Genomic DNA, 71,437 nt, shown 5'->3' on the forward strand with positions numbered 1-71,437 from the left:
TGCTACAAATTTTTTTATCAGCAACAACAGCAGAGCTATTAAAGATTTAATTTATATAATATTACTTTGCTATATATATGCTTAATTATAATTTGGAAAATATGTACACTACTAATATGGGGTTGTTGCAGGTGATGCTGTTTGGAGCTAGTGACTCCTACTCCGGTGACAAGATAATGCAGATTACAGTGGCATTCAACCATTTTGGACAGGGACTGATCCAGAGAATGCCAAGATGCAGATGGGGTTTCTTCCATGTTTTGAACAATGATTACACTCACTGGCTTATGTATGCAATTGGTGGAAGCTCAGGACCAACCATTCTTAGCCAGGGAAATCGTTTCATTGCACCTAACAACGATGCTGCTAAGGAGATAACACACAGAGATTATGCAACACCAGAAGTGTGGTCCCAATGGCAATGGAGATCAGAGAATGACTTGTTCATGAACGGTGCAAAGTTTGTTCAAGCTGGGGCACCTCTTGGTAAATTGCCATTTAACAAAGGATACCTAATGAAACCAAGAGAAGGATCACAAGCTGCTAGGCTTACACGGTTTTCTGGGGCTCTTGCTTGCACTGTGGGCAGGCCTTGCTAGTGAACAACCAAAAATAAAATAAAATTAAAAAGAGAACATAGGAACATCCTCTAGGATTCACTTGCACTTCTGCTTTACAGGATGTCTTCAACAGTGTTAATGCAACAAATTTTGTGTTGGATTAAAATGTTTAGAGGGAAAAATTTGTAGGGGATGAAATTGTGGCGTTGAGGGAAGTTGTTGCTTGGGGTTAATTAAGATGACAAGAAATAAGATTGGAAAGATCCAAATCCCGATTTGATAAATCTTTTCTTTTCTTTTTTGTTGTTTTTCTTTATATATTTGTACTTCTTTTCCATGTAATTTACATTCATTGATTCATTGATTCATTTGATATAGTCCGCTTCCTTATTTCGCTCTTTTTTTAGTTTGAAAATTTATTTATTTTAAATAAAATGGAATATTCACTATTCATCATTGAATCATTGGATTATTCCCTTGACAAATATAAGATAATATAATCTCAACATAATTAATCACCTATTATCTTTATACATAACAGAATATATTGTGTTATTTCATAAAAGCTACAAATATAATGTAACTACTGTTATACACACAAATAGTCTCACGCTAGTCGTATTTGTTTAGATTAATTGATATATCAGCAGTGAAAATAAAATAATAATACAGGCACTCTTAAATTTTTAGTATTTTGCATAACAATTTCAAATAATATTATCAACGGTCTTAGCAAATTTGTATAGATTTCAGTGAAAACGATATTTTGATTCTAAAATTATTAATTTTAAGATAGTTAAAGATTTAAAAAATGACAGTTGAAAGTTGAAACAGATAATTAAGAACTACTTTTGATTTAATCGTTTTTCATTTGATAATTATTTTGTAATTAATTGTAGAAATATGAGTTAATATTGACTAAATAATTATGAAGATAGTTTTTAGGAAATTTACAATAACAAGAACAAATGCAGCAAATTCTACTATGATATTTACTATCTACAAGCAAGCACTACGAGAAAATGTTGGACGTTGCTTTGGATCACAAAAATATACTGCTTTGGATCACAAATGTTAAGATCAGAATTATAAATGGACATTCCGTTGCAAAAAAGTAGATACATTTACTTTTCTGTTTTTTTTTTTTTTCAGTTCTACTTTTTTACAGATATATTTAATTAATTCCCTGAAAAAAAATAAAAATATATATATATATATATATATATATATATATATATATATATATATATATATATAGAGGTAGGATCCTTTGACACCAGTGTCAAATTTCAAATTTGACACCTCATCTGAAAAGTCGTTAGATCAAAAAAGATCAATGACTTTGATTTGTAAGCATGTAATACCATTGATCTTTTTTGATCTAACGGCTCTCAGATGAGGTGTCAAATTTGAAATTTGACACTGGTGTCAAAGGATCCTATCTCATATATATATATATATATAATTTAAACAAAATATTCATTAAAATTATATCGGTTAATTGCTTCGTTTCCAACATTGGACAACCTGTTTTGCCACATGTAAATTGGACAATCCCAAATGGAGTCTCACATCAAAATATAAGCTACCAGATGAAAATTATTATTATTTTTCTTAAAAATAATTCCACTCTCATTTTTAGGAAGGATGTTATTAATTTTTTTTTAATTATTTATAATCAAATCAATGGTAATGATATATTAGAAAAAAAAATATTAAGACAAAGAATAAGAAAATAATAAGTATTGATTAAGTTTCTTTGTCTACGAATGATTGTGATTATCTCATCATATTATAAATAACATAAAAGAGCATTTATTATGTCTCTGTTGAGATATATAGTCCTACATTGATTGTGTGGGTAACTAATGTTGTCTTTATAAGGCCTTGGGCACTCCCACCCTTTGAGCTAGCTTTTGGGATGGTGTATCCCAAGGTTCTTTACATAGTATCAGAGCTTGAGTGATTATAAGGTCACAAGTTCGATTCTCACGGCCCCCACTTTCAAGTAGAATTAAAACAAAAAGCACAAAAAGATAAACCAAAAATTGGATCTGTGCAATTCCATACTTCTAGCCCAAAATGACTCTTATGTGAGGGGGCGTGTTGAGATATATAATCTCACATTGATTGTGTGAGCAACTAATATAACCTTTTGTGATGGTGTATCCTAAGGTTCTTTACAGTTTCATTTCCTTTCTTGCACACCTACAAGTCCCTTGTGTAAGTACTAGCTTTCCACAACTTGATTAAGTTAAATATGACAAACAGCTACACGATAAGTTAAACAATAAAGAAAAAGTAAGTTCAAATAAATATTGCATTTACTTGAGGGATTGATCATTAACAAAGGTTAAGAAATTGAAAACGAACCAAAAAAAAGTTCAACCTCGGATCTACATGTATTACAAAGGATGTTTCTTTTCTTCATTTGCAATTATTTCATTTCTTTTAAGCTTCAATATTTATTTTTCACTGACCCACAAAATATTTATTCGCTAGTACAAAGTTATGAAAAAAATTTATCTGATTGTCTGGGAATGATTGCTTACAAAAAAAAAATTGAAAGTTACGAAAAATATTTATTACAAATTTTTTTTCTTATCACTTTTATGACCTGCTTATACTCAATGCTTATCACTTTTACAGAGTAAAGAAAGAGAATTTTTTTTTGTCAACTATTGATTTAGAATTGATCTAATAGTAATCAAATAAATAATAAGAGTGATAAGCCTAAATTAATTGTACATATAACCGTCTTTTATTTTATTTTATTATGAATTTGATTTATTTTTGTGTGTTAGATTTGGTTGTGATAATCTTTCCAAACAAAAGTATAAAAAAAAATAAAAAATGCAAAGATGCAATGTAATATTCAGCAGACATGTCACCCATTGAACCCTTCAAAAGACAATTTCTTCTATATATGCAAAAAGTCCACTGACTGTTATTGAAGGGTAAGTAATGAAACTTCAGTAAATAATCTTAAATAACATTAACCACAGTAACAGTGTTCCTTAGAATACCTCTGGAGACTTTCCTAATTTTATGTTCAAGATTAATTTACCCAACTTAATCCAATCCCAACTTATTCTATGTCCTTCTATTGCAAGCATACAAAATATTTCTGTTATCTTAAAAACGTGGGCATTTTAACCATTTTGCTCCTAATTAATTATTTAATAACTATTTTGTCCCTGATTGGAAACTATCTATTAATCTGCCCATCTTTAATCGACTAAGCCAAAAATTTAATCGACTAAATGATCGAATGAAGATTTAGTCGATTAAATCTTCAATTTAATCGACTAAATCTACCTCTTTATCAGAAGAACAACCTTGTGTATGGGAGATTTAGTCGATTAAATAGGGATATTTAATCGACTAAATCTTCATTCGATCATTTAGTCGATTAAATTTTTGGCTTAGTCGATTAAAGAGGGACAGATTGGTAGATAGTTTCTAATCAGGGGCAAAATGGTTATTAAATAATTAATTAGGGGCAAAATGGTTAAAAAGCCTAAAAACCTTCAGTTTTCTGTTGAGGTCTATCTTGTAGAGGTACTCCAATTGGATCAGTGATCGATTTCTAGGTTTCGCCGTAAACCTAATTGGTTACTTCCAATTACGTAAATCAATAGTTCAAACCGCACTCAAAGGTAGGGCATTTCCCATTTTTATAGGAACTTCTGTACCAGAAACAATGGTATCTCCAGGCGAAACATAATCAACTTGAATTCGGGACAGCTATTTGAAATCTTAGCGAAAGACTGGATTTATTATCTCATGTTTGCTTTTCGTGAAAAAATACCAATTGAAGTGGACAACTTTTATTTATATAAAACTCGAAATATCTCAGCTAGTTGAATGTCTGCACTCTAAATGAAGAAGACGTTAAATCTTAAATTAATAGTATACTTCACCAATCACTCCCAAAAAGAAAAGTATCATGCTACTTTGTAACTTTTTTACACGAATTTATAATTTTTTATGAGTTTATTTTTTCTGTAGTTATTGTAGACAAGTTATCTGCAGTAAGTCCAATACGATATCGTTTTGAGGCTGAAATCATGATATTTTTGTAATTTTAATTTATTTCAGAGTTATAATAGTCTTTATATTTATAAATTTTTAAGATTTCAATACCAAAACGACGTTGTTTTGGAAAAAATGCAGATAACTTATCTGCAGTAACTACAGAAATATTTTTCCCATTTTTTATTTATAACTTCATAATCTTCTTTTATAAATTTGTATACATATAATTTTTTATAATCCTAAACCTTAACTTAGAAATTCATATAAAAATACAAACTTACAAAGATAATATGATTTTTTTCTTTTAAAGAAATATCTAAATCAACACTCCTAAATTAATAATACATACAGCTAGTTACAGGTTGATTTAACATGCGGGCTTTCTTCCACTAAGCTACACGGATTAGAGTCAGCAGTCTTTCCGGTCTGAATTGGATTGGTTTTGAAAGCAAAAATCATCTGATCCAATTCTTTCGGTTTGATCATGTAATTATTCATTCGATTTGGATTTTTTTCAAATCTGAACCGATCCAATCCAATTTTTTTCGGTTTGGATTGGATCGATTTTCAGTTTTTTGAAAATCTTAAAATTTGTTTCATGATTATTGTGCAAATAACATCTTTTGTACATATTGGCTTTGTAAAAAAAAAAAATTGAAATACAAAAACATCATTAAACGATAATATAGTTTTTTTTTTTGGTAATGAGATATGAAGCTCTACACAGATAAAATTTTGTTGATGATATGTGACTAAATTTTTTCTTAGGTTTAGTTGATGGATTAATGAATCTGAGGTTTAGAAATTTTTGGGCTATAATTAGGAAAAGACCCAAGTAGGTAGAGGAAAATTAATATATTGGATCGGTTTTCATCCACCAATCCGAAATCTGATCCAATCCAATTAAAATTTGTGGTTTTTTTTTTGTTTTTGATTTTTCAATTTTTGATTTATTCAGTTATCAATTTTTTATTCGGTCATTGCAGTTTTTATCGATTTGGATCGAACATGTAACGTCTGGCAACTTGCAAGGATCAACGACTGTCCCCACACACTAACACGAGACTTTTCAGCATGCTTTGTCCTCACTCGCACACTTCCCGGGAAAACTTCCCAGGAGGTCACCCATCCCAGAATTGCTCCAAGTCAAGCACGCTTAACTATGGAGTTCTTCCGTTCTGGGCTACCAAAAAGTAGATGCATCTTGTTAGTATAGGTAGTACCAATTAATTCTTATAAGCCATTCCCAACTGTACTGTCCCATACCAGTACAGTCTCTGGAATCCCTCTTTTTCGGGTGTTGATTCGATTCATTCATGTACCCCCGTCCCTAGAAGCCTGCCAGGAGCCGCTCCTTGTTCGTGCCCTTGCGCACCGGCGATCACTCCCCGCCCTCGTCAGCGCCCAGGATGTTACATGCCCACCAGCTTCCGCTTGGTTCGTCCTCGAACCACACCGTACTGGATGAGAGGCCCTGCTCTGATACCACTTGTAACGCCCGACAACTTACAAGGATTAACGACTGTCCCCACACACTAACACGAGACTTTTCAGCGCGCTTTATCCTCACTGGCACACTTCCCGGGAAAACTTCCCAGGAAGTCACCCATCCCAGAATTGCTCCAAGTCAAGCACGCTTAACTATGGAGTTCTTCCGTTCCGGGCTACCAAAAAGTAGATGCATCTTGTTAGTATAGGTAGTATCAATTAATTCTTATAAGCCATTCTCAACTGTATTGTCCCATACCAGCACAGTCTCTGGAATCCCTCTCTTTCGGGTGTTGATTCGATTCATTCATGTACCCCCGTCCCTAGAAGCCTGCCAGGAGCCGCTCCTTGTCCGTGCCCTTGCGCACCGGCGATCACTCCCCGCCCTCGTCAGCGCCCGGGATGTTACAGAACACACCTAATTAAAGCCCACCAAATCATGATTAAGGCTGGGTTTGTATGGACTTTTTAATAAAGTTCTTTTCATCACTTCCTTATTTTAAAAGTACTTTCTATAAAAGTTACAACTATTTAGATTTTAAAAAATATATTTGATTTTTGTAAAAATATTTGGCTTTTGACTTCTGCTTTTTTTTAAAGTTAAAATTTTTAGCTTTTGAAAAAAAAGTAAGTTTTTAGCTTTTTTATGACTTCTGTTTTTTTAAAAGAAGACATCCAAACAGACTTTTTTCAAAAATGACTTTTTTTTCTTAAAAAAAGCAGCTTTTGAATAAAAAAAAATCTCATCCAAACGGGCTCTAAAAGAGGGTCGCAGCATATTGTCACATCAGGGTATATACCTATAATTAAAATAAGGGTTTAAGTTTTCTTATGTTGTATGATTGTAGGAGATAAAAAAAAGTAGAGAGAAGTTAAATGTGGGTCCCATATTTTATATTAAAAAAGAAAAGAAAAATTAATTGACACGGAAAACGAATTAGTATAGGAAAATGATATACTCTTATGTAGCATAAGAGTATTATTTCCCTTAAAATAATTAATGGTCATTTTATATATAGATTAAAAAATGATATCTTGAAGGATGAGTTGAAAGCAAATTGTCTTTTGCTTATTCTATAAAGTATAAACTAGTCCATGTCATTAATCCAACTGCAAATAAAAGACATACATAAAGAAGCCAACTTTCCAGCTGTTAACAAGTAGAATGTAACTCGAATACATTATTAATATAATAAAAATGTTATATTATTTAATTAATTTGACATTTAATAGATTCTTAAATTTAATACATCATTAAATAATAGTGTATATTTTTTAATGACAACACATCAAGTTAAACTATAATAAAGACAAGTTGAATGAATATTATGAGCTTTCTATCATAGGAAACACCGTATATTGTAGATAACGTGGGGTAAACAAATTCTATGCTGGCCCAAGAAAGATTTTTCAATTGGGCAGTGATGAATCCAAGGAAACAATGCAATGCACAAAAGCATAAAACCTTTTATTCATGTTGTCTTTTATTGTCTGTAAAAAACAACAACCACCTTAAGCTGTTTGCACAGCACACAACCGAAATAATGCCGAAAGCATTCTTGATCATTCCTGCCAGCGACCAGTCAAACACTCGTTGTTTAATTACAAATTGTGTTTGGCTTCGGTCTACCTTCAATAACATTTTCAAATCTACATTTTCCTTTCCAAAAACATAGATGTAGTGTATTAAAAAATGGCAACCACTATGACGAGATCACTGTAACTAACAAAAAACAAAAAAACAAAATTACTGTTAAACCCGACTAACGAATGTGGGGGAAGATCATTGTAACTATGAGATTTATATTTTTATTTTTTAAAATAATCAAAGATAAACTCTGTTTTGGTCGGCTCATATCAATAGGCTCAATCGGTTGGGTCCAATATCAAAGCCCATATCTAGAGGACACCCACATAGGATTCTCATTCTTCTCCATGAACACAAGAGGTTCAGCGTGTCTAGCTTGAAAAGGCTAGGCTGGCTAGAAGATAGCTCTCCCCTTTTTCTCTTTCACGCTTGACTAAGACATTCCCTTTCTAAATACCTGAAACACATTGAAAAAGTATAAGCTATCTTCCTCTCTAATCTTCTTCTCTATTCACCTTCACCCTCACATACTCTCCCTTGATACACATACATGGGAAGCTCTAACATAATCTTGGTCCATACCATAGCTGCCGGGTGTATCTTAGATCAACATACTATACCCTCTAAGGGAGAAAAGTTAATGTGGACCGAGTATATGTGTACCTTATCCCAAAATAAAAAAAAATCAGGACATAAAAGGAAATAAGCAAAATGATAAAGATAAAAATATCATACAAAATTTCCAATTTAAGAAAAAGGAACACCAAATAATGGTGTACCAGGAGCTCAATAACTTTTCTCCCTCTAAGGGTACATCTATGACAAACCCCAAATCAATTAGATCGTAGGCTTATAACTTCAATCATGATGGGATACTTACTAGTTCAATTAGTTGCAAACAGAGTAATATTGGTTTGTGCTAGCTTGAAAATAATATTGACTTCTCGACATTTTTTGTGGCCCTGAAACAAGTCGATTAATAATAATAAACAATGTATGTACAATTCTCTTATTTTAGGATTTAATGTTTCTACAATGTAGATAAGTTATTTATATTTATTCTCAAAACGATGTTATTTTAAGTTAAAAAATTAAAAAATTATAATAAAAAAGACTATTATAACCCTGAAATAAATTATAATTAGTCAAAAATATTTTAATTTTCGTCTCAAAACTACGTCATTTTGGATTAAGAGTACAAAAAACGAACCCTTTATTTTATAACATATATGCATAATCATATTATGGGTTGGCTTCAAAGGGTTGTTATGAGACCTCTAGTATTTTGATAGGATGCAAATTCAAAACTTTTGGACTTCGGGCTGGCAATGGGACAACATAAATCTGTCGTTTAACTTCCCTGTAATTATCGTCTTCCTTGTTTGTAACTTCAATCATGTTGGTAACAATAAATTCACAAACATGATAAGGCCAAAACAAGTATGCATCCTATAAGAACACACACACACTGCATCAAGCTAAGCACAGTTGAGAAGGGGGGAAAAAAAGAAAAAAAGTCTACTAACAGTTTGAACAACACAATACAAGAAATGGCAATGAAGATAGAGAAAGATGTGAGCCTAAAAAAGAGCAAGACGTCCATGGCAGAAGATGAGTTACAAGCAGCACGGTGTGTCAAGAGAAGACGAAGAGAGCCTTCTGCTGCAGAAAATACTGGCCATGTTAACAACCAGCAACAACTGCAACAACAAGAAGTTAGTGAAAACTCTACAACAAACACTACAAAGAGAAGCTCAAGATTTCGCGGTGTTAGCAGGTCATTAGAAGGATTTTCCTTGTTCTGTAGTTTCTAATATAGAACCGAGCATCCAGTAGTGATAAAGCTACTCTTTCGTGATCGAAAGGTCACACATTTGAATCTTGAAATAAATTCTTGGCAAACATGCAAGCATAAGGCTGCGTATAAGGATTGTCCTTATCCTTAATTTCGGTAGTCTAAGTTTAACGGGGAATGATTTTTTTTATAGTTCGAATAGACCTTAAGCACAAGCTACTTAAGTTCTCATTCTGTTTGATTTGCTGATCAAAGTTAAACTGTAAACAGACATAGATGGACGGGTCGATTTGAAGCTCACTTGTGGGACAAACTCTCTTGGAACATAACACAAAAGAAGAAAGGGAAGCAAGGTTGAGTTCCTTCTTTTTGGTTTTAGCATCAACTGTTCTATTGCTTACTTTTTATCATTCATTTGCTTACATACTAACATGTTTCGATGTTCATACTTTTCTTTTGGAACGTGGGTTGGAATTGGACAAATTGGGACTAACAGTTTACCTTGGTGAGTAGATTAGTTATGAAAGCCAAGATTTTGGTTTGCTCACTCTGTTAGTCAATTAAATGATGACATGTTGTATTTCAAATATCACAGGGGCTTATGATGAGGAAGAATCTGCTGCCAGAGCATATGATTTAGCGGCACTTAAGTATTGGGGAACATCAACTTTCACCAATTTCCCAGTATGATGATAGTAATTACCTATGAAATAATGGTCTGCATCTTTGCATGGATATGTAGATGATTTATCTAACGCTTTTTATGCTTCCAACAGATATCAGATTATGAGAAAGAGATAGATATAATGCAGACTATGACCAAAGAGGAGTACTTGGCCACTTTAAGGAGGTAAAGACTTTTGATCTTGTCCTCTATGAATAGATATAATAGTGTTTGATAAAGCTGTAGAGTTTCATAATATAGGTTTGGATTTGGGTACACTGCCATATTGGTCACTCAAAACGCGTATGTATATATATATATATGACTTTTTTTATTTGTATATAATTTTATAGAAAGAGCAGTGGCTTTTCAAGAGGCGTCTCAAAATATAGAGGTGTTGCAAGGTGATATTCCTAATGAACACAACACTAATTGGTTACTCAATTCTTGATGATGAAGCTGAATCTCTAATACAATTGGTGAATATTTTGCAGACACCACCACAATGGTAGATGGGAAGCAAGGATAGGAAGGGTTTTCGGAAACAAATACCTCTACCTTGGCACCTACAGTAAGTTAATTAAATCTTCACAAGCCATCAAAGTTGGACTACAAAAAAGACTAAAGCATGCACTCACACACACACTACACACGAAGATATAGTTATGCTTCTTTCACTCGTTGAGAGATATAATATAAAAACATTTAAGACCCATCACTTACAAACTTGAGTTCTTTGGTAAATTGGTTGCTTTACATAGTATTAAAGCCTAGATGATCACGGGATCACGAGTTCAATACTCACCGTATCTTGTTAACCAATATAGGCACGCAAGAGGAAGCTGCCCGTGCTTATGACATAGCAGCCATTGAGTATCGAGGGATTCATGCTGTAACAAACTTTGATTTGAGCACATACATAAAATGGTTAAAGCCTGCAGGAGGAAGTACCCAAGAAGCAAAGCTTGAATCACAGACAGTAGTAGATTCTCAAACAGTGGCATCCCCATCCCCATCTAACAATACTCTGATTGAAGAGTCAAAGTCTCTGGCCCTTCACAACAGTTTTTTCAGTTCATATTATCTGGATTCCCTTGAAAAGGAAGAACTCTTGGGAAACAAAACCTACCAATTCTCGAGCAATAAGTCATCTTCTCCCACTGCACTTGGCATTCTTCTACGCTCTTCGTTGTTCAGAGAACTAGTTGAGAAGAATTCAAATGTATCTGGAGATGAAACTGATGATGGGGAAGTCACAAAACATCAACAACAAAAGATAGCTAGCGATGATGAACTTGGTGGAATGTTCTACGATGGCATTGGTGATATCCCATTTGTCTGTGATCCCGATAGATACAACTTAGAATTGCAAGAAAGAGCCTTGCAATCAATATTTTGAAGATTAGTGTAGATTTTCTATACAGTAATGTGAACAACTATGGGATGAGTAAATTTTTCTACTTTTTTTTTTTATAGATTTTAGTTACTTTCAATTTTGAACAAGAGAATAATAATAATAGTTTAAAGAACAAGCATGATTGATGGAACATATACATGCAAGCCATAGTGAACAAGATCATGCCTAACAATGAAAGCACCTGCTCTGTTCATTTGATTTCCCCAGTGATATGTTTCAAAGCTAACAACTCATACTTGTGAAGCACTAACATATAATAATTATAATTTTCATGGTGCTTTACTTATAAATCATGTAACACCCTGTACATTCTAATTTTTTTTTCCTTTTTTTTTTTTGGGTATACATATCCTAATTATTTCTTTGAGGCGAGTTGGTAATACCGAAAGCGCATAGAAAATGTGGCTAAATAGAAAGTTGAGATACGGTAAAAGAGTAATCCTCTTGTTCTCAATTTCTAATCTCAAATAACAAAATTAAACTCTTAAAATAAGGGTCTTAAGTACCCTTTTATAGACTAATTACAAATTGATCCAAAATTCTAAATCTAAAATTCTTAAAATAATAAAACTTCCTAAAATAAATATAACAATAATTAAACTCTAAATATAAGTAAATAATTACAATTAAATCATTCAAAATACGTCCCAAATCTTAAATCTCAAATCATGCCAAATGTGTTGCTTTCCTTTTCTTATCAAACAAATTGCAATCATATCTGCTGCTTTATTTGGACTTGAATTTGATTGTAATTTGTTATATTTCTAATTAATATTTCGTTTAACAATTGAGACATATTTTTTGAGCCACAATTCTAGTTGGTTCGGGGCTTCCTAAATTAATAATTGAGTCATGTGCAATGGGCCAACTGTAAGTGCATTAATTGGCTCATAAGTATTCCTACAAGTTTTAACTCTTTGAGGAAGTACCCAAGAAGCAAAGCTTGAATCCCAGACAATACTAGATTCTCAAACAATGGCATCCGGGTTTTTGACCCTTTTGCCCCTAATTAAATAATTAATAATCAATTTGCCCCTCCCCCAGAACTATCCACCATCCTGCCCCCATTTAGTCGATTAAGTTGCACTTTTAATCGACTAAATGGGCTAAACTCAGAAATTATGAAACGCGAATTTTAGTCGACTAAAAACTCACCTTAATCGACTAAATTGTTTTCACTTTTAGTCGACTAGGAGCATTACTTAGTCGACTAAATGTCGCAGATCAGGTTTTTTAAAAAACCCCCCCATTTCGCAAAGGGGGTTATTTTCAAACCCTAATCGACTAAATCGCTCCATTTCGTCCCCTCTCTCCAACCAAGTCCGAATCTCAACCCTTGAAGGTGCGATTGAAGCTTCCTTGGTTCACACTTGCGAAATCGACATTTAGGTAACGTATTCTGACTTGCATTTGGTTTTAAGTTTAGTTTTTTTTTTGTTTTCTTCATGCATTTGATTTCTGTTTGCGGTTTTGTGGATTTAGGTTAGGGGTAGGGTGCTAAGTTTGTTGTGAGGGTGAGGGTTAGGGTTGATGTGGTGCCTTAGGCTTAGGGTTAGGGTCAGGGTTAGGGTTGACGTTGCTGTTTTGTTTGGGTTGTAGTGTTTAGGGTTAGGAATGGGTTTTTGTGTTCTGTTTTAGGGTTAGGGTTAGGGTTAGGGTTAGGGTTTCTGTTTCTGTTTTAGGGTTAGGGATTGGGTTTCTGATTTCTGTTTTATTTTAGGATTAGGTTTTTTTTTTATATTGAATTTTAAATTTTTTGATATTGTTATTGTTCATTGATTTTTGTTTCCACTTGCATTGTAGGTACAGTTGTTCCCATGGCTGGCCGTAGAAGATCGTCTAGCACTGGAAATGAGAGACGACAGAAGCTACGACAAGACCGTCCGTCTTCGTCAAGGCCACAAGAGGAAGACCCCGCTGCTGTGGACCTCCCATTCGGATACTTGTTCGAGAATGACCCGGTGGTTCATGAATCTTTTGTCCGTGACTTTGTTAACCGACCGATTTGTAGGGCCAAATCACTTGATACAGCCTTTTTTGAACAAGAAGGTTTTAACATTGTGAGGTGGTTGGAGGAATCACATCTTAGGACCTTGGCTGAACTGTCGTGTTCATATTCTGAGCTGCATGTACGGGCCTTCTACCATAATCTCAGCTACCATCAGGGTGAGCTGAGGTCTAGGGTCTGCGGGGTGGACATCATCATGACGGCTCCGGTATGGTTGGAGTTACTGGGGTATGACTTTGATTTTGCGCAGACTGTGGAATATGACGCAGACAGCGGGACCATACTTCCAGGATATACATGCGGTGATGCCGTGCAGGAGCAGAGGAGAGTCTGTGGGCAACACATTGCCTATACGGTGGGGTTGCTTACTGTGGAGTCCCGCATACTACACTATGTCATCACCCACATTTTGTTTCCGCGAGCGTTCAATCATTCCAGGGTGTTGGAGCATGACTTTCCCATCATGTGGGCTATCCGACATGGTACTTCGGTGAACTGGAGGCACTACGTGTGTTAGATAATGTATAAGGCCAAACACAAGGGTGCACTTCCATTTGCTTGTCTTGTTCAGAGGATATTGGAGCATTTTGATGTTCCCATGGGTAATGTGACCTTGAAGAAGACCACATGGTATAATCATAAGTTTGGAAAACGTCTACTGGAGCAGTGCAAGATGACAAAGAACCCCCAAACAGGAGTGTGGCAGTTCACAGGCGCGGCTGATGTTGAGGTTCCTGATGTTGCTCCAGTTGTAGACATGGTTGACCCCGAGGTGGAGGATGATGATGACGATGATGATGAGGGTGACCAGCAGGAGATAGCTGAGCCTGAGGGTGGGTTTTCATTACGTGATGTCATGAAGGGCATAAACGCCACGCTGAAGAAAATAGAAAAAATGGCGTTGAAACACAAAAAATGGAGGAAGAGTCACGTGCAGAAGGGAAATGAAAGATTTAGACATATACAGGGACGGTTCAAGGGTGTTGAAGATAGGCTTGCTCGTCTAGAGCTTGGACGAGGACAACAGATTGAGGATGTTGCAGGGCAGGGGGCTGATGTGTCTAAGGTGTCACCCAGCGGGATAACACTCTCGGGTTCACCATCGTCTTCACTGTCCATATCCTCGTCATGCCCATCCTCATCCTCGTCTATTTCCCTCGGTGGTATCTGACTTAAGACAGGTGCAGGTGCAGATAAACCGACCACTCTGTCTTCTTGACTTTGACTTCTTCCATGCACAGGTACAGATGAAGATTGACCACAGTCTATTTCAACATATATCTCAATAAAGTTTTGAAATTTTCGATCCACAATTGCATCTATGACACAATCCACATCTTCATCGTCACATATATCATTACCAATGTAGAATATAGCATCCTTACCAACTGTAGACTCTACCCTGGCGATCATCCGTTGAACGCCATGGCTGCCGTGTAGCCCCAATTTTTGGTTAATCCTCCCCTTCAGCTCATTGTACGTAGTGCCCTGTTTGATTTTCAACATTTTCGTTTTTCCTTCAAATTGAACATCGTTGGGGCCTTCATAATGCTTTCCATCATAGTAAATCATGGTAACATACATGTTTGGACTTGAGCTCATCTTTCACACGAATTTTGGGGGTATGAATCAGATTTTAGGGGTTAGGGTTCGAATTTGGGGGAAACAATTGAGAAATAAAGGAAAATGACAATGATTTCACAATTATTATGTCTTAGAGGTGGTGGGATGAAATGGAAGGGTGATTGGAAGGTTCCCAGCTGAAAAACAAGAGAAAGAGACCAAGAGAGGAGTTTTGATTTCGAATATTTTGAAAATGAGGCCAAGAGAGGTCTGGATATAGGGTTTTTCGCGATCTTTAATCGACTAAATAATGTGCTTAGTCGACTAAAAATGCAAACAAGTTAGTCGATTAAGGTGAGTTTTTAGTCGACTAAAATTCGCGTTTCATAATTTCTGAGTTTAGCCCATTTAGTCGATTAAAAGTGCAACTTAATCGACTAAATGGGGGCAGGATGGTGGATAGTTCTGGGGGAGGGGCAAATTGGTTATTAATTATTTAATTAGGGGCAAAAGGGTCAAAAACTCGTGGCATCCCCATCTAACAATACTCTGATAGAAGAGTCAAAGTCTTTTGCCCTTCAAAATAGTTTTTTTGCTGGGAATCGAACCTAAATTTTCTCCCCACTCTATTCAACATGTGTTGCCAACTGAACTATATTCGTTGTGTTTTCTAAGTATGTTTTTAGATTTAAATAATTTAGTTTTTTAAGTTAATTGCTACTAAGTAATATACTAATATAAAATTATAATAAATCAAGATAGGTGACGTTTCAAATTAGGATAAAAGGACCATATTATGTCATGCAAGATAACGACAAACTAAAAAATATATACTAACTAATAATTATCCAGCAAATATCAGATATAGTAACTTAAAATACAAAAATAATGATTATTATGTTATTAAGAAAGTGAGTGAAATATCCAAACATAAAACATACATAAAAGTTAAAAAAAGACTATTTCTATACAAGTCTAATATAAGATACTGAGTGGCAGGGTTGATAAAAATGAGTCAACCAGTATAAAATGAGTTGGGTTGGGTTAGTAAAAATAAATTGACAACTCGAGTCAGACCAACCCAACCCGAACTAGTTTGAAAAAAATCGATCCAACCTGTAAGTCAAACGGGTCATCTAGCTAGTAATTATTTTTAATTTATTAAAAAAATATAAAAGAATAATAAGGGGCCAAATATGTTCAAAGAAAGTAGAAACTTTTTTTTTTAATCTAAGTTTATGTTTAACAATTTTAATTATCTTATATCATATTCATTTTTTTAAGCTTTAAATTTTTTTTTTATCTTACTTCAATTATCATGTTTTTTCATTTTTTTAGGCTATTTTTCCCCTATTTTTTTGAACCAATCCACAAGCCAACCATAACCCGGCTCGGGTTGGATTTTCTGATTCGTTTTTTTTTTTCGAGCCATTCCTAACCCTGCTTGTTTTTTTTTGGGTTGCAAATGAGTTGGGCCTAGTCAAACAAGGTTGGCCCGTTTTGCCATCCCTACTAAGGGGAACATCCAATCATACAACATATATAAAAACTAGAGTAAAGTACCTTTTCGGTCATTAACAAAAGCCCATTTTAATTTCTTAGGGAAAAAAGTTGACTTGTGATCTCTCTAAAATTCAAAATAGACTCAGTTAGTCGAAATCGTGGTCACTCTAAAATTCAAAGACCCATATTAGTCCCTCAAAAGGACTAACATGAGTTTATTTTGAATTTCAGAGGGACTACAAGTCGATTTTTTTTCTCTAAGGGATTAAGATGGTCCTGTAATATTTGTTGAGGACCCAAAAGGTACTTTACTTTAAAGACTAAGAAGAGGATGAATAATCTCTTGCGTTGTTTATATGTGGGCCTTTGTAACTTCATATTGAGCCTTCCTTCGGCTTAGAATAAATTCGGTTCCTAATAATAAGGTAAGTTTTTTTTGTTATTAGAATTCAATTTTATTATTATCTCTACTATGACATGTTATTGTTAGCTCACATTTAAAAAGAATTACTGATTATTATTTTTATTATGATTACTTTTTTTGTTTTTGTATTTGCAAGACCAAAATTATTGAAGTTATGATTGTTTTAATATCATTTTAGGCATTTAGTTTTTTTTTTTAGTTTAAGAATTTTTAAGGGTTTGTTGTCATTGATTTATAGGTATTTGAATTTGGGAGCTTTGATGAATTTTTTTTTGTTTTAGTTGTTGTAAGTAAATATATGTAATGGATAATTTATTTTTAAATGTTAGATTTGAATTATTTGAAGGTTTATTTTTTAAATAAAAATTGCTATCATTTTTGTCTACAACTAAAATAGATTTCACAATTCCAAATAAATTTGAATAATAAGAATTATAAATCATTTTAAAAAATTTATAACAGTGACAAAAAATTTGGTAACTATTTCTAAAATAATAGTGACAAATAATTTGTCATTATAATTATTATTATAATGTGACGATTAAATCATCACTGATGTTGCAAATATCTGTGACAAATTATTTGCGTCATTATTGTTTACTAATATTCGTGACATAATTTTTTATCACAACAAATACCTTTTATAGTGTCATAAAAAAATATCGTCACTAATTTAACAGTGACATTAGCATTAGTAACGAAAGTTGACGAAATAAAATATCGTCACAAAAGTGTTCTTGTGACGATATTATATTCTTCAGTGACAATTTTTGTCATCACAAAAAATGTATTTTTTTGTAGTGGTTAGTCGAAATCGTGGTTCCTCTAAAATTTCAAAAAAAACTCATATTAATCTCTCAAAAGGACTAATATAGGTTTATTTTAAATTTTAGAGAGATCATAAGTCACTTTGATATTTGCTTGAGAATTCAAAAAATACTTTACTCTAAAAATTAAGAAAAGAATGAATAATCTCTTACATTGTTGTTTATATGTGGACCTTTATAACTTCATATCGGGCCTTCATTCGTCTTAAAATAAATTTTTTGTTAGTCAAAAATAAAAACGGTGTTCCATCAGTACCACTATATACCACCAGTTCTCACAGGCTTTCTAGTCAAATCAGTTGTTCTGGTCCAGTTTTTAATTTTTTATTCTTTTTTTGAATCTATGGTTTTATTATCCCTTGTACGTTGCAAGCTAAGACACGAAGGAAGTAAGGAATCGGTTGAGGAAAAAGAAAATGAAAAGGAACAAGAAATGGTATGCCAAAACACGAGGAATAAGAAAAAGAGAAAAAAGGAACAGGAATATATTAGAGAAGTGAAAAGAAAAAAGAATATATTAGAGAAAATGTAGAGGGAAAGGAATTAGAGAACATGCCAAAACAAAGTTAAAAGAAAAGAGGAAATTCCCCACCATTCAAGATTTATCTATTTCCAACCACTCTTTAACTTACAATTCACATATAAAACCCAATTGGCAATGATGACACAGTATCGATTCTTATGTAAATTAATCAATTAAAGTGTATGAACAAAAGGAATTTTTTCATTTTCTACACTTTATTTTGCTTTAAAGCATAGAATAGTTGAAAACAAGCATCAAATATTAAAAAACTGTTGACAAATCAAAGTACAATCATGGCGCGTGTCATATTTGCAACTTCCTTGCAAAACTAGTAAAAAAGTACCAATACATAATAACTTATGTTTTAGGAATAAAATAAAAAAATTATCTCTTAATCTTCTTATACTATCATTTCATGCCCCAAAGTTTAATTCTAGTCATGATAATTTTATTAATTTGTCAAAATACTGTTAAGTTCCAATTTTTTAAAACAAGTTCCTTACTCGCATTGAATCAATTGTTTGTATTGTTAGCTCCATTTTAAATTTTAAAATAAAATAATTTTATATGATGCAATATGTTGAAATATATAGTCTCACATTGATTATGTGGGCAACTAATGTGGCCTGTGCAATTTCACCCTTCTAGCCCAAAGGGCTCTTGCGTGAGGGAGCGTGTTGAGATATATAGTCCCACATTGATTATGTGGGCAACTAATGTGGCCTTTATAAGGCCTTGGACACTCCCACCCTTTGAGCTAGCTTTTGGAGTGGTGACCTCAAGGTTCTTAACACAATCCTCGAAAATATAACAAATCCAACCCCCCCCCCGGCGCCCCTTTTTTTAGTTAAAATTATTACAAAAAATTGCATTAATCATAGAGAATCTCATTTATAAGCTGTTAACGACACGTTAAATTCCTAATTGTTTAAATCATTATAGTAAATATCATCACGGATAAATTTGTTATTATAAGAATAGGTAAACTAAAATTGTAAACATATATTATTATAAAGATTATGCCCTTGTACAAACTACTTAGAAAAACATCACTGATACACATATAGAAAATTGAATCCTCTTCTAATAAAGTTCAAGGTTACATAATGATTTCCTTCTAATCCCATTCTCAAGCATTGGCGGATCTATAGTTGTCAACAAGGAAGCACGGACACTTGTAAAAACAGGAAGAGTCGGGTCCGACACGCTCCGACACGGCGACACGCTCCGACATGCTCCGACACGGTGTCGAACACGCGGTTGACTTTTTCCGACACGTTGACCATTCCGACACGCGAATTTGACCGTGTCCGACACGGTCAAATGACATTTTCGTAATTTTTTTTTTTAATTTTTTTTTAATTTTTTAAAAAAAAAATTATTTTTTTTTAAAAGTTAAAATATATTAATAAAGCTTCCACCTGATCATATCAATTTTATCTTTTTGTCTTTTTTTCTCTTAAGTAGATAAGAGATCATCTCAGCATCATTGTTATCAATTCCTATCACGCTCTTGTTGTATCTTCTTCTCTCTGATCTCTCTCTAATATGATTAGATCTCTCTATCTGATATTATATCTCTCTTTCATCCCAGTTCTTATTTTTTTGATTAAAGCTTCCATCTTTATAACGTATTGATGGGTATTATTAATTCAGTTTCATTTTTTTGTTAAATTATTAAATATTAAATGAAATATACACTATATAAATTAAAAATATTATTTAATATTAAAACGTGTCCCAACGTGTCGAAATCTATAATTTTTTAGGATTGACGTGTCGGAGTGTCGTGTCGTGTCACGTGTCGCGTGTCGTATCGGTGCTACATAGGTTGTCAATATGGGCAAGTGCAGACAAAAAAAATAATAAAAAGAATAAATATCTTTTTGGGTCCTCAGTAAAAAAATACGGAACCCATTTTAATCTCTTAAAAAAAAGTATGACTTCTGGTCCCTCTTAAATTTCAGTTTTTTGAAATTGCAGTCCCTTTGAAATTCAAAGAAAACTCATGTTAGTCCCTCAAAAAGGACTAATATGGGTACTTTTTTTCTAAAGTATTAAAATGTGTTCTGTATTTTTTGTTGAGGACCCAAAAGGATATTTATTCTAAAAAAAATTTCATTTGAAATAGTAAAGCTTGATATATATATAAATAGTTGGTGAGTCATCTTTACTGCGGCAGGATTTGCTATATGAATAACTTGAAATAATATTTAAATTTTTTTTAATAGCTTGAAGAGTAAAGTACTTTTTGGGTCCTCAACAAAAATCATGGGACCCATTTTAATCCCTTCAAAAAAGTTGACTTGTGATCCCTCTAAAATTCAAAGAAAAATCACATTAGTCTCTTAAAATGACTAACATGGATCTATTTTGAATTTTAGAGGGAGCGAATTTTTTCAATAAGGGATTAAATTGGGTCCCGTGATATTTGTTGAGGACCCAAAATATACTTTTCTCTAACTTGAAATAACATTTACAAAAAATGAGATATGCATGAAAATAGCAAAGCTTGCTATATGTGAATAGTTTTCTTTTCTCTTTTTGTTTATAATCTTTTATTTTTTAATATATTTAAAATTTTCTTTTATTTTTTATTACCCGAACCCTCACCAGTCACCACTAAGTGTGTAGACATAAATAAAATTTTATGGGTCCGCTACTGTTCTCAAGTAGAAACAATCCTTCCTCGTACCATGGATTCATATAAAATCACAGTTTTGTTTGTATATTAATTTCAAGTTATATCTCATTTATTGGTTATTCAAACGTATATTCCATCTGCCAACTGTTAAAAAATAATTAAGTGACACATCAATTAAAAATGAATTAAATAAGAATCATACAAGTAAAAAGTCCACTCATCCAATTTTTGGTTTGTTACTTTTAAGCCCATTGTTGATTATATGTGCTAACAACAACCATGACAATTAACCCTCGTGTAGAAACAAAATAATTTTTCTCTTTTTCTACATTTTAGTTTACTTTAAAAGCATAGAATAATATAAAAAAACAAGCATTTAGAATATTATGTGGAATGGTACATGTCTTGTGCCATTTGCTTGCAAACATAGTAAAGAATTGGTGTCCTTAATTTGTCGAACGCAAGAACTCTTAATTTTCTCTATATATATATTGAATAGATTCATTCAGCAATAGCTTATTTATATGTGTGCATCGTTGGTTAAGTGTGTGTGTGTATATATAAACCATGAGTTTTTCTGAGGTCGAGAGTGTCATCAGTGAGACTGAGAGCAAAATGGGAGTGCCGAAATATCATTTTGACAGAGAAATGGTGGTAGCACAGAAACTTGCTGGGAAAAAAGATTGGAAACATTTCAAGGAAATCTTTGATAGAAACAAGGGAAAGCTGCTCGACCCTTTCGATTTGTTTGGGAACACTGCTCTTCACGCCGTAGCACGCTCAGGAACTCGACAACTCCTACATGAGTTACTGAACAAGCTAAATGAAAATGAGAAGAAAAATGCATTGGAGAAACCAAATAGAGAAGGAAACACCCTCCTTCACGAGGCCGTCTTTAACGAAGATCTCAAGATGGTGGACGTCATCATGCGTTTTTATCCGCTGCATGCAATGCTAGAATTCAGAAACGAGAGTGGTGAAACCCCAGTTTTCAGGGCTGCAAGGTTCGGGAACCTAAAGATTCTCCAACATATACATCGCAAGCGTCCACTAGAGTCTAAGCATTTTCAACTTGTGGAGAAGAAGGATCAGCATGGAAAAAGATACCAAAAGCCTTATCCCATTCTCCACGCGTGTGTGCTAGGGCTTAATTTCGGTATTTATTTATTTTTCATCAATTATTTGACTAGTCTTATCATTTGAGTTTACTCTACTAATTCTATTCGAGTCAAGTAGAATCACATGGATAACAAAATAACAAAGCTGAGTTTTCAAATACTCAAAACCGAGACCACTGGTTAAGCAGTAATCATCCCTTATCAATTGATTTACGTGCTTCGTAATGTTATAATTCACCTTTGATACATAAAAAAATTCCATTCAACAGGAAGATATATATTAAACGATTTAAGAATATAAAATGCCTTGTATGATGCAGACGTTGCTATTTGGTTGATGGAGAAGGTTGATGGAAAACTAGCCGAAGAAAAGTATGTGGTAAATGATAATAATAATAATGTGGAATTGACGAGTCTTCAGCTGCTATCAAGAATGCGAATGGCTTTCAAGAGTACAAACACGCTAGAAATGGGACTACGTGAAGATCTTATATATAAGTGTACGTCTCTGTCTTCACTTACCTGAAAAACTTGTTTTACAATTTTTTTTGTTTTCTCATAGCTCCCGGCTAGCTGTATTATCTAATTAATTTTTTTTGTTTCTCTCATCTCAATGATTGTATTCATTAATTGCAATTTGGATGAAAATTAAGTACTTCCCGAAAAAGGATATGAAACTGAATTGAAATTGGATGATGACGGAAATACTTCGTTCAAATCCTCAAGAGATATAGAAAGGAGCCAATCAGATGATGAAAATGAAAATGAAAATCCACCCAAATCAAGTACTATTACTTTTTCTTTTCTTTTGCTATTTCCTTTTCCCATTCTCCGATTTGTGAATAATGTCTCATCATATTAACTAACTGAAGGGATTGTAGAAAATGCAGTTTTTTCAAGGCTCAACTACTATGTTGTCTGGGAACACCTTCAAAAAGGTATCATGACCTATCCATCAATAATACGCTGAAATAATATAGAACTTAACAAATAGTGATAGCTCAGTTGATGCATAGGAGCTAAACATGTGAGTATGAGAGTATGTGTTCGAATCTCTCCGGTATCACCTTTAGGAAAGGTTTAAAGCCTTAATCATGGACCCGCCCCAAATCGAATTAGTTACGAAGCAATGAACAGATTGAAATATTTTCAAAAAAATATAGACGTTAATTAATTTCTCTTTTCATATATAGTTGATTTGTGTAACCCAGGTTATATAATTTAATGCTAGTTAAAAATATAATATAAAATATAAAACTATTCATCTTTTGCGTTGAATATCCATGCAGGCTTTAATTGTATTAATAAAATTTGGGAACAAAAGAAGAGACATAAGTTAGCAGAGCATCTAGCTAACTTGCTAGTGAAGAAGGACGAGTCGTGGCTATATTCTCATAACGATATCCAGCCACTGGTTGTGTTACCAGATGATTTTCCCTCCAACGTCACAGAGAAAAGAAAAGAAATTGAGCTGAAGAAGAATGAGAAAATCAAGCAGCAAAATAAACAAAATCAACCATCATGGCAAACTCCGCTATTCTTGGCTGCTGCTTCAGGGATAGAAGAAGTGGTGAAGATGATCATTGATATGAATCCAGAGGCAATTTCTCACGTTAATGAGGATGGTCTCAACATACTGCACATTGCTGTGAAGCACCGTCAGCTTGCAATCTATGAATTCATAGAGAGAAGTGCAGCATTTAAGTCGTTGCAAGCACGTATAAGTATAACTAAAAAAGATGACAAAATTATAAGTGATCGTACTGTATTGCACCAAGCTGCGAGCATGGAGTATTACAGAGAACCAGTACTACCGGGTGTGGCATACCAATTGCAAGATGAGCTGGATTGGTATCACGTAAGTACCACTGCTTTTCAAATTACCTCAGTTTCTTTTCTAATTTCTACACATATATATCTACAGGAGAGGGTTACAGATTTTTTTCTTTACAAACTACATTATGTACTCTTGGAAGTACTATTTACTTACAGGAGTATATAGTGTAATTTGTAAAAAAAATTGTAAACGAATCGTTTCCCGTATCTATATATGTGTGTGCTTTTTCATTATATGGGAAGGACACCTAAAACTAAATATGGGAGGAAAAAATAGATAAACGTTAAGTAGTTTTCAAATAAAAAAGTTAATGCCACTAATCTTTATAATTTGGTTTATATTTTGCAGCGAGTTGAGGAAATAGTACCTGAGCACTACTTAATGCATCGGGACAAAAATGATCTGACAGCAGGGGATCTTTTGGACATAGAGCATGCAGAGATGCATGATCAAGCAAAGCAGTGGATGAAAGAAACAGCTCAATCATGTTCCACTGTGGCTGTCCTCATTGCTGGTGTTGTCTTTGCAGCTGCTTATGCCATCCCAGGAGGGACTCAAGAAGGTAGACCTGTATTGCATCACTCTTCAGCCTTTCGAGTTTTCACTATCATGGATGTTGTCTCTCTTGCCTGCTCATTGGGTTCCGTTGTCATGTTCCTTTCCATCCTCACTTCTTCTTTTGATTTATGGGATTTCCATAAGTCCTTGCCTGGAAAACTTAAGTGGGGATTCATTATGCTCTTCTTCTCCCTTATTTGCACAATGTTAGCATTTGCTGCAACCATTTTGCTCACCATTCGAATGGAGGGGGACAAAAAGAAAACTACTTTCACATACAGTTTGGCCTTCGTTGTTGTTTCCATATTTGGGTTGACACAGTTCCGCCTTTATAAATTGTTTCAAGAACAAACGACATTTGTTAAACGCCAGCTCAGGAAATGGTCCCAGCACTGGGAAAGAATTTGTGGGTAGAGCAATACTACCTACTTGCTCAATAAGTTCTTCATTATTCCTTCTATTACCCTCTTGATTAATTTCTTGTAATTACCTTGTGTTGTGTTTTCGGTGAGTTGTAATTGTATTACAAAGGTCGTATGCAAATCGATCTCTAATAAGCTGGAACTTATCTAGCTAGCTAGGTCTTGTGCATGTGAATGTATTCTGGTGAGTCATTAACTAGCCTTTATGTTTGTTGCTATGCATATGAATAATATATAAGCTTTATAATTTGTATTATAACTTGATCGGCCTATCTTTCCCTTAGCTTTTTAATGTTGGAAATGCTGGCAATTGAATAATTTTTCCTATAGACATTGTTAACAGTATAGTAAATTTGTCGCAGTACATGTTACCTAGCGGTTCAATATTCTAGCGGGGATAAATTTGACATAAAGCCCTATTGTGCTTACTCATACCTTCATTATTCTTCATCAATGCACTACCTTAGACCTATTATGATAGTATTCTTGTAATCCATTGCCATGAACTCAGTTTAGTTTGGTAAATGGAGACACCACCCCCAACTAGTTCTCGTGTCGGTAGAATTGCACATTTGATTTTATTATTATTATTTGTTCTATTAGACTTGCTATGTTAGTTCTATCCTTTATGCTGGTCATGACCACAAGTTTGGAAAGTAACAGACATAAGAGATTAAGCAAGCAATGCGTAGACCCAGCTTAGTTTATTCCATATGAATATTTATTGTAAACATCACAAACATACAAATTGAATTTAACATTTTTCAAACCGAACATATTTTAATCAAATTTGACTAAAAAAAATCTTCCTTCCATATAAGAGAAGATTTCATCAACATAAGATTACTTATTTTTATCACAATCTTCTAAACAGTGACTGCCTATTGTCTATAAATCGGCAACTCATACGCAGAATGCGGGAAGTGTACAATTTGTCCAAAGGATCATACAAACTCTAATAGTAATCCGACTAAAATATGAAGACAACACTGTCATGAACTCTCGACTTCTGATTCTGAGCAACACATTCTGAAATCCACATTAGGTTCCTGATCTCCTGCTCCCTTAACCTCATATATGCAAAGAACACAGCATAATGAAACTGCAATATAGACAAAATAGGGTGGCTTAGTAATGAATAAGACATAAGCTGGACAAAGAATAAAACAATTACATTTAAGCCAATCAAATTTTTTCTAGCCCAATGACTTCCATTTTTTTCCATCACTTGGTAAGAAAGATCCAGCAACCATTAAAATATTTAACTAATTCACTCCATAAACCAGAAACTATGATACTCAGAACTGTAAAAAACAAACCTGTTGCTCAAATGCCAAGCAAAGCCTCTTCACCTCCTCCTCATAGAATGCCTTGTCAAGCATCTGGCTCTCTCCATATGATAACTTGGCAAAAATAGATTGATAGGGGGGATATTTTTCCATAACAGCACGAACCTACATGAGCAACCAGATAAGAGATTTAAGGCCCAAAAAGCACTGCTAACAGAAATCAACTAGAAATAAGTGATGATTGACAAATATTTCAGGACAGATACCAACAGAAAAGGATAATGAACCACTCAACTACACAAAACACTTTGGAAACCGGAAGCCAAAACCAAGTACAAATTACAAATGAAATTAAAATAAATCAAATCATATATTCCTCGACAATAGGAGATAAAGGAGCTCAAATAAAGAAAGCTTAAAAGTGACACCCCAAAATAAACATCTGCAAGTATCAGTCACGGACTCATGAGACAATAGCCCAACAAATTAATACAGCTTAAGTCATACAACAATGCTTAAACCAAAGACAAGTAAAATCATAAAAGTTTCAATCATCAATTCATCTTTTGGTAAAAACAACCAACATTAACACTGGCAGGATATTACACTGACTTGGCTATTTAAAAACACAAAGCAACCACCCTGACAAACACAGTCTAGCAGGCCCCAAGAAACGTACAAATTGAAAGATGGAAAACACCTAATGCTAATACATCACACGACTGAGATGCAAATGATACCTGATCAATGTCCTCACAGACAGCAAGTTCCTCATGACCATATGGGTAACTGTTTAAAATAAGTCAATCATTAGCAAAAGAAGCATTCCAAAATAGTATATAAACATTTTTTAATTTAAAAAACAAAATATACATATTTTGCTGAGGGCTAAATACTTACAGCAAACCAAAATTAGAGTACAATTTTCTACGGTCATCTCTGGTGAGCTCAGTACCAATGCTGCACAAAGTGAAAACCATGGATGCCAGTTATGCAAGTATCCAGATAAGCAAAAAGGTTATACAGCACCTTTTAGTTTCAATATACCTATTTATGGTAATATTCACAGCCCTCCTATCAGCCTCAAAAGATAGAAGGTCAGACATTATCTCAGCAGTGGCACCACCAAGTTTCTGTTTAGGAATAACATTGAAATTGATGAAAATCAGGGGGGAAGAGATTGTGACAAGAGTGTATATATATCTACTGGACAAAAAAGAGCCTCAGACCCTTCACCTGACAAAATCTGTAAAAGTCTTCAAGGTATGCCTTGTAAAGAGTATTCCGCATTATTTCAATGTTCATATCATCCAAGTCCTAAAAAAGTAAAGAATATAACATCAATAAAATCAAATCACCAAAAGTCCAATTTCAGAGAAGCATCATGAGCATATATTTAAGTAATTTACCAGTACCATTGAAACATATACAGCTACATCAACGAAATCATAAAGCAACAAAGCCATTGATGCCAATACTATCTATAATATTGTTTCCATTGTATACATACTCCAGAAAAAGGTAAACCGGGAAAATTGTCTCCAACTCTTCATTATGGGGATCAACAGCTAATTGCTATTAATTTCTTGATAATTATACATTACAATTTCGTAGAATAATTTTTTATCCCAATTTATTGGATGCAAATTAGAGGATGTGGATATAGATTATTTCAAGTCTCTGCAATAGTACTAAAATCCTTTAACATGATATCAAACAGACTGATTAAACCAAATAAAGGGAGAAAAAAATTTCTGGAAAGATGATTTACCTCTGATGTAATGCACTCAGAGAAGTACGGAGCCAGAGGAGTGTCAACAAGAACCAGCCTGTAAAGCTCCCGCATATTCTGAGCAACTGCCAGAGTAGCAATACTGTGGAGAACCCCCATAGAAAGGAGGAAAATTAAAATTCTATGTCCTTACAGTCAATATATCAAAAACTGCATAGAAATTACACCACCTGTCAAACATGCCTAGTGGATGGCATTTTTCTAGTAGTTCTTGAACATCTCTCTCATGCAAGGTGCCAGTAACAATCAAAACCACATTGTCTATCATGTGACCATATCTGCAGGATGAAAACAGAAAGTATATTGATTTAAGCTTTACTCCTTTTTCTGGTATATCTAGCATAACAGTAAATTCTCATCAAAATAAAATTGCTGCACAAAACTCATCCGCCGGATCCAATTATGATTTGAATTCAACTTCACACAAGGAATAGGAATTAAATCCCGTTCGTGCAAGCTAAGTAGGATATCATGTTACAGCAGCAATCAGCTTAGTATTAATAAAATATTCTTCAAAATTATAATCTCTTCTAGCCCAAACCCAAACTAACTACATATCCTCATTATGAAGCTGAAATTGAAAGAGTAAATCAGTAAATACAATAAGAGAGCAAAAGGAAAAGTCAAGTTCACATACGTTATATACTCTAGAAAGGTTGACAAGGGTTCTGTGGCTTGGCATAGCATGTGCTTGTAATCATCAACCAGCTTAAGAGTACATTTCTCCACAAGTGTGGTGGTATGTAATGGAGAAGGTTCTGCAATAGGTAACTCATCACCAGTAAGCATAAATTCGTAATTTCAAGTACATGTTTTCAACGAGTAGAAACCCTTATATTGATACAAAAGCAATTGAATCGATGTTTTTTTTCTTTTCTTTTTTTTGAACTCGATGATTGAATCTATTAGTTTATTTACACAATAAGCAACAGAATAAGATAAAGAAGTTCTTCTAATTCTTCATTCAACAAAGAATAATAACAATTAACTTTCAGAGAAATACGATAAGGAAAATAAACGAACGAGATCTCACTTCTGATACCACCGAAAAAATAAATAATAAAATGAGATTGTTGATCGACGAGGGAAGGAATAAACGCACCGTTTTGGAGGTATGGGCCATACTCGGTGGCGGAAAGGTGCATCTTAATGTCGTCGAGGGTTTCGCATTGGCAGAGATTGTTGTAATCGGAGGTGGTGAGTAAGCCGGCGCGGTGGCCCCTGACGATCGCCTCCAGGTAACCGCCGTGGATGTTGAACGTAAGAGCTTCGAATCCGTACATTTCGGGTTCGGATCTGCTTCGGAAAAACGGATCTGGATTAATTGAAGGATAGGGAAGGGGATCGATCGAAAATCACAAGTACCCCCTTCGGAAAAAAATGGGAACTAAGAGAAAGTGGAGGAAAAAAATGTCTGGTTGTTCAGAATAATGAGGAAAAATAAATGTAAATTATATTATCTGTTTTTTCTTTCTTATATTTTTTTTTTTCCGTTCTATTTTATCATGTTAAAGAAGAGGGTATACTTACATCTCTTATCATTAAATTTTAATTATTAATTTCAATTAATTTAAAAATTATAATTTATTTAATTATATTTATTAATTAATTATTAATTTTAATAAATTATAACCATTAATTAATAAAAATCAATAATTAAAATTTAATAATAAGAGATTATAAAATTTTTAAGTGATAAATATATTCTTCTTCTGTCTTAAAAACTTTATGTATTAATCTCAAAAAAAAAAAAATATATATATATATATATATATATGTATTTATTTGTTTTCTTGAACATTTTAATGGATTTTAATTTTATCTTGGATAAATATAAGGGAAAAACTAATATTACGTAACATGATATAAATTTTTTTACCTACTCACACATTGGTTTTCGCACTAGCATTTTTTATTTTTTGTTTTTATTATATGTATGGGACCCACATGATTTTTGTTTGAGTAGAAAAAATACTTTAGATTATGTTACATGATGATAGGTTTACCCTAAATAGAATACTATTTTGTATGCGAAGTGAGTACGGAATTTTTTAACTGGGCATGTTTGCATAAAAAACATTATTTATTTTTATTTTGGTAAACAAAAAACATTATTTAGAAAAGGGTATTACTTATGTACCCATCTTTTTTATTTAAAGAATATTGATATTTGAGATAACTTGTCAAGCATTTATTACTTGATAATGATATTTGATGAATTATTGACAATCTATAATAAAATCAACTGACATATATGCAATATCTGACCATGAGAGTGTAGTATGTTTAGGAGAAAAAACTTCTTTAAAATAAATTTATTTTTCGAGTGTGTAAGTAAAACTGTTTTTTTATTTAATTTAAAATAGGGAAATATAAGAATCATGTTGCAGGAATGGCACTGTTCATTCCTGCAACAAGGATCCGCTTCCGTATCTTAAGGATACGGTGTCATATCCTGATTTAGTTTGACTTTTTTTTTAAATGTGGGACCCACACTTGATTTGTGTATGCAGGAAAGTGCTCTAGTCATGTCACATGACAAAAAACGAACCCTTTAAAATAACCCGTCATCTGTTAAAATTGAATTATTAATATATCTTTATTTACACACTTTAAAAATAAAATCATTTTTATAGTCTTATTATCTACCATAATAACTCCTTTTGTACCCACAGATAAGCTTTTTAAGAACTATGTAGATGAGCATCATACATTTATTTAGGAGTGTACGTGGGCCTGCTAATCCGTGGAGCAAAAGAAAAAGTGTAAATATTTTTTTTGGTCTTCGGCAAATTTCACGTAGTCTGCTTTAGTTTTTGGCAAATAAAAAGGTTCATCGTGGTTCCTAGAGGTGTTAACGGGCCGAGCCGAGCCGAGCTTTGATTTTAAAAGGCTAAGCCTGTGTTTAAATGTGTTAGCCTGATCAAGCATGTTGCCTGTTATGAATATAATTATCGGCATGTGGCCTGACATATTTACAAAAAACAAAAGCCTTATTGAGCCTGTTTAAAAAAAAATAAGACAATAAAAATTTATCCAAATAAAATATACAATCAAAAGCACTAGTAATTTCATAAATATTCATAAATTCAATGTATATCCAAACATCATAATATGGAACAAAATCATTCAAAAAGTATATTTAACCAATAAATTGGGTCGAAATGGATTGAGGAGAGAGAAAAGGCTATTACAAGTAGTATAAAAAATATAAAATAATAAAAATTAATATGCTAGGCCAGCCTGATAGGCTCTAAGGCCGAACTTTTGAATTGGAGCCTGAGGCCTTTTTATTAAACGAGCTTTTATACAAGTCCAAGCCTGGTTCCAACAACCAATTTTAGGCAGGTAAGCTCAGGCCTTCACGAGCCGAGTCAAAGGCTCCTGACTCGTTTATCACTGGTCCCTAAGAAATTCAAAATAGACTCATTTAGTTGAAATCGAGGTCCTTCACAAATTCAAAAAATATCCATATTAGTCCTCAAAAGGACTAAAATGGGTCCATTTTGAATTTTTTAAGGATCACGATGGACTTTTTTATTTGCTAAGGACTAAAGAGGGCTTCGTGAAATTTGCTGAGGATCTAAAATGATTTTTACTCAAAGAAAAATAAAATGGTTTGGATCAAGTGATAGGTCTGGTTTGGATTCAAATACGCAAATAATGTCGTTCTGAGGTTTATAATAAAAAATAAAGGATATTTTAATAAAATATATATTACAATAGGAAAGTAAAATCTCCAAATTACTTTTATCTACCAATAAATCACAACCAATTGATTCATGAAAATTAATGATTAAAATTTGATATAAGACATATTATTCTTATACCGGTGTAAAATAATTATATATATATATATATACACATATATATATATATATATTTATATATATATAATTATGTCTGTGAGGGGTTACACTTATAATTACTTTTATTATCATTGGATTAAAATCAAATCAATTATCAACACTTACAAAATGGCAATAAATGAGAGTCGTTGATTTGATTTTAATCCAATGATAATAAAAGTAATTGTAAGTGTAATCTCTCACAGACATAAATATATATATATATATATATGAGCTCGCCTTTTTTGCAGTTATTGCAGATAAGTTATCTGCCGTAAGCCCAATACGACGTCGTTTTGCTTTTATTACTTGGACCATATTTGCAATTTAGACGGAAATCATGGTGTTTTTGTATTTTTAATTTATTTCAGGGTTATTATAGTCTTTATAATTATAATTTTTTAATATTTCAATCCCAAAACGACATCATTTTGAGAATAAATGCAGATAATTTATCTGCAGTAACTGCAGAAATATTTTTCTCTATATATATATATATCAACAAAAATATGACAATCATTCTGTTCTCCAGCATTGATTCTGAGATGAAACATTTTTGTCTGATTCTGTGCCTTGGAAGAGTTCTGAGAATCAGAATTACGTTAATTAACACTTTTCCCTTTATTTTTATCCAGAGAATCATAATTACGTTTGTTATCACATTTTTTTATTCCGAGAATTAAAATTACATCTGATAACACAATACAACCGAGGTGCTTGACCAATAAATGTGGCTGGGTCGATTGTGAAAGACTTGCTTGTGGGTCGATGGTGGTGTTTTGTAAATTCAGCAGTGGTGGGAGGCTAGTGGTTGAAGGGTTGGGGGGTTTTTGGTGAGAATTGGTCGGGCGAAATTGGTGGTGGTCGTGAAGGTTTGTGACGGAGAAGATGATATTTGGGGTTTCAATTAAAGGTGGAACGGTGATATGCGAACGAGAATGAGATTTGTCGTTGGTGCTTTGGTTGGGTACGGTGGTGGATATGTGCTTCGCGATGAAGATGAGAGGTGATGGCTAGCTTCTATGGGGTTATGGAGGTCGATGGATGGTGGAGGTGAAGGACAATGGGGTTGCTAGTCGTTGGAAATAATAATTAAATAATAATTAAATTTTTGTATTTTAATTTTGTTTCAATTTTTTTTAGAGAAAGGATTGAGAGTGATGAATGAAAAAAAGAAAAGTGATTCTCTTTTTGTGGTCTGGAACGGGAAAAAAAATTGTTTCTTTTTTTTTTATTCTTTAGCATGAAAATTAAACCGGTTCATCCAGGAAGAAGACATCCACTTATGAAGTTATGTTTGGATAATTTATTTAAAGGAATAATATTTTTCATGTTATAAGAGATAATTATATCTCTTATATACACATAAAGGTGTATAGACCCCATATAAACCTATTTAAAGAGAAGAGAGAGAGAAAGAAAACATAAACCGAGAAACATTAATCCTTTTATCTAGAGTATGACTTTGAGTAGAATATATATATATATATTCACAAAATCAAATTAATTAATCGATTACGAATTTTATATTTAGAAATACTTTTCCAATTCCTTCCCTACATTACGCAATGGACGTTTTTTATTTTTATTTTTTAAATCTCAAATGATTGATAAAATTTACTTTTGAACGTAGAAAGTTATTTGTCAATATTTTTATTAGGTAACTTGTTGGATAGGTAATTGGTCAAGATTATTTTATAACGGTGTAAGTTATATTTTTAATTTTGATGGTTGATCTTTTTTTTATATTTAACGATTCTGATTTATTGAAAATTTGAACCGTGAGATACAAACAAATTAATAATCAAAATTTGATGTAAGTTTTTTTATCCTCATACGGCTGTCCTTGTTTTGGGGTGATTGACAAATGATTTGCATGGAATTGTGTAAAGAGTTTGCGAGTATAAGTTACTGCTAAGTATCATTACTTCATTTAAGACGAACATTATGTTTCATGGCCGATACATTTATGTTTTGAGATTACTGAAGCAGAATGATTATGGCCTTCCATGAAGAGAAATCAAAAAAATTTCAAGTGTGAAGGACAACGGAAAGAATGTGACTATAAGACATCCCACCAAATGACCATATATAAATAGCTTGCAGGTTCAGCCATTAATAATATCAAATGCTGGTTGACCTAAAAAGCTTAACTATTGGTTGAAAACTCCAAGTATATTTCTGATGCACACCACAGGCAAATGTCCTTTTGCCTTGAAACGGGGACTATACAAAAGTGCATCGATACATTTGGCTAAAAACATTGATGATAGGAAGGATTGAAGTCAAGTTTCTCGCTCAAAATTCATAACTGAAAACAAAAGGAGATGAACTCATACATCCAATTATCACTCAACTGCCAATGGCCAATATTACGAATTGGACTGCCCTCCAGCTAAACTTAAATATTTGGTGGCTTGGTCAAATGCTACCACGTTAATTCTGTGACTCGGGATACAATGAAGTGGCTATTCATTACATGAGTTGAAGTAAAGGCTTAAATATGCATATTTGGTACTTATAGGAGAACATTGATATTCTACAGAGCCTCCAAGAAAATGAACCGAGTATAAATAGACTTGAAAAATAAATACATGACTTTAATCAAGATTACACATGGAAGACTTCTTTTTTTATCTTTACAATTCAACAGACTCCAAATTGCTCAATTGCAATTTAAAGAAATTGGGAAATATTATATTTACAAATTTTTTGTTTACAAACTCAATTATGTACTTCTGGGAATATATTCGGTTAGAAATATATTTTCGGGAGTGCATAAAGTAATGTAAACAAAAAGTTTGTAAATATAACTTAACCCAAAGAAATACACAAAGGGAAGCCTTGGCACAAGGATTGATATTGTCACTGTATGATTCGGAAATTCGGAAGTCACAGGTTCCAATCACAAAATTAGTCTCTAGCAAATTTAAGGTGAAATTGCCTACTAGAGACCTACACAAGGAATCTGACCCTTCTCTGGACCCTGCTCATAACTGAAGCTTTATTGTACAACATTGCTCTTGTACATGTCAATACACACCAAAATCAGGTCGCAGAAGTTATATTTGAAATTAAGAGATGTTACATTATAACCCTGGAGGTAGAAATACCAGTAGCATGTCCTCTAGATGGTGGTAAGATACTTTGTAATTTTTTAATCATTTGGTCAAGTTCCTTCAACTTGTCCATGTCACCTGCCTTCACCAAAAACCTCTCCAACATTAGAAATGCTGCAGCACTCATATGTCTTCCTCTCTCCAACATTTGTTTGGAGCACTCAAAAGCTTCTTGCACCAAACCCCTTGAGCATAATCCAGTGACCAAAAGATCTAAAGCATGAGTATGGGGACAATACCCTTTCTCCAACAAGTATTTCCATAAACTTAAACTTAAATCAAGCCTACAATTTTGACAGAAATATTTCATCAGCATCACAACTGTCCTTGTTTTTGGAATAAAATTCCTCTCAGTCATCTTCCGGTAAAGCTCACTTACACCTTCAATCCCTCTAGACCTCGTTAATCCTAAGAACATTGTATGATAACTTCCACTATCAAGTCCAATGTGTTTCTCAACCATCTCATCCATCAAGGAAAGTGCAGATTCAACATCTTTAGTTCTAAGCAATGCAGCGATTAAAGCATTATAAGCACCAGTATCAGCAAACAAGTTTCTCAAAGGAATCTCATTAAACAATTGCCATGCCTTGCCTATGTTTCGAACCAACCCTGCTCCATGAATCAGTGTAGTTATCGTTTCAATCGTTGGGACAAAGTTCCTATGCTCCATCTCCTCCAAAAGTCTCAAACCATCACCAAAACAACCTTTCTTACAGTAGGCATCAATCCTAATATTATAAGTCACGCTATCAGGACTAAAACCGCGCTTAACCATTTCATGATAGAATAGCTCAATAGAAGTAATGTCACCTGATTCTTTGAAACCCAAGAGCAGAATGTTCATGGTCTTAGTATTGGGATTAAACCGTGGCACCATCTTCACGAACACGGACCTTGCCTCCTTCATCTGCCTCTGTGTGCAAAATGCTTTAATAAGCACATTAAACTCATCAGTGCCAAATTCCTTGCCAACAAACACATCATCCTCCATCCTCCTAAACCCTTCAAGGGTATCCTCAAAGGATTGGTATTTGGCAATTTTGGACAGCATGATGCTCATTGACTTGAGGGTAAGCAAAGAAGGGTGGGTTCTTGCAATTTCTTGCAACAAGTCCCAAGCTTTATCAAAATAACGCATCCTTGTGAGGATGTGGAGGGTCTTGTCCAATGAACCAGGACTTGGGGGGAAGTGGGAATGGTTGAGGGAGAATTCGAAGAACTCCAAGGCCTTGAGGCCATTGCAATGGGAAGCAAACAAGCGCCCAAGAACGTTCTCCACAAGGGAAGTGCAGATGGTGGAAGGTGGAAGGAGGTGGAGGAGTGTGGGGTGAAGGGGTTGGTCTGGGAAAGGATGGTCGTTGATGATTCTCGTGATTGTGCCTATGTCAACTGTGACTTGTGAAGAACATGACTGAGATTCAGATTCAGATTCGGATTGAGAGCACAATTTGAATGCGGAACATAGTAGGTACGAGGTTGTTTTGTGAGGAATTCGAGCGTTGCTTTGATTCAGCCTAGAAAACAATGTCAGCATTGTTGTGATGAGAGACCCACCATGTGTTTGCAAATTGGTCAGAACCAACAAATAAAGACTGAGGGGAAGGAAGTTGAAATCAGGGATTGGAGAAATTGGAGAAAGATTAATGGTAAATGAAACCCAAACCCCTAATCTTTGTGAGCAAGGTTATGGTTTCGAGTTTCGACAACAGGTGCAAATTTGGGGCTGATATAAAACGACGACACTATACTAACGAGCTTAACGGCAGATTCGAGAATTTATAAAATATCAACTTTTTTTTTTTATGCAGGAAAATTTTGGATGAGGAGGTGGAATAAATTTTAGTGCATGTACCAGTGCATTTGTTCAATTATTGGGTAATCGGTACGGGTGCTAAACCGGGTCTTTTAGGCCTTTCACTCTTGTAAAAGATTTAACTTTACATGTCTAAAATTAGTTGTTGGAATCAGAATTGAATTTATATAAAAACTCATTTAATAAAAAAGATTTAGGCTTTAATTCAAAAGTTCGGCCTTAAGGCCTCTCAAGCTGGCTTTATATACTATTTTTTTTTTTTTTATATTTTTTTATACTCTTCAACTCATTTTATCTCATTTTATTGGTTAATCAGACTTTTTGAATGATTTTGTTTTATATTATGTTTTTTGGATATACATAGAATTTGTGAATCTTTGTGAAAATATTACTGTTGTGGATCATATATTTTGTTTGAATAAATTTTTGTTATTTTATTTTTTTTAAACAGGCTAAACTAGACTTTTATTTTTTTGTAAATAAGTCAGGCCACATGCCGATAATTATATTCATAATAAGTAACAAGCTATGTCAGGCTAACACATTTAATCACAAGGCTTAACCTTTTAAGGCCAAAGTTCGACTCGGCTCGGTCTGTTAACATCCCTAGTAATAGGTGGACAAAAAATAACATATCTATTTTTTAGATGATATGATATTTTTTTATCCTAATACCATAACATAAAACAAATGAAAATTTAATGCATATCATGCATTAAAGATTTATTTGTCCCTATAGGCCCTACATGTCATTAAAAACCAAGCGAGTATATTCCAGTTAGCTTATAAATAATTTTAATTTTTCTTCTTCCTTTTATAAATATTTAAGAACTTTTTTACCTTCACCAAATCATTTGTTATATAAATTTCGAGGCTCTTTCTTACACGGATTTTGTATTAAAGTTCTCTTTATCTATTGTTAGAAGGTTGGTCACCTTTACTATCAACGAAAAATGAAGATTACTTTTGTAATTACACTGCTTACAATAGGATTTCTAGATCTAATCTCAATGGTATTACAGTGAAGAACATAATAATGTCCGTTATTGTATGCAACGTTACTATTCATGTTTTATTCTGTTGACAAACCTCGAGATTCTTGCATCATATGCTTGGGTTCATACACAGTTGTCTCCTTGTACTAGCATTGACCTCCAAGATTTCATGGTTTTCCCACTATATGCCCACTATTTATACATGAAAAAGAAGGCAATAAAAACAAAAATCAATGTTATTGAGGGCTGAAACAAATGGTGAAACCTTCCACCTATAATGCTTATGGCTTGAGTTCGATCCCCAAGTTTCTTCCTTTAATAAAGAATATGAATCTAAGTTGTCCGGTGGTTGAAGAACCGAGTATATCTTAATATAGGGTAGCTTTTATGACAATGGTATGAACCAAAGGTCCTTGAGATGCTTCCGTGATACTATTAGACAATATGAAAATAAGATATGTTGTTTAATTGTTGATTTGAATATCGTGATTATCCAATTGAATAGAGTACAACTCAATTCATAAATATATTCGAACAGTACCTACTTATGTAATGAAGAGGGTGTATTTATAAGTGGAATTTAGCAATTAATGCGTTGGGACTAACATTTAATGCAGTGAGGGACAGTGAGGCTGGATGGGATGATTTTCTCAACGTTAGTTGTATTTCTATTGGTATAAGGTGTTACCATAGCTGCATTAGCTTGGGATTGAGGAAAAAGGTCCTACTTCCCTATGGGGGGAGATGACCTGTAGGGCTTTTTTTTTTTTTTGGATCAAAAGACCTGTAGGGCTTTGAATGTGAGTTGAGTTACTGGGCCTAGGTTAAATGGCTGGCCAAAAAATAATCTAGACAAAGTCGGTGGTCTTTCCCTAATCTAAAATTTTCATTCTACTAATAAAAAAAATAGCTTAACTTTTGTATTTCTCACAAGATTAAGGTGACTTAAAACCTTTAGGAGGTGTTTTGTACAGGAGAAACTTTTTTTTACTAAAAAAATATAATTACAAGAAAAAATGTGGGAAAATAAATTTGGTAGGAAAGTTTAAAAAAAGTTATTTGGTATCGCAAAATATTACTGAAAAAATTGGGTTAAATATCCTGAGTCTATGTTTGGTTGAAAATAAAATTTTGATGAGAAAATGGGTAGAAATTACGAAAATAACCTTTTTTAAATAGAAAAATACCACGTTGCATTTATCCGGTATTTTAAATAGAGGGGTAATCTTGTCACCATTTTCATCCACTTTTTGCATTTATCCGATTTTCATAAAAATACCACGTTGGAAGTTGCATTCTTTAACAGTGCATTTGTAGCTTTTTTTTACATGCATTTGACAATAGCTAGGCAATTGTGTTTGATGGGTAAAATTGTTCACTCCTGTAACGCCCCGTCTGCAGCCGGTTAATTAACATTCATATGATAGTAAGCGCAGTATGCTCAACTTAATTAACGCGGAAACTAACTATATAAATTTTCTCTTTTTCCTTATGTATTGCAAACTTTTTCACTTCTATAGCTAAAATAAAACGGACAACATTTCCTCTGTATTTTGGACCACTAGAGATAATTTTCACTATGATAATTTCAACCTGATTGACAGTTTATATAACTCAGGGATACCACAACATAGATAAAACATATTGCCTAGTCATCCATGGCCTAGGCTTTCTCATTATCACATTGTCTCAAAATAATGTCCATGATGTTACTTATATAATTACATCAAATAAACAAAAGAGATGCAATTAAATAAGTAACATAGACCTGAGCATGCATAACTAACAACATATACAGACTATCAACATGGCATAGACACTCCCTATGCTCTCAAAAAAATACATGGCATGTACAACTCAAAATAAAGTATGTCAGGTACAAATCTAAGTATCCACAAGACCCTGACAATCATGTCAAGTAATATCTCTCATCTGACCTCTTGCCACGCGATGCCTCAACACTATCAGCTCCTGTACCTGAAATGGTAATCCCCATAACACGGGGTGAGATAATATAATTACCTCAGTAAGCTAGGGACCCTTGGAGGGCTCCTCCACCGCTAAGCTCACTTCTGGTATAAACACAGTATAAAAATCGATTCATGCATCGGAATATGTATGACAATGCAATGTGCAATAATATAATCCTACTGGCCAGAGAATATAACAAGTATGCATTACACAAGGAAACACCGTCTTCCAACATACCGTATGAGGAAACACCATCTCATACTATACATAAGGAAACATCGTCTTATGCCTCACACAAGGAAACACCGTCTTGTGTGACACACAAACATACATACATATACATGCAACATATAGCAAATTATTTTTAACATACCATATCAAACTACCACCCTCCCTCGGAGTTTGGTGGAACAAACGGGGGATTAATCACAAGGACCGAAAGCTTACCTGGCAAGCAGTGTCCTCCAATAATTCTCGTGTCCACAGCGTCACGATCACTCACAAAGTCACAACCTAGTTCCAAGATGAGAAGACAATCAGTGTTCCTATATACCAGTCTACCACGTTTAATTTTCAAGACTACACATACAAGAAACCTTCACTTGATTTTTTGTCCAATTTATCAAAGTGTTCTAAACAGCCATTTCATAATTTTTCCTTTTGCGGGAACCAATCCCAAACATATTTAATAAAGGGAGCTATATCCAAATCACTCTCTAACAATCCATACTATCAAAACCCCATTTATACAACCCTAAACTAATGCATTTTGTCCAAAATCTCAACAAGGAGTCGAGGTAATTACCTTGGGAGCCTACAATCACTAAATAGAAGACAATTCAAGCTTCCAACAAGGTCACAACCCTTTCTCAAGCCTTATATCCGAAAATGGCAGCCATGGGTCCTTCAAAATATGGTTCCCTCTCGTTCAAATGTAGCTACCAAGTTGAAGGGACGAGGAAGAGGAAGGAGAACAAGATGAAGAGAAGAAATGAGAGTGATTTGCTTTGATTTCCTTAAGGGTTTGATCGAATAAAATGGAAGAAAAAAAATGAAACCTTCCTTCGTTGAGAGACAGAGAGCGTCGCGGGAGAGAAAGGAAAGAATGAGTGAAAATGAAATTAGCTTGGTGCTTTAAGTGACTCTTTTATCTAAGTGGATGAGTTTATCTATCTCGCTTACTTAACTTTCATTCTGACACTTTGCACACTAGTTCAAAATATTTTTGTGATAATATTTATAATTTTACTTTTCACTTTATGATAACTTTATTTACCCGCATTTTTATCCTTTAACTGTCATTTTAACTCTCTCTTTTATCAAAGGTGACTTTATTTATTTTTCTTCTATTTTTCTTGTAATTATTCTTCAATATCATGGTTAAAATCATTAATTCATAATTAAATCCACAACTACATCTGATAGTTTTTATAATTTCTTCTACCAAACGAGAATAACCGACAATGCCATATGCAATTTGCTGGGAAATTTTACAGAACTCCCGAACCAAATGCCACCTTATTTTGTCTACACGAGAGGCGTCCCAAACCCATCATTATTAGTGGCCATGTGATTGTGATGCTTTCCAAAATCCATTCCTCCATACCCATATTGTTGCACAACTAACAATGATGACCGCGAACCAAAATCGTTTGACGCCAAAATATCTCCTATAACTCCAAGCTCTGAGCAATCAGACCATTCCAATAAAGTTGAGAAGACCTGAGAGTTCCTACAATTCCCTTGTCCAACTATGTATAAATCGCAGCCAGTTTTATCTACCTCTCTCAGGACTTCAGGAATATCTTCACCCCTATGAACATCAATCTCTGAGTAAGATATAGAATCCTCATTGGGCACTGCTCTAAGTCTAAATGCACTTACATACTCATCATCCAAGTCTTTCTGTTTATCACTATCCATTACAGCAGATAATATCTCTTTCGCTTCTTCGTGAACTGAAGTGTCTATTTCTGCAGCATCATCAAACAAAAGAATCCGAACAATTGATAGTTTTATTCCTGGATGCCCTGTCATCCTCCATGCAATAGCTAAGGCTTCACGATCGTCAGGCCCCCCAACAAAAATCATAACAATATGCAACTTCATTTTTAACAATGACCCAAGATCACGATCAACAAAGATTCCCACAGAACAAGGTGCACCTTGCATTACTTTTTGGTTTATATCTTTGTATACAATACTTGTTGTTTCAAGCACACCTACTGAACTTAAATGTTTGTGGAATGGAAGAAGAATTAAGCTTGTCCCTTTCTCTTTTGCTGAGTTGTATATGTCCTCATGAATCGTTGCATAGTCTGACACAACATTTGAAGTCTCAACTCTCACAGCATCATATGACTGTCCAAATGCTTCAAAGGTATTAGTGATGCTTTCTAACTCTGCCTGTGTTCTGGTCAGATTTTGTGCTCCGGATTGGCCACTAGACTTTTGCATATAAGCAGGAAAAAGGGCAGCACCACGCTCGGTAAGTTCAACAAGTTGCAAGGCACAGACATATATTGGGGAAAGTCTTGTAGCATTAAAAGATTCAACGATTCTGATCATGCCGGTGGCGTGGCGAGTATTGTGGACACATGCCAAAACTCGAAGCTCTGCATCAATTCTTAGCTTTTGTATAGTCTTTAGCTTGATTTGCTCAAATCTCTTTCTTGGCTTGTAGATGATATCAATGATGGGAGAAACCACTATAGTCATAAGAAGAACACCAGATGTAATAACACTATAGGTTGCTCCAGAAATTATCTGCAATAACACATTACAAGAACTTATAAATCAAATTGCTATTGTGTAAATAATTAGAGAACTTGACTAATACGATGATGTTTCAAATAAATCAATACCGATCTATCCCAAGCAATGTTTAGTATTATGAGTGCCATGGCGCCCTTGGTATTTAGAAGCAATCCCAGTGCTAAACCATCTTGAGTGCGCATACCAAAGAAAGAAGTGGCAAATAAAGTGCTTAAAATCTTTGGGACACATAACAAGAGCACCACAAGAAGTGTCAAGGGCCAATGTGCCTGTTTAAATATGATAGGCAACGCAAGTCTCAATCCACTGCCACCAAAGAAGAGCGGTGCCAGAAAACCGCTGGCAAAATCATCTGAAATTGACATCACCAAGTCTGCAAATCTCCCATGAGGTAAAATTAATCCAAACACAAAAGCCCCAACAATGCCATGTGTGCCAAGAATATCAGTAATATATGAACAAGCGAAAACCCCCATCACCACAAAGAGTAATTGATCATAATCCCATTCATCCTTATCTGTCTTGCGATCAATAAACCTTACAACGATAGGACGTAACACAATGATGCAGAAAACAATGAATAACGTGGCGCTTAGCACTGAGTAGACAGCTCTTTGACCAATAATTGAAAATGGAACCAACAATGTGAAAAGAATCCAACTATAAGTGTCACTAATCATGGCAGCTGTTAAAGCAGCTTTGCCAAGACCAGTATAAAGGAGCTTGAGCTCAGAAAGGGTGTGAGCAAGGACTGGAAAACCTGTGACCGTGAGAACTAAAGTCCAAAGTAAATAAGCATTATTTGTACTATCTTCAAGGCTATATATACCAGTGCCAACATAAAATTTTCGATGCAGAGCATAGAAGGCCGGTGCCATCACTGTGGGAAAGATGATCCCAGCAACGGCGATGCTTGCAGCCTTCTTTTTTACGCATAGAATGGTATCTAAGTTCATCTCCAAACCACTGAGGAATGAATAGTATATGACACCAATGTTACACAGCACTTCGACATTAAGGATTCCATTTACCGGATAAACGAGATTGAAAACAGATGGGAAGCTTCCAAGTAAATATGGACCCATTAGAAGGCCAACCTACATGTTTAAATATAAGATACCCATAAATTATTAGAATGACAAATTGTGAAATTATTCATTATAAGGGTTTATCGTTTTTACTGCCATTTTCCAGCAATTTTAAAATTACCTCTCAATATTTGGAGGATTGAGAGAATTAATAAAGGATATTTTGTTAAAATTTATATAACAAATAAACAATCAAAATTCATATAATATATCCTTTATTAATTCTCCCAAACATAATTTATTGATGGAGATAACTTTATCACACGAGAAACAATTTCCCCTTATTATAAAGATTACAACTTGTACATTTATAGATATATATACTTACGGAGATCTGTGAAATAAGACGAGGTTGATGGAGGGGTTTTAAGATAAAGAAGAAAATACGAGACAAAAATACGGTGTGAGCAATTTGAATGCCGAAAATGGGGAGCTTGGAATTCAGAACGTTTTCAGTTTGCCAGAATTGAGTAGGACTAGGCGGCGACACTTGAAAACATACTGGCGGCGGCTGAAAACCCCCCATATTTTCTTCCCTCTGATTCAATTTTTATTAGTTGATTCTCCTTAAAAATGTTATTTTCTTTTTTTTTCTCTTATGAAGAAAGGGTCTCTATTCAAGTGGTCTATATTTGATCTTGCCCAGTTCTTCTAAGAAACAATCCAAATATAAGAGAAAACAGTAAGTTGCAACCGTATGTATGTATTTGAGGTGGCATTTGGCTTATTATTAGTTCTGATTTCCTATTACTGCCCTATTAATTATAGCGCAACAAAATTGCTGTTACCAATTACTGTCTCTTGTTTATCCTTTTTCCATTTTTTTTTTATTTCACACATTACACGCGATATATTTGTCATTTGTCGACCCGTTATCTTTCATATTCCATTATTAGATTATAAAGAGTCAATTATTGATTATCAACATTTATCTGGGTAATGGATTGATAATTTTTTTCTTAAACTAGTCAATTAACTACTTAGGGAGATGTATTGAATTAAGATTTCAAAGAATTTTAATGGATTGATAATTTTTTTCTTAAACTAGTCAATTAACTACTTAGGGGATGTATTGGATTGAGATTTCAAAGTATTTTAATAGATTATTTTTTAACAAAAAAATCCGTTAGTACCCGTTAAATTAAAGTGCTTTTTTTTTTATATACAATGGTGAGACTTGAATACATAAATTAATACAAACTATCTAAATTCCTTATCATTAGACTAATTATAATGACTCGATTGAAGTGTTTAACTCTAACTATTAATGTAGAATTCCGGTGATTGTGCCTATCTCAACTGTGATTTGTAAAGAACATGAACGAGATTCAGATTCAGATTCTGGTTGAGAGCACAATTTGAATGCGGAACATAGTAGGTACGAGGTTGTCTTGTGGGGAATTCTAATGTTGCTTTTGTTAGGAGAAGATCACCTTTGATCTTATCCTTTAGCAACTAAGTCCTAGTTTTTAGAAAGAATAGTTTGTTATTATTCCATGTATAGTTTGTTGAACAGTATACTTTATTCTAGTTGATCCTCCTTGATTCTGTATAACCGACTTGTGTATATATTGGCTATCAGCCATTTCATTAAATATAACAACATATTCAAATCCTCTTAGTTTTCTATATGGTATCAGTTTGAAGGTATCGATCCACTTTCCCAATGGCTGATTCTGATTCAGATTCTTCCGCTGTCAATATCAATGCTAATGCCAATGCAACCAACCCTACCCTTACACCGTCTGATCCTCGTTCCCCATTTTTCATGCCCACATCTGATAGCCCTGGTTTATTTCTCACCAATGTTGTGTTAAAAGGTGAAACCAACTATGATGTGTGGGCCAAAGCATTCAAAAATGCACTCCTTGCAAAGAACAAAATCGGTTTCATAGATGGCTCCATTCACAAACCTGCTGCTGTAGCATCTGATGAAACCCACGCTTGGACACTTTGCAACTCCATGATCAACAGCTGGATCCACAACACTATTGATCCACTTCTCAAGCCATATATTCATTATTTCTCCACTGCTAAAGCACTATGGGATGATCTACGCGAAAGGTACTCTATTCAAAATGCTCCTAAAATTTATCAGCTCAAATCCAATCTTTTTCAGCTACGACAACAAGGCATGTCTATCAGCAATTATTACACCAAATTAAGAGGTGCTTGGGATGAACTTGATGCTGCACGAGCCTTACCAGATTGCCCTCATGGCTCCAATTGTCCTGTTACACAATATATCACCAAAGAAATGGCAGATGATAGGGTCTACCAATTTCTATTAGGCCTGGACAATGCTATGTTTGGCACGATTCGAACACAACTCCTTAATCAACCGCTTCTGCCATCCTTAAACAAAGCATATTCCATGCTAGTCCAGGAAGAAACTCAGTTCCATATGGCTCAGACTCCTGACACTCGTAATGATGCACTTAGCTATGGTGCAAGAGAAAATTCAAATCCTCATTCCTCCAATGCTGATCATGTTCGTTGCACTCACTGTGGTAAATTATACCATGATGTTTCCAAATGCTATCAATTACATGGAAGACCACCATATGGACGTGGAAGAGGACGTGGCAAATCTTATGACAAGCGTCCCAACCCATTCAATTTTTCTGCATCACAAACAGCAGCTGCAACACCTATAGTGTCCAACCAAAACTCGATTCCCAACCTGAGTCCTGAGCTTCTACAGCAAATTGCCAACATGGTTGTTTCCTCCACTACACCGTCTGCTAACACTACATCCCTTTCTGGTAAGCACACTCTGCCTTCTACCTGGTTGGTGGATAGTGGCGCTTCTCAACACATGACAGGGAACCTCCATTTAATTTCCAATGTTACATCTATTCCACCCACTACAATAGGTTTACCTGATGGTGATCAACTTGTTTCCAATCACAGTGGCAGTCTCAAGTTGACATCTCATATTTCTCTTCAGAATGTGTTATATGTTCCCAAATTACAATGCAACCTCATATCAGTTGCTCAATTACTTGCTGATACAAATTGCATCATTTCTTTTACTCACAATGGCTGTGAATTGCAGGACCCCATAACGAGGATCAAGACTGGACTGGGTAGATTGCAAGCTGGTGTTTATGTGCATGACTCATCCAACAACAAATCCATCTCTACTGCATGTGCGGCTCACACTCAACAGAATGCAGATGTTTGGCACCGTCGATTGGGTCACCCTTCATTTCAGTTTTTAAGCTTTCTTCCTTTTGTTACAGTGAATAAAAATAGGGGTCATTCTCCTTCAGTTTGTGACATTTGCCTACGCGCACAACAAACTCGTACTGTATTCCCTATTAGCATTAATAAAACTACTGCATGCTTTGATCTTATTCACTGCGATATCTGGGGTCCATATCAAACTACCTCTCTAACCGGTGCAAGATATTTTTTAACAATTGTGGATGATTATAGCAGAAACGTCTGGGTTTATTTAATGACCACCAAGTCTGAAACGTTCCAATACTTAACTCGATTTCTTCTCATGGTACGTAATCAGTTTAATACCATGGTCAAAATAATACGGTCCGACAATGGATCAGAATTTTGTGCTCATAATCTCCGCAAGGTTTATTCCGATATGGGAATTATACATCAAACATCATGTGTAGACACACCACAGCAGAATGGTCGTGTTGAACGGAAACATAGACATATTTTGAATGTTGCAAGAGCATTACGCTTTCAAGCTAGTCTTCCTATCGAGTTTTGGGGTGAAAGTGTTCTAACTGCGGTACATTTAATCAATAGAACCCCCACTCCTCTTCTCCAAGGAAAAACACCATATGAATGTCTTTTCAACCGCACACCCAGCTATGATCATATTCGCATATTCGGATGTCTTTGCCATGCTCATCCACGTCCCAAACCGTTGGACAAGTTTGCAGCTCGATCAACTCGGTGTCTGTTCCTGGGATATCCTTTTGGCAAAAAGGGTTGGAGGCTTTATAACCTTGAAACACATACTGTTTTTGTATCCAAAGACGTGGTATTTGAAGAGAACACCTTTCCTTTTGCACCAACCACAGTCATTCCTACCACTGATATTCCTCACGACCCAAACCCCCATAACCCCATATCACCCGAACCAACCCTTGCTCCACAAAGCCCATCCTTTGATTCCCAAGTTGTTACCAACCCTGTCCCTTTAATTGAAGACACTCTCCCTGTTGAACAGGCTCAGCCCGAATCTGCCCCTACTGTCTCCAATGAGCTTTCTATCCGACAAGAACAGCTCCCAGAAGTCACACATCCATCTGCACCTTTGGGACGTGGTCACCGTTCTCGCCGTCCTCCATCATATCTCCAAGATTTCGAATGCTCCAAAGTCATCGCACATAATCCACTAGCTTCTTCTATTTCTTTCAGTCCTTCCTCAGGTATGGCTTATCCTATTGCTAACTTTGTTTCTTGTTCTAGATTCTCTCCCAAACATCAACAATTCCTTGCTGCCATTTCTTCTGGTGTTGAACCAAAAACATTCAAGGATGTTGTAACTGATGAAAGGTGGCGTGTAGCAATGCGAAAAGAAATAGATGCCCTTGAACAAAATCACACGTGGGAACTCACTTCTTTGCCACCAGGAAAACGTGCCATTCCATGCAAGTGGGTATACCGCATTAAGTACAACTCAAATGGTACAGTGGAGAGATTCAAAGCACGGTTGGTCATTGTCGGTAACAATCAAATAGCTGGAGAAGAATACTTCGATACATATGCTCCTGTAGCCAAAATGGTGAGTGTCCGAACACTTCTTGCGGTAGCTGCTGCCAAATCATGGCACCTATACCAGTTGGATGTTACGAATGCCTTTCTACACGGAGACCTTACCGAAGAAGTTTACATGCGCGTTCCACAAGGTCTCAATCATCACAAACCACATCAAGTATGTCGCTTACGTAAATCTCTCTACGGTTTGCGGCAGTCCCCTCGCAATTGGTTTGCTAAGTTGCGGTCTTCCATTGAATCATATGGCTTCATCCAATCCAAGGCAGATTACACCCTATTCACCTTACACAAAGATGGCCACTTTGTTGCTCTTCTCATCTACGTTGATGACATTATTCTAACGGGCGACAATGATGTTTTATGCACCGATGTCAAGGTCTTTCTCCAGTCATGCTTTCACATCAAGGATTTGGGGATTCTTAAATATTTTCTTTGCATCGAAATAGCTCACGGTCCATCAGGTCTTTTTCTGAGCCAACGAAAGTACGCTCTCGACATATTGGAAGACGCTGGTCTCCTTGCGTGCAAACCATGTGCCTTCCCTCTCGGAAAAAATCATAAGCTTGCAGTTACAGAAAGTCCTCCATTCTCGGATCCCGCACGTTACAGAAGACTCATAGGACGTTTGGTTTACTTGACAATTACTAGACCTGAGTTAAGTTACTCCGTCCATGTTCTTTCCCAGTTCATGCAAAATCCTACTATTGCTCAATATGATGCTGTCATCCGCGTTTTAAGGTACATCAAAATTGATCCTGGCCAAGGTTTACTCCTTCGATCCGACAATGATCTCCTTCTTCGTGGATATTCTGATTCGGATTGGGCTAGCTGTCCACTCACCCGTCGATCAGTTACTGGTTATTTTATCATGTTGGGTACTTCTCCTATCTCTTGGAAAACAAAGAAGCAACCCACAGTGTCTCGCTCCTCCGCTGAAGCTGAGTATCGTTCAATGGCAGCAGCTACAGCTGAGTTGTTATGGATCAAATCGTTTCTGGACTCGCTTGATGTTCCACATTCACACCCTATGCAGTTGCACTGTGATAACCAATCTGCCATGCAAATAGCTGCTAATCCAGTTTTCCACGAACGTACCAAACATATAGAGATTGATTGTCATTTTGTACGCGATAATGTTCTCAGAAATACAATCACTACTACCTACGTTCGTACAGATCAACAACTCGCAGACATATTTACCAAACCGCTTGGCATGAAGCAATTCAGTTTTCTATACAATCACTACTACCTACGTTCATTAAATATAACAACATATTCAAATCCTCTTAGTTTTCTATAGCTTTGATTCAGCCTAGAGAACACTGTCAGCATTGTTATGATGAGAGACCCACCATGTGTTTGCTAATTGGTCAGAACAAACAAAAGGAAAAATAAAATAGAATTAAGGAAGTTGAAATCAGGGATTGGGGAAATTGGAGAAAGATTAAGCGCGAAAGGTGTAATATCCAAATAATAATATTGTAATAGTAAAGTTTAATTATTGTATAAAATAAGATATAACTGATAGTATTATAAAATATATATATAATTAGTTCAATTTACATGGATACTTACGTAAATTCATAACAAAGTATAAATATTTTATAAAAGTTTACAATCTATGTATTGGCATGTATGCAAAATTTTACTTTTATATAAATAATCTATTATAAATTTATCAATAAATATTTTTAGCGTTTAAACGATGTACCATATATTAAAGAGATATGAGTATATGATATTATACTTTTAACGTAATGTAATAAACAACATCTAAAATTATTTATTTGATACTCATTTATATACATATATAATTTTTTTATAAATAATATCACATTTTATAAACATTTTATGTTACACAAATGTAATAATAGAATAAAATAAGAATAAAAATAAATAATAAATAAATATATATATATATGTAAAACAAAATAATATATATATAATAAAATAATAGCTTACCAAAAAATATATATATATAATAAGAATAAATATAGATATTAAAATATTAACAAATAATTAACATTTTATATAATATAATATATAAAAATAATATATAAAATATAAATAAAAAAATGATAACTTGGCGAGGAGGGGGCCAAGTGGAACAACCCCCTCCAAGCCAAATTGATAAGAATGCAAAGATATTCTTTGCTTAAGTAATCAGCAATTAGATTTTGTTTTAAGAAAAAAATTAAAAATAAAATAAAATGAAGAGGAAAGTTAAAAGCAGTGACTATATTAGATGCTTATGTGTTTAACCCCTCCCTTATCATGTAGAAGTAAAAAATAAAAATAAAGAGAGGAACAGACGGTTGAAGAAAGACGAGAACGTAAAGAAAAAAAGAAAAGAAAGACGTAATGTTGATGGATTAACTTATTCTCTTATTTTTCTTCTTATAGTTTAAGGTTGGATTTTTATGCAATGTAATGTCACCCTGTCAAATTCTTCTTGAGTTCTTTTTTACTTGACTTTATTTTATTTTATTTTTATCTTTAGTTTTATCTTTTAATTTTATTTCTATGATTTTGGTTATAAAATCAGTAATTATTTTGGTACCAAATGAATGTGTAAATTTTAATTGTAAAATTCTCATGTGAGCTGACCAACAAAGATTTGGGTTCAGATGATAATATTGTAAGGGACGCCTTACTTGATTTGAGCTCCGCCATATAAATTTTTTCACATGTAGAGACCCACAAAATTGGGCATTTAATTAATTTTAGTTAAATATTACACAATTTACTATTTATTATTATTTCTGATATTACTTCATTTTATGAAACTACTTAAGAGAATAAGATTTTTCGTTATTACGGCTGAAATGGTTATAGTTAAAAAAACCTCAATATTACTGAGATTTTCTCACGTGTGTTTTGTCTTATGCTAATCTTTCCAGAGAATCATCATGCCTAACCTGTGTTTCACTGGTGAAGGATGGGGAATTTCCATCTATTTCTTTGAAGACCGTTCTGAATTTTATATTGTGGTGGGGAATCAGGAAGTTGTTGCTGTATTTTATCAAGACAGAGTAGAAACCTATATATATCGAGTAGATTAGATGAAGCTGAATTAGTGTACGACTTGTGACTTCAGTAGTTGAAATGTAATATATGTACTTGTCTGATGTAATATAGCTAGGAAGTAGAAACTGATGTAAAATAGTTTGAATGTAAATTATATGTACTTAACTTGGTACAGTGTATAAAGTAACTTAGAAAGTTGGTATCTATGTTTATATTCTATATGTAATTGTTCTTATTGTAAAAAGTATGGTTAGAGAAATGATGTGTTATTCTCTATACTAGTTAGATATAGAGGATATTACATTTTATGGTATCAAAGCAGCGGTTCAGGTAAATAAAAGACCTAAACCATTATAGTTGCTTGGTATTTTGTCATAGATTATGCATATTTTGAGTTATTTTAATGAGCCTGATCAACTCACTATCATAAAACGATATATGTAGATTTATGGCAGATACAATGCGTATATCTTCAACTTCTGAAACAGAAGTTAACTCAGTAACAAATGCGTTTACCCGAGTGGCAGAAGCTCTTAGAGAAGAGACTGTAACTAATCAACAAATTATTCAGGAGCTAAGAGAGGATCGTGCAACCAGAAACCATACCCATAACTATGAAAGTGAAAGTGGATCTAGAAATGCAAATACTCATGGAGGACTTAATTCTGATGACAAAGGACTCACTGAATTCCATAAACATAAACCTTCTATTTTTCGTGGAGATTACGATCCTGAGGCAGCTATGGAATGGATGAAAGAACTTGAGAAAATATTCTTAGTAATGGACTGTCCTAATACTCATCGTGTAAATTTTGCCACATACCTATTGATTGGAGAAGCAGAACATTGGTGGACAAATACTAAAAGATATTTCCAAAGCCAAGGAATGGAGATTACTTGGACAACCTTTAAAAATGCCTTTTTGGGAAATATTTTCCTCAAAGTGTAAAAAACAGGAAAGAAATAAAATTCCTTGAATTGAAACAAGGAAATATGACTATTGGTGAATATGTGGCAAAATTTGAGGAACTGTCCAGATATTCTAATTATGTACAAAATCAACCTAATAAGGAGTGGTTGACAACTAAATTTGAACATGGATTAAAATCTGAACTAAAAAGTATGGTAATAGGACACCAAATCAGGGATTTTTCATCATTAATAAATAGGTGCAGAGACATTGAAGCAATCATGAAGGAAGCTGAAGAGGAAAAAGAGAAAGACAGAATTTCAAGTCGGAGAAGGATTGAACAAAACAACAAAAGAAGGTTACCACGGGCACAAAACTTGGGAAATAATTTTGCTAGCAATGGAGGAAAGAAGAATGCAGGTCGGATTAATTCTTATATTTAGGTATGCCTAAAATGCAAGAAGAATCATACTGGAGAATGCTTGGCAGGAAAATGTGTGTGTTTTAAGTGTGGAGAGCCTGGACATATGTTGAGGCAATGTCCTCAAAATCAAGGTCAAAATTCATCAAACCAACCTGCAGCAAGGGGAAGAGTTTTCACTCTAAATAGTCAGGAAGCGGCTCAAGCTTGAAATTTGGTTCAAGGTACGGGTCTAATACAAGATTCTCTTATAACTGTACTATTTGATTCTAGGGCTACTCATTCTTTCATCTCTCTATCTTCTGTTCAAAAGTTAAAATTACAAATTTCTATTTTACCTTCTTATCTTGAAATCTTTCCTCCCACTGGAGAGAGAATAACCACATCTCAAATCTATAGAAATTGTCCTCTTCGAATTGAAGGAAGATTATTTGAAATAGATTTAGTTTGTCTACCTATGACTGACTATTGCGACTTGGCAAGTGCACCGGTCGTAAAGTAATAAAGTGTACCGGAGTACGAGATCGTTCCCACGAGGATCAGATTTTCAAGCACTAGTTCGCTAATCGCAGTTTAGTTGGATAATCAAGAATAAGATGAAGAGAATTGTAATTGAAGAATTTAAAATTAAGAACAAGCAATAACATGCAATTAAAACTTCAGAATTATAAATAACAATTGAAAAAGATGATGATTGATTACGAATTAAAACAAGCGTAGTTAAAGTTTCGACTTCCCCCAATCTCCTCAATATGTTATTAATTAAACTGTCAAGAATCCATTCTTAATATATTGCCAATCAATTCTTTCTAAGTTAATTAGGGCTCGATTCCTTGTTACCCTAAATCTATGTGATCTCAGAAGAACCCTAATTCTCCGGTTATTCCCCAAGACCACATGCATTAAGATCAAGAATTTCAAGATTGCACAATTACCCTATGTCTATCCCTAGATCACAAGGATTGTGATAAATTTATCAAGTCGGGGTTCATGCACCAACATCCCTATTGTCATACAATTCCTCAAAATTATTCTATAAGGAGCAAACTCATAGAAAGCATTGAAGACAGATAAATTTATTCAATTATAAAAAGAAAAGAATTCAGAGACAATATAATTCATAAACATAAAGATTCAATTGGGTTCCATCTACCCTAACTACATAAAATTCTAGCCTAGCATACTGAATTCAAAAGCAATAATAAAGAAAAGAGAACCCCAAGTCTCCATTGGTGTGATGTTGACTTGGTTCCTCAGTGCTCCAGCGCTCCGCAACAGGATTTCTTCTTCAAGTCTCTATGTAATTCTCTGGATTGGTGAATTGGTAAAAGTCTCTTAATGAGTGACCTTCAGCTCCCTATTTATAACCATTGAAGCCATATCTCCTAATCCTCCATCCAATCTTCTCATGAATCTCTATCAAATTTGCAATCAAATCTTTAATTGCTTCCTTTTCTTATTTAAGATCTTGCAGATTGGGTGGCGGATTGAGCTTCGAATCTTTGTTATGATCCCTCTTCAAATCTTCCCAGGGATCTCTATCAGTTGATAAATCAAGATTGATTTGTTTCCGCTTCATTCAAGAAATATTACAAATCTGTATCCTGCGGCAAATCTCCTTAAATCTCATTAAATCTTGGCTGACTGGTGCGTGTTTTGGCGCTCAAGCGCGCTACTGGGCGCTTGAGCGTCCTCTTGAGCATGAATTACTGAATTTTTCCTGCCTTCACATGCTCGAGCGTCCACATATGCGCTCGAGCGCGCTCCTCGATGGTGGATTCATGTGATCTCGGGCGTTTGAGCGTGCATTTGTGCACTTGAGCGTCCTGGATTGCTCAAATTGGCTGTTTTCCCTGCCTGCACGCACTTGAGCGTCAATTTTCTGCGCTCGAGCGTGCTATTCTGGCCTTTGACTTGTAATATTTTGGCTTCCTTTGGTCCATCTTGAGCTGCAACTCTATGTCGTAATTTCTTCATCATTTCTTAGCACCAACAAGTGTGGTTTTACCTTTTTAAAGTAAAGAAAATCAAAACGTTAGCTCAAATTCCTAACTTATGGTTTATATGCTGCAAATCCTTGAATTCCACGCAATCTACTACATAATTCTTGTATAATTTAGCTTAAAAACATGGTAAACCAAAGGTTTATCACTGACATAAATGTTGTTCTTGGTATGAATTGGTTATCTACCAATGGGGTTGTGATTGATTGTCAAAATAAAAAGATAATTTTCATAAAAGAGTCGGAACTTCCCAATGAGTCTCTATTTTTGTCAACTACTCAACTCAAGAAGAGTTTGTTAGAGGGAGCACAATGATATGTTCTCTTTAATTTTTCAGAAGCAAAGGATAAACTTGATGCAGCCAATATTCCTGTTGTCTCTGAATACTTAGAGGTTTTTCCGGACGATATTCCATGTTTACCCCCAAATAGAGAAATTGAATTCTCTATTGATATGATACCTGGAGTAGGTCCAATTTCTATTGCGCCTTATAGGATGCCACCTATAGAGCTTGTTGAATTAAAGAAACAATTAGAGGAACTTCTATGAAAATAATTCATCAGGCCTAGTGTTTCATCCTGGGGAGCACCAGTGCTCTTTGTCAAGAAAAAGGATGGAAGTATGAGGCTGTGTGTAGATTATAGGCAATTGAACAAGGTTACCATTAAAAATAAATATCCTTTGCCTAGGATAGATGACCTTTTAGATCAATTGAGAGGAGCCACGGTGTTTTCTAAAATAGATTTAAGGTCAGGATATCATCAAATCAGGATTAAGACTGAAGATATTCCAAAGACAACCTTTAGGACTAGGTATGGATACTATGAGTATTTAGTAATGCCTTTTGGATTGACAAATGCTCCAGTTGTATTTATGGATTACATGAATAGGATTTTTAGGCCTTATTTGGATCAATTTGTAGTGGTATTTATTGATGATATTTTAATATATTCTAAGAATGAAAAAGAACATAAAGAGCATCTGAGGATAGTCTTACAAATCTTAAAGGATAACCAAATGTATGCTAAACTTTCAAAATGTGAATTTTGGATGGAAGAAGTGAAATTTTTAGGACATGTGATATCAAAGGAAGGAGTGTCAGTTGATCCTAGCAAAATTGAGGCTGTAATGCATTGGGAGAGACCTAAGACTATCACTGAGATCAGGAGTTTCTTAGGATTGGCAGGATACTATAGGAAATTTAATAAGGAATTTTCACAATTAGTGTTACCTTTAACTAGGTTGACTAGAAAAGAAATTCATTTTGTATGGACACAAGAATGTGAGGATTGTTTTCAGGATTTGAAGAATAAGTTAACATCTACACCAATTTTAACAATCCCTGATCCATTAGGAAAATTTGAAGTTTATAGTGATGCATCTAGGAAGGGATTAGGATGTGTCTTAGGGCCCGTTTGGATAGGCTTTTGAAAAAAGAACTTTTTATGAGTTGCTTTTTTTAAAAGTCAAAGTTATTTTGTGTTTGGAAGTAATATTTGAAAAATGCTTTTAACTAAAAATTTCATTTGGATGTTAAAATAAAAAAGAACTTTATAATTATGCAATTACTATTATGCCCTTTGCTCTTTGACACGGTGAGAGTAATTCGACGAAGAACCGAACAACAATGGCTTCCCCAAACACAATTTCAGGAACAACAGAGCACCCCCTTCAAATCACAAAATTACCAGCAACCTTGGATCAAGCACCAAGAATGATTCCCCCAAATTTTACAGAAAAAGAAAGAAAGAAAATAACAGCAAGATTCAATTTTATGCACCACATATTAATCTCACCGCTACAGTAAGAATCCCTAACTAAGATGTAAGGAAATGGAAAAAAGGCAGATGAACAGTGAAGAGAGAATACCAAGAAAAGAATGGAAGTAAGTGTGGCAGTGAAGGAATAGAAAAAACGAAGGATTAATGTGGATGGTAAAGGAAAGATGAAGAGTGGTAAAAGCAAGAAACCCAATAACAATTTGTCTCAACCTCAGAGGTTCTCGTCTCCGATGACAATCAAGAGGTCTCGGTGGGAAGAACAAGAACGCTGGTACAGATGAAACGGATCCTTCTGGGTAAAATTATAATAGGATAATTTTCAATGTGCTTTTAGCTTCTCCTTCTCTCAAAAGCTACAATTTTTAGCTTTTCAAAAATGCCATATTTTGGCTTCCTGCCTGGCTTCTGCTTTTGGCAAAAGCTCACATCCAAATGTACAAAAAATTTTAAAAGCACTTTTTTTTAAAAAAAAATATGCTTCTAAAGGAAAATAAGTCAATCAAACAAGCACTTAATGCAAGAAGGAAAAGTTGTAGCTTATGCATCAAGACAATTGAGACCTTATGAAGAAAATTATCCAACTCATGATTTAGAATTAGCTGTAGTAGTTTTTGCACTTAAGATTTGGAGACATTATTTGTATGGAATAAAATTTGAGGTTTTTAGTGATCATAAGAGTCTTAAATATTTATTTGACCAAAAAGAATTGAATATGAGGCAAAGGAGGTGGATGAAATTTTTTAAAGACTATGATTTTGAACTTAAATACCATCCAGGAAAAGCTAATGTGGTAGCTGATGCTTTAAGTAGAAAATCTTTACACGTCACATTTGATGATAAAAGAAATGGAGTTGTTTGAAAAATTTAGAGATATGAAATTATCTGTGATTGTATTGCCTCGAAGTTTAGGTATTAGTGAAATAAAAGTAGATAATGAACTAATAGATAAAATTAGAAAAGCTCAACAGGAAGATTCTAGTTTAGAAAAAAATTTGAAACATAAAGGATTTACCAAAGGGGAAGATAGGTTGGTAAAATTTCAAGGAAGGATTGTTGTACCTAAAATGGAAGAATTGATGAAAGAAGTTTTGAATGAGGCACATAGTAGTAAGTTCACAGTTCACCCTGGTTCCACCAAAATGTATCAAGATTTAAAAAAAATATTTTGGTGGCCAGGAATGAAAAAGGATATTGCTGAGTATGTTTCAAAATGTCTAGTTTGTCAAAAAGTAAAAATTGAACATCAAAAGCCTTCAGGATTACTTCAATCATTAAACATACCAGAATGGAAGTGGGAAAGTGTAGCTACCGATTTTGTGATGGGTTTACCAAGAACCCAAGAGGGGTATGATGCAATTTGGGTAATCATTGATCGATTGACCAAATCTGCTTAATTTTTACCAATTAGGGCTCAATATTCTTTTGAGAGGTTAGCCCAACTATATATAAAAGAAATTGTCAAGCTTTATGGGATACCTTTAAGTATTATGTCAGATAGAGATCCTAGATTTACCTCCTGATTTTGGGGATGCTTACAACAAGCTTTTGGAACTAAGTTGAGACTTAGTGCAACATATCATCCTCAAACTGATGGTCAAACTGAGAGAACTATTCAAACTTAGAGGATATGCTAAGAGCTTGCATCCTAGAACAAGGAGGTAGCTGGGGTAGATACCTGCCATTAATAGAGTTTGCTTATAATAATAGTTACCACTCTAGTATTGGAATGGCTCCATATAAGGCACTCTATGAAAGAAAGTGTAGATCCCTAGTGTGTTGGTATGAAAAAGGGAAAAAACAGTTGTTAGGACCAGAATTAGTCTAAGAAACCTCTGAGACAAATTCAGATGATAAAGGAAAACCTTGAAAAAGCATAAAGCAGACAGAAAAATTATGCTGATAAAAGGCGAAAACCTTTGTCTTTGGAAGAAGGAGAACATGTCTTTCTTAAACTCTCTCCTACCACAGGTGTAGGCAGAACCCTCAAAGTTAAGAAATTGAGTCCTAGGTATATTGGTCCATTTCAAATACTTCGAAAAATAGGGCCAGTTGCTTACCAACTTGCCCTTCCACCTGGTCTTTCCAATCTTCACAATATTTCCCATATTTCTCAGCTCAAAAAGTATGTCACAGATTCCTCTCACATTCTTAGTATAAACTCAATACAAGTTAAAGAGAATCTGACTATAAAGACCAGACCTGCTCAAATTCTTGAAAAAAATCTAAAGCAACTCAGAAATAAGATGATTCCATTAATTAAAGTGCGTTGGGAAGGACTTTCACCACAAGAAGCTACATGGGAAAAATAAGAAGATTTACGACAAATTTTTTCAGAAATTTTTTTATAAGGTATGTCAAAATTTTGAGGTCAAAATTTTGATTAGGAGAGGGGAAATGTAATATCCAAATAATAATATTGTAATAGTAAAGTTTAATTATTGTATAAAATAAGATATAACTGATAATATTATAAAAAATATATATAATTAGTCCAATTTACATGGATACTTACATAAATTCATAACAAAGTATAAACATTTTATAAAAGTTTACAATCATATGTATTGCATGTATGCAAAATTTTACGTTTATATAAATAATCTATTATAAATTTATCAATAAATATTTTTAGCGTTTAAATGATGTAACATATATTAAAGAGATATAAGTATATGATATTATACTTTTAACGTAATGTAATAAACAGCATGCTAAAATTATTTATTTGATAATCATTTATAAACATATATAATTTCTTTATAAATAATATCACATTTTATAAAAAATTTATGTTACACAAATCTAATAATAGAATAAAATATATATATAAGAAAATAATATATATATTAATAAAATAATAAGAATAAATATAGATATTAAAATATTAACAAATAATTAACATTTTATATAATATAATATATAAATAATATATAAAATATAAATAAAAAAATGATAACTTGGCGAGGAGGGGGCCACGTGGAACAACCCCCTCCAAGCCAAATTGATAAGAATGCAAAGATATTCTTTGCTTAAGTAATCAACAAGATTTTATTAGATTTTGTTTTAAGAAAAAAATTAAAAAGAAAATAAAATGAAGAGGAAAGTTAAAAGCAGTGACCATATATAGATGCTTATGTGTTTAACCCCTCCCTTATCATGTAGAAGTAAAAAAATAAAATAAAGAAAGGAAGAGAGGGTTGAAGAAAGACGAGTGTAACATCCTCGTCTCGAGCCGGTTCAATTAACATACATATGATAAAACAGAAAACAACGGAAGACTTAACTTATGAAAATACGAGCTAACTTTTTTTTTTCTTTTTAAATTCTCATTCGTCGTAAACGAAAATCGGACAGAGTTTCCTCTGTAAATCGGACAATTGGGGATTTTCCAATCCCACTCAAAAGCATTTCCTGATAAACAGTTTATACAAATATAATCAAATGCTCATCCATGGGCGCATGCATAACTTGGCTCAGTGCCACTATATCTAACAGCATGCAATCCAAAACGTAAACATATCTGAATACTACATCATCATATAACGTGCCTGAATACTCAAATGTACATGCATCAAACTGACAGACATGTTCAAAACATATACAGGCCATATACAAAATAAAGGATCAATGTCATGATCCATCAAAGGTGGAAATACAAAATGACATGAATATACTTCCAAAAAGTAGTAGCCTACAGTCACTCAAAATTCAATCCGTCAACTGCCTCAGCCACGTGTCGCGTTCCTGCCTAGTGAGGACTCACCGGGAATCTGGGCACCTGAAAATATGTCCCCAACAAGGGGTGAGATTACAAATCTCAATAAGCTCCAGGTTTATAGAGAATTCTCCATACCTCTGGCTCACTCCTGCACGAAAGTCAGATACAAAGTATACGAATACAACATATATCATAACAGAATAGAGCATTTATCCATATCATATCAAAGGTGTGCGTCGTCATTCCCAAGGGAGGACCCCAAGCGGAAATCAACGCACGTGTTCCCGAGGGAGGACCCCAAAGCGGAACCAGACATATCAGAGACGTACACCATCAGTCCCGAGGGAGGACCCCAAAGCGGACATCTGGGTACTATACAATCAATGGCCAGAGATTGTTACAGAAATCATATTACAGAAGTCATATCAGAGCAAAACATATCATGTTATCAAATAACTCCATATGAATGCATCTATACAAAGCATCTAAATAACAGTCATACAGTTCAACCATAGTTCACTAACCATGGTAAAGCACTCAAGCAGGAAAAGACTCCTTAAACATAGAGCTTACTTCTTGAAGCTTTATCAATCCGCTTACTTGTGGCTCAAGTTACTTATATATCTTCAAGAGATTCCAATTCCTTTTTAGTCCCTAGGTACACCTAGAGCAAGGATCCATAAATACAAATTAATAAAATGCCATTATGCCTAGCTTTCACATAAGGCATACATTTTACGCTTCTTTTCGTTTCTTTACGTTTTTGCCAATGCTATGTCAATACACAAGTCTAGACCTCTTTATAATCGTTGGTGTTCTTTAATTTGATCAAGTATTCCCTTACGAATTTCCAACATAAATCATAGCATTTTACTTTAAAGGACCGTGGGCCTAAAATTAGGAAATCAATATATTTTTCCATGATTTCTTTTCAAACCATTTCACTTGATGACTTATCATTTTCATACTTTGAAATACACATATTTTATTAAAATAAAATATGACAACATCTTTCCCTAAACACCCTATATGTCGAATCCTTTAAGGGAATTTCCAAGGATCCTTTTCTTTTACAATACATTTTCCTCACTTAATTTAACAACTACACGTATATATATATATATATATATATATATATATATATATATATATATAACAAGTTACAATTTAATTTTTGGGAATCTCAAGCCCTTTAAATCCTTCAAGGTCGAAACATCAAGGGTAGGTTTCAAAGGATTTTCTTTCAAATTTAACATTCTTACTAACTCATCAAATTTCCTCATATTCAAGCACATTAAACATTCCCAATACAAACAATAAATCTTTGCACATCACCCCTAATTACCCTATCAAGGCCGAAATCTAGCGTATGTCACCATGGGATTTTTTTTCAATTTTTTATACATGTTCATATGCTTATTCCACATTCCTATATCCAACACATCATCAATCCATCATCAATTCAAATTTTAAACTAATTTATTTCACACCAACACATGCTCACAATTTCTATGACACAAACCATTAAAATAACATCATGGAAACAAAGGTTTCTTACCACTAATCAACTTCCCAAAGCCTAGAAAGCAACCTCCAAGCCAAGCTCCATCAAAAACTCATTTTTTCTCCTCCAATGAATAGTAACTCGAAAATGAGAGGAGGAACAACTCTTCACACACTCAATTATAGCTCAAATGGATAGGTGGAATGGATTCATTGAGTGGTTTCCAATCAATTTCATGTGGTGGGTCATTGGATTTGGTGGATGGATGATGTAGAAATCAAAGAAAGAAAAAACCAAACCCTAAGCCCCCCCTGTCAAGTGCAGCTCGACCATCCAAGAGAGAGAAGAAGAAATTCTGAAATGAATAGTGATTCATTTAAGTGACAAGGCTATATAGGCACATGTTGCCCTTTTTATCGGATGTTTTTCTATCACGTATTTTAACTTAAATTAACTCGGAACTCACTTAAGGCTACAAACATATTTTTATTTTTTCTAAAATCATTTACATAATTTTTATTTCCTAAGGAATAATATTCTTAATTTACAGTATGGTTTCTGCACCGTTTTTGACGAAATGCACTGTGAACCACTAACTGTACTTCGTTTACTTCTGAACTTAGAACTTATTAACTTATCATTTTCTTGGGCCCATATTGACTTGTTTGGAATATATTGGACTTTCTTATTCTTATTTCATCAATTATTTGCTTGTGGACTCTACCGGTTGCTTAAACAGCAGTACAAAATACCCGGTAGAAACACTATTCACGAGATTTTCACGGAAAGTGCCAGACTATACAATTTTTTGTTCTGAACTCATATTTGTCGTCAGAATTGTCAAATTATGTTTCTAAAATCATTTTACTCATTTAAGCTCTACCGGTTAATTCACAAAACTGTAAATTCTCCGGCAGAACGCACTGTTCATAACATAGTCATGATTACAGTCAAAATACTCGAAATCGCTCACTGAATCTAATTATGACATTTAAATCCTTAAATTAAATCTCTAACTAAGATTTACCAGTTAGGGTCATTATAACGAGAACGTAAAGAAAAAAAGAAAAGAAAAGAAAAGAAAAGAAAAGAAAGAGGTAATGTTGATGGATTAACTTATTCTCTTATTTTTCTTCTTATAGTTTAAGGTTGGATTTTTATGCAATGTACTGCCACCCTGTCAAATTCTTCTTGAGTTCTTTTCTACTTGACTTTATTCTATTTTATTTTTATCTTTAGTTTTATCTTTTAATTTTATTTCTATGATTTTGGTTATAAAATCAGTAATTATTTTGGAACCAAATGAATGTGTAAATTTTAACTGTAAAATTCTCATGTGAACTGACCCACAAAGATTTGGTTCAGATGATAATATTGTAAGGGACACCTTACTTGGCTTGAGCTCCGCCATACTTGGCTGCTCAGCTAGAATGGTTGACCATGCAGGCGCTGCCACGTGTCCAGTCCATTCTCGTTGGGTGGCGTAGCGAGAATGTGACGTGGCATTTTGACAATTTTTTTTCCTAGCGTGGCAATCCGGTAAATTTTGCCTAAAATGTGGCAATATGGTCATTGTCCCTCCAAAGACTGTGCCGGTATGAGACTGTACAGTTTGGGATAGCTTATAAGAATTAATTGGTACTACCTATACCTATGTTGCACCGACACTGACACGGGATACGACACGATACGACACAATACGACATGCCGACACGTTAATTCTAAAAATTGTCATAAAATGACTATTAAATAATATTTTTAATATATATAATACAATTTATATTAAATACATATAACAACCCATAATAAGTCATATAACCAATCAAATATTCAAATTTCATAACATAAATATAAATAAAAATAATTTTTCATATCTTGTTAATTTTTCATATCTTGTTAATTTTTCATGTCAAATTGCATAACAAAAAAAAATTAATTTATAAATTATTTTTCATATTTAGTTAATAAAATAAAATTTAGACCTAAAAAAAAAATTTGTCGGATGCGTGTTGGAGCGTTGACCATGTGTTAGAACGTTGATCGCGTGTCCCAAAATATTGACTGCGTGTCGGAGCGTGTCGGTGTCTGACACACATTTTGTAAAAAATTTCGTGTGTCCGTGCTTCTGAGACCTATACTAACAAGATGCATCTACTTTTCGGTAGCTTAGAACGGAAGAACTCCATAGTTAGGCGTGCTTGACTTGCAGTAATTCTGGGATGGGTGACCTTCTGGAAAGTTTTCCCAGGAAGTGTGTGAGTGAGGATAAAAGCACACTGAAAAGTCTCGTATTAGTGTGTGGGGATAGTCATTGATTCTTGAAGCGGCCGGGCGTTACAAGTGGTATCAGAGCAGGGTCTCTCTCCCAGTACGGTGTGGTTCGAGGACGAACCAGGCGGAAGTTGGTGCGCATGTAACATCCCGGGCGCTGACAAGGGCGGGAAGTGATTGCAGGTGCGAAAGGACATAGACAAGGAGCAGCTCCTGACAGGCTTCCAGCGGGGGATTACATGAATGAATCGAATCGACACCCGAAAGAGAGAGATTCCAAAGACTGTGCAGGTATGAGACTGCACATCTTGGGATAGCTTATAAGAATTAATTTGTATTACCTATATTGATAAGATGCATCTACTTTTCGGTAGTCCGGAACTAAAGAACTCCATAGTTAAGCATGCTTCACTTGCAGTAATTCTGGGATTGGTGACCTCCTAGGAAGTTTTCCCAGGAAGCGTGTGAGTGAGGATAAAAGCACACTGAAAAGTCTCGTGTTAGTGTGTGGGGATAATCATTAATTCTTTAAGTGACCGGGCGTTACATTTTATTAAGCTTACAAACCGTGAGATTCTTGCTTCATATGCTTGGGTATTCACTGGCCCAATGAACTCATATACATCTATCTTCTTGTAATAGCATTGACCTTAACATTTCATGGTTTTCCCACTATACGTCCACTATTTTTACACGAAGAAAAATGGGAACAACAACCAATGTACCACCCATTGGTAACTTTTTTATCAGTATGCCATGCGAACAGTAATATTTGCCCAAATGCCACATGTCCAAGTTCGCTGCAGCAGGCAGCGAACTTGGTTTGCTGATGTGGCGTGTTTCTGGTGGCCAACTAGTTCGCTAATGGGTATAACGAACTAGGTGACAATTAATACCCCTCTGCTCTGACAAAATCAGAATATATAACAGTGTCATACAAGTTCGCTAAGGGTAATAGCGAACTAAGTAAAAATAACCATAAAATATGTGTCTGGCATACACAAGTTCGCTACGCTAAGTAGCGAACTATGTGCAACCTGTAAACAACCTTGAATATTGTGAAAATGTTACTTAAAAATATATATAAATAGAAGGTGAAAATGTGAGACCTATATTTCTGACACTCAGGACACAACTTTCTAAACAACAATAATTACCATACAGCAATTATTGTACCAATGAACTGCATTTTTCAAATGTCCAAGGTTGTACATAGTTCGCTACTTAGTGTAGCGAATTTATGTGTGTCAAACACATAGCTAATTTTACTTAGTTCGCTATCACCTCTAGCAAACTTCTATAACACTGCCACATGTGGGGTATTAATTGTCATTTAATTCGCTACATCTAGTAGCGAACTAAGTGGCCACCAGAAACATGCTACATCAGCAAACCGAGTTCGTTGCCTGCTGTAGCAAACTCGGACATATGGCATTTTGACAAATATTACTGTTTGCGTGGCATACTGGTAAAAACGTGACCAATGTGTGGTACATTGGTCATTGTTCCAGAAAAATGCATTAAAAGCATAACTCAATGTTATTGAGGGCTGAAACAAATGGTATATTACTTATGGCTTGAGTTCGATTCCCATGTTTCTTCCAATAAAGGATGGGCTTTGGATTCATCACGTGAGAGGATTAAATTTTTTGTCCCTACAAAGAAAAGACAAGTTAAATAATAATAAAAAAAGTTGAAGAGGCACAATATTCAATGATTTTATCTTGTCTGTACTAGTTGAATGACACTAATTTTGTACCTGCAACATGATTCATATTTATCCCATAAAGGATATGTAATCCCACCATAAATGCTAGACAAAGTTGGTGGTATTTCACTAATCTAAAATTTTCATTCTACTAATAAAATAAAGGAGCAGGTTATATTTACAAATTTTTTTGTTTACAAACTCTTACAAACTACACTAAGTACGATCGGTCATACTTTAATCATGCAGTGTACGACCGGTCGTACTTAGTGTAATTTGCAAAAAAAAGTTTGTAAACGGATCCTATCCTTAAAATAAAATAGCTTAACTCGTGTATTTCTAACAATGTTTTGGTGACTTAAAGCCCTTATTTTGTCTAAACGATAGGCGTCCCAAAGCCATCATTATCAGTGGCCATGTGATTGTGACGCTTTCCAAAATCCATTCCTCCGTACCCATATTGTTGCACAACTAACAATGATGACCGCGAACCAAAATAGTTTGACGCCAAAATATCTCCTATAACTCCAAGTTCTGAGCAATCAGACCATTCCAATAAATTTGAGAAGACATGAGAGTTCCTACAATTCCCTTGTCCAACTATGTATAAATCGCAGCCAATTTTTTCTAGCTCTCGGAGGACGACAGGAATATCTTCACCACTATGAACATCAATCTCTGAGTAGGATATAGAATCCTCATTGGGCACTGCTCTAAGTCTAAATCCACTTATGTACTCATCATCTAACTCTTTTTGTTTATCCCTATCCATTACAGCAAGTAATATCTCTTTCGCTTCTTCGCGAAATGAAGTGTCTATTTCTGCAGCATCATCAAACAAAAGAATCCGAACAACTGATAGTTTGATTCCTGGATGCCCTGTCATCCTCCATGCAATAGCTAAGGCTTCACGATCGTCAGGCCCTCCAACAAAGATCATAAGTATATGCAACTTCTTTTTTGACACTGACCCAAGATCACGATCAACAAAGATTCCCACAGAACAAGGTGCACCTTGCATTACTTTTTGGTTTATATCTTTGTATACAATACTTGTTGTTTCAAGCATACCTACTGAACTTAAATGTTTGTGGAATGGAAGAAGAATTAAGCTTGTCCCTTTCTCTTTTGATGAGTTGTATATGTCCTCATGAATCGTTGCATAGTCTGACACAACATTTGAGGTCTCAACTCTCACAGCATCATATGACTGTCCAAATGCTGCAAAGGTATTGGTGATGCTTTCTAACTCTGCCTGTGTTCTGGACAGATTTTGTGCTCCGGATTGGCCACTAGACTTTTGCATGTAAGCAGGAAAAAGGGCAGCACCACGCTCGGTAAGTTCAACAAGTTGCAAGGCACAGACATATATTGGGGAAAGTCTTGTAGCATTAAAAGATTCAACGATTCTGATCATGCCGGTGGCGTGGCGAGTATTGTGGACACATGCCAAAACTCGAAGCTCTGCATCAATTCTTAGCTTTTGTATAGTCCTTAGCTTGATTTGCTCAAATCTCTTTCTTGGCTTGTAGATGATATCAATGATGGGAGACACCACTACAGTCATAAGAAGAACACCAGATGCAATAACACAATAGGTTGGTGGAGAAATTATCTGCAATAACACATTACAAGAACTTATAAATCAAATTGCTATTGTGTAAATAATTACAGAACTTGACTAATATGATGTTTCAAATAGATCAATACCGATCTATCCCAAGCAATGTTTAGCATTATGAGCGCCATGGCGCCCTTTGTATTCTGAAGCAATCCAAGTGCTAAACCATCTCGAGTGCGCATACCAAAGAAAGAAGTTGCAAATAAAGTGCTTAGAATCTTTGGGACACATAAAAAGAGCACTACCAGAAGTGTCAATGGCCAATTCGCCTGGTAAAAAATCATAGGCAACCCCCCAAGTCTCATTCCACTGCCACCAAAGAAGAGCGGTGCCAGAAAACCGCCTGCAAAATCATCTGAAATTGACATCACCAAGTCGGCAAATCTGCCATGAGGTAAAATTAATCCAAACACAAAGGCCCCAACAATGCCATGTGTGCCAAGAATATCAGTAATATATGAACAAGCGAAAACCCCCATCACCACAAAGAGTAATTGATCATAATCCCATTCATCCTTATCTGTCTTGCGATCAATAAACCTTACAACCGTAGGACGTAACACAATGATGCAGAAAACAATGAATAACATGGTGCTGAGCACTGAGTAGATGGCTCTTTGACCAATAATTGAAAATGGAACCAACAATGTGAAAAGAATCCAACTATAAGTGTCACCAATCATGGCAGCTGTTAAAGCAGCTTTGCCAAGACCAGTATAAAGGAGCTTGAGCTCAGAAAGGGTGTGAGCAAGTACTGGAAAACCTGTAACCGTGAGAACTAAAGTCCAAAGTAAATAAGCATTATATGTACTATCTTCAAGGCTATATATACCAGTGCCGACATAAAATTTTCGATGGAGAGCATAGAAGACCGGTGCCATCACTGTGGGAAAGATGATCCCAGCAACGGCGATGCTTGCAGCCTTCTTTTTTACGTATAGAATGGTATCTAAGTTCATGTCCAAACCACTGAGGAATGAATAGTAGATGACACCAATGTTACACAACACTTCGACATTAAGGATTCCATGTACCGGATAAAGGAGATTGAAAACAGATGGGAATCTTCCAAGTAAATGTTGACTCAGTAGAAAGCCAACCTACATGTTTAAATTTAAGATAACCATAAATTATTAGAATGACAAAATTAAAAAAATTTCGTGATTATTTATCGTAAGGGTTTATCGTTTCTTGTCATTTTAAGGAGAATTAATCAAGAATATTTTGTTGAAATTCATATAACAAAGATACAATAATTTTTTTTTATACTATCCTTCATTAATTTTCCCAAAAGAATTTATTACTGGAGATAACTTTAACTTTATTACAGGAGAAACAATTTTTCTTAAATTCAACTAGTACATTTAATTTATATATATACTTACGGAGATATGTGAAATAAGACGAGGTTGATGGAGGGGTTTTAAGAGAAAGAAGAAAATACGAGACACCAATACGGTGTAAGCAATTTGAATAGCGAGCATGGGGAGCTTGGAATTCAGAACGTTTTCAGTTTGCCAGAATTGAGCAGGACTAGGCTCGGATACTTCATAACATACTGGCGGCGGCTGAAAACCCCCCATATTTTCTTCCCTCTGATTCAATTTTTATTAGTTGTTTCTCTTTATAAATGTTATATTCTTTTTTTTCTTACGAAGAAAGGGTCTCTATTCAAGTGGCCTAGATTTGGTCTTTGCCCAATTCTTCTAAGAAACAATCTAAATATAAGAGAAAACAATAAGTTGCAATCATGTGTATGTATTTGAGGTGGCATTTAACAATAAGTTGCAACCATGTGTATGTATTTGAGGTGGCATTTGACTTATTATTAGTTCTAATTTCCTATTCCTGGCTTATGTTGATATATATCCCTTCTAGCGCAACAAAATGGCTGTTACCAATTACTGTCATTTGTCAACCCGTTATCTTTCATATTCCATTATTAGATTATAAAGAGTCAATTATTGATTATCAACATTTATCTGGTTAATGGATTGATAACTTTTTTTTCTTAAACTAGTTAATTAACTACTTAGTACACGTTAAATTACAATTGCTTTAACTCTAATCGACATAGGTTTTGAACTATTAATGTAGAATTTAGGTCCGTATCCCTCAAAAAAAAAATGAAGTATTTTGTGTGGAGGTGCTCTTAGAGACAATGATATGGATTGAAACTCTCGAGAGAGTCACTATATGTATATCTCAGAGATGACTGAGAAAGGCTGAATATGTAGAGGGCATATGCTTCTTCATTAGGTGAAAATGAGTATATATGGGTAAGAAATATTCCTAATGATGAGAGAGAAAATAAGTCATGACCAATGTTTTAAAACTAGGACCAGTCATTGACTCGGTTGAAGTATCTCGTCACTGGGCCAGTTGTTCAGTCGGATTTCAAAATAATATATAATAAATATTAAATTATGAACATTATGTCCAACAAATAAAAGTAGTCTAGTGGTAATCCTTCCGATCCTCAAACAAAGGAACTCAAGTTTGAATCCCAATGTGTGGTCTAGTGGTAAACTGTTTATCAGGATACCTTGAGAGTGAGATTTGCAAATCCTCAGTTGTCCGATTTACAGAGGTTACTCTGTTCGATTTTCGTCTTTGTCAAATAAGAATTAACTAGGAGAAGTATGCAATGTGATATATCATGTGAAAAAGGATTAAAGACAAAGAAAAAGTTAGCTCGTATTTTCGTAAGTTAAGTCTTTCGCAGTTTCTGTTTAGTATCGTATGTATGTTAATTGAACCGGCTCGAGACGGAGATGTTACACAGAGCACCTATCTCTAGATCAAGAGCGTGCTGCCTCTTTAGGTGTTGCATCAAAGGTATTACTTATCCTGATGATGCTATTGAAAAAGTATATGGAGCTGAGCCTTAAGGTCAGGTGCATGGCTTAGGCACTAGTCTTTGCCCTTCCAATGTTTTTGGAATGCCTAGACGGTCTATTGGTTTTGTCAATTTTGGTATCTCAAGTCAACAATGTGTTGAAGACTTAAAGAAACATGTAAAATCTTTGGAAATAAAGCTGGATGGATATAAAGAGATAAATGTAGGATATGAAGAGACCAAAGAGTAGCTTGTGCAAACTTAAAAGCAATTGGTTTGTCTTCACAAATTTTTACTAGATAAATTTGGAAGTGAGTTAGCTACTTTCAATCAAAATGTTTTACCTTCTTTGTTACAATTGATTACATTTAACCTTATGTATATCTGATATAATACGATAAATTGATCATAAATGTTGGATCCTTGCATATTATGATATACTTTATTGCAGATAATGATTTGTTCACTGCTTAAATGCACCATTTATTAATGTTATTTATAGATAAAATGAGAAATTTCCCTTACTCTGTTATGTGAGTTGATTTATGTCCATTTAGTTTTTTTGCTACTTAATTTGACCCATTGATCTATAACACCAGTGTGAACTGTTTCATTTCTTATAACACCGTGCAATATTAATTGTGTTTCATTTCTTTCTTATCATCAAGCTATTTTTTTTTTGTGTGTGCAGGTGTGATAGAGTAGATAACACTTTAAAGAACTAGGATGCACATAATTACACAAAAGATGATTTTTTGTATACACATTCCATGGCAAACTTCTTAATAGTTTTGTTTGGCAATTATTTCCCTTATGCAATATTAGTAGAAAATTTGATTAGCTCGTATGAACTTAAAACTTAATGTCTTGTACAAATTCTTCAATGATATCAATAAAAAGACTTGCTTCTCTAAAATTGGATATAGAGTTTGGAGTTTGGTTCACGTTTTACCGTGTTCACTATTTTGCAGTTGAGCTATTTTTAATATTATTTTCTTTATAGATGTAATATTTATTAAATCTAAAATATTTTTAATTTAAAAAAGAATTTCATATATTTATCCACACTCATTAATGTGGCTAAATTTTTTTCAGACATAATTAACCACATTTTTTAATTGTGGCAAACTATACATTTTAGCCACATTTATAAAATGATTAAATTAACATTAATTATGGCTAAAATAAGGCTACCACGCTCAGTCAAAA

The 71,437-nt window shown here is 34.4% G+C and overlaps 8 protein-coding genes and 1 long non-coding RNA gene across 10 annotated transcripts in view; 5 read left to right on the plus strand and 4 right to left on the minus strand.

The window, feature by feature from the left end:
• Positions 1 to 599, plus strand: part of LOC133317992 (pectate lyase-like) — a 2,332-nt gene extending 1,733 nt beyond the window's left edge. Inside the window, exon 4 of the mRNA XM_061519915.1 lies at positions 132 to 599. Coding sequence (XP_061375899.1) covers positions 132 to 599 — 468 coding nt within the window. The remainder of the gene's footprint in view (positions 1 to 131) is intronic.
• Positions 600 to 9,224: 8,625 nt separating this feature from the next.
• LOC133317993 (AP2-like ethylene-responsive transcription factor At1g79700) lies at positions 9,225 to 11,532 on the plus strand. The gene is made up of 7 exons (XM_061519916.1): positions 9,225 to 9,451; positions 9,740 to 9,822; positions 10,065 to 10,153; positions 10,246 to 10,319; positions 10,487 to 10,537; positions 10,628 to 10,704; positions 10,961 to 11,532. The coding sequence occupies exons 1-7, from the start codon at positions 9,225 to 9,227 to the stop codon at positions 11,530 to 11,532; spliced, it is 1,173 nt and encodes a 390-aa protein (XP_061375900.1).
• Positions 11,533 to 21,609: 10,077 nt separating this feature from the next.
• Positions 21,610 to 22,686, plus strand: LOC133317994 (uncharacterized). The gene is made up of 2 exons (XM_061519917.1): positions 21,610 to 22,198; positions 22,481 to 22,686. The coding sequence occupies exons 1-2, from the start codon at positions 21,610 to 21,612 to the stop codon at positions 22,684 to 22,686; spliced, it is 795 nt and encodes a 264-aa protein (XP_061375901.1).
• A 115-nt stretch (positions 22,687 to 22,801) lies between these two features.
• LOC133317971 (uncharacterized) lies at positions 22,802 to 23,671 on the plus strand. Its single transcript, XR_009752411.1, has 3 exons — positions 22,802 to 22,945; positions 23,042 to 23,098; positions 23,450 to 23,671. It is a non-coding gene; the product is annotated as an uncharacterized LOC133317971 (long non-coding RNA).
• Positions 23,672 to 23,909: 238 nt separating this feature from the next.
• LOC133317969 (uncharacterized) lies at positions 23,910 to 25,131 on the plus strand. Its single transcript, XM_061519881.1, has 2 exons — positions 23,910 to 24,018; positions 24,346 to 25,131. Exons 1-2 carry the CDS (start codon positions 23,947 to 23,949, stop codon positions 24,967 to 24,969), a joined length of 696 nt encoding a protein of 231 aa, XP_061375865.1. The 5' UTR covers positions 23,910 to 23,946; the 3' UTR covers positions 24,970 to 25,131.
• A 562-nt stretch (positions 25,132 to 25,693) lies between these two features.
• Positions 25,694 to 29,480, minus strand: LOC133317973 (V-type proton ATPase subunit d2). 2 transcript variants are annotated; one of them, XM_061519890.1, is made up of 10 exons: positions 29,161 to 29,480; positions 28,696 to 28,816; positions 28,229 to 28,336; positions 28,038 to 28,140; positions 27,503 to 27,583; positions 27,314 to 27,375; positions 27,167 to 27,226; positions 27,007 to 27,055; positions 26,297 to 26,431; positions 25,694 to 26,079 (listed from the first exon to the last, which is right to left on the minus strand). In XM_061519890.1, the coding sequence occupies exons 1-10, from the start codon at positions 29,339 to 29,341 to the stop codon at positions 25,948 to 25,950; spliced, it is 1,032 nt and encodes a 343-aa protein (XP_061375874.1). In that variant the 5' UTR covers positions 29,342 to 29,480; the 3' UTR covers positions 25,694 to 25,947. The 2 variants fall into 2 exon arrangements, with proteins under 2 accessions (XP_061375874.1, XP_061375873.1); XM_061519889.1 differs by having other exon boundaries at positions 25,695 to 26,079; positions 27,314 to 27,399.
• A 5,054-nt stretch (positions 29,481 to 34,534) lies between these two features.
• LOC133318001 (pentatricopeptide repeat-containing protein At3g61360) lies at positions 34,535 to 36,760 on the minus strand. The gene has a single exon (XM_061519925.1). It carries the CDS (start codon positions 36,560 to 36,562, stop codon positions 34,991 to 34,993), a length of 1,572 nt encoding a protein of 523 aa, XP_061375909.1. The 5' UTR covers positions 36,563 to 36,760; the 3' UTR covers positions 34,535 to 34,990.
• Positions 36,761 to 41,334: 4,574 nt separating this feature from the next.
• LOC133317995 (cation/H(+) antiporter 15-like) lies at positions 41,335 to 44,196 on the minus strand. Its single transcript, XM_061519918.1, has 3 exons — positions 44,071 to 44,196; positions 42,672 to 43,679; positions 41,335 to 42,573 (listed from the first exon to the last, which is right to left on the minus strand). The coding sequence occupies exons 1-3, from the start codon at positions 44,194 to 44,196 to the stop codon at positions 41,335 to 41,337; spliced, it is 2,373 nt and encodes a 790-aa protein (XP_061375902.1).
• Positions 44,197 to 66,144: 21,948 nt separating this feature from the next.
• Positions 66,145 to 68,972, minus strand: LOC133317997 (cation/H(+) antiporter 15-like). Its single transcript, XM_061519919.1, has 3 exons — positions 68,775 to 68,972; positions 67,479 to 68,489; positions 66,145 to 67,383 (listed from the first exon to the last, which is right to left on the minus strand). Exons 1-3 carry the CDS (start codon positions 68,970 to 68,972, stop codon positions 66,145 to 66,147), a joined length of 2,448 nt encoding a protein of 815 aa, XP_061375903.1.
• Between the last annotated feature and the right edge of the window lie 2,465 nt (positions 68,973 to 71,437).

This window comes from Gastrolobium bilobum, unplaced genomic scaffold, assembly GCF_033153095.1.
Source record: "Gastrolobium bilobum isolate Gb01-03AN ecotype WA unplaced genomic scaffold, APGP_CSIRO_Gbil_v1 utg26319, whole genome shotgun sequence".
NCBI classification, from domain to species: domain Eukaryota; kingdom Viridiplantae; phylum Streptophyta; class Magnoliopsida; order Fabales; family Fabaceae; genus Gastrolobium; species Gastrolobium bilobum.

What these genes read in the sequence shown, in the direction of transcription:
- LOC133317993 (XM_061519916.1), top strand. Translation starts at nt 9,225, where the DNA reads ATGGCAATGAAGATAGAGAAAGATGTGAGCCTAAAAAAGAGCAAGACG. An exon ending in AAAGAAGAAAGGGAAGCAAG is followed by an intron (nt 9,823 to 10,064) that starts GTTGAGTTCCTT and finishes CAAATATCACAG; the next exon opens with GGGCTTATGATGAGGAAGAA. An exon ending in CCTCTACCTTGGCACCTACA is followed by an intron (nt 10,705 to 10,960) that starts GTAAGTTAATTA and finishes TAACCAATATAG; the next exon opens with GCACGCAAGAGGAAGCTGCC.
- LOC133317994 (XM_061519917.1), top strand. Translation starts at nt 21,610, where the DNA reads ATGAGTTTTTCTGAGGTCGAGAGTGTCATCAGTGAGACTGAGAGCAAA. An exon ending in TGTGCTAGGGCTTAATTTCG is followed by an intron (nt 22,199 to 22,480) that starts GTATTTATTTAT and finishes TGTATGATGCAG; the next exon opens with ACGTTGCTATTTGGTTGATG.
- LOC133317969 (XM_061519881.1), top strand. Translation starts at nt 23,947, where the DNA reads ATGGAGTATTACAGAGAACCAGTACTACCGGGTGTGGCATACCAATTG. An exon ending in ATGAGCTGGATTGGTATCAC is followed by an intron (nt 24,019 to 24,345) that starts GTAAGTACCACT and finishes TATATTTTGCAG; the next exon opens with CGAGTTGAGGAAATAGTACC.
- LOC133317973 (XM_061519889.1), bottom strand. Translation starts at nt 29,341, where the DNA reads ATGTACGGATTCGAAGCTCTTACGTTCAACATCCACGGCGGTTACCTG. An exon ending in TGGCCCATACCTCCAAAACG is followed by an intron (nt 28,817 to 29,160) that starts GTGCGTTTATTC and finishes TACCTATTGCAG; the next exon opens with AACCTTCTCCATTACATACC. An exon ending in ACTTTTACAGATTTTGTCAG is followed by an intron (nt 27,400 to 27,502) that starts GTGAAGGGTCTG and finishes ATTCCTAAACAG; the next exon opens with AAACTTGGTGGTGCCACTGC.
- LOC133318001 (XM_061519925.1), bottom strand. Translation starts at nt 36,562, where the DNA reads ATGCTGACATTGTTTTCTAGGCTGAATCAAAGCAACGCTCGAATTCCT.
- LOC133317995 (XM_061519918.1), bottom strand. Translation starts at nt 44,196, where the DNA reads ATGGGGGGTTTTCAGCCGCCGCCAGTATGTTTTCAAGTGTCGCCGCCT. An exon ending in GCATTCAAATTGCTCACACC is followed by an intron (nt 43,680 to 44,070) that starts GTATTTTTGTCT and finishes TTAAACATGTAG; the next exon opens with GTTGGCCTTCTAATGGGTCC. An exon ending in ACATTGCTTGGGATAGATCG is followed by an intron (nt 42,574 to 42,671) that starts GTATTGATTTAT and finishes GTGTTATTGCAG; the next exon opens with ATAATTTCTGGAGCAACCTA.
- LOC133317997 (XM_061519919.1), bottom strand. Translation starts at nt 68,972, where the DNA reads ATGGGGGGTTTTCAGCCGCCGCCAGTATGTTATGAAGTATCCGAGCCT. An exon ending in GTCTTATTTCACATATCTCC is followed by an intron (nt 68,490 to 68,774) that starts GTAAGTATATAT and finishes TTAAACATGTAG; the next exon opens with GTTGGCTTTCTACTGAGTCA. An exon ending in ACATTGCTTGGGATAGATCG is followed by an intron (nt 67,384 to 67,478) that starts GTATTGATCTAT and finishes GTGTTATTGCAG; the next exon opens with ATAATTTCTCCACCAACCTA.